The sequence below is a fragment of the Lycorma delicatula genome, chromosome 4 (assembly GCF_047948215.1).
Source record: "Lycorma delicatula isolate Av1 chromosome 4, ASM4794821v1, whole genome shotgun sequence".
Lineage (NCBI taxonomy): Eukaryota > Metazoa > Arthropoda > Insecta > Hemiptera > Fulgoridae > Lycorma > Lycorma delicatula.
In genome coordinates this window covers 190,867,473-190,939,561 of record NC_134458.1, presented here as the reverse complement: position 1 = coordinate 190,939,561, position 72,089 = coordinate 190,867,473, and positions in this window count along the sequence as shown.

Sequence of the window (72,089 nt, the reverse complement as noted above, 5' to 3'; positions counted from 1 at the left end):
TTGTTATTTCTACTACATTTCATTACTTTTGTTTTGTTCTTGTTTATTTTCACGCGATAGTTCTTGCGTAGGACTTCATCTATGCCGTTCATTGTTTCTTCTAAATCCTTTTTACTCTCGGCTAGAATTACTATATCATCAGCAAATCGTAGTATCTTTATCTTTTCACCTTGTACTGTTATTCCGAATCTAAATTGTTCTTTAACATCATTAACTGCTAGATCCATGTAAAGATTAAAAAGTAACGGAGATAGGGAACATCCTCGTTGGACTCCCTTTCTTATTACGGCTTCTTTCTTATGTTCTTCAATTGTTACTGTTGCTGTTTGGTTCCTGTACATGTTAGCAATTGTTCTTCTATCTCTGTATTTGAACCCTAATTTTTTAAAATGCTGAACATTTTATTCCAGTCTACGTTATCGAATGCCTTTTCTAGGTCTATAAACGCCAAGTATGTTGGTTTGTTATTCTTTAATCTTCCTTCTACTATTAATCTGAGGCCTAAAATTGCTTCACTTCCCCACAAATGTTGGGATTTTCAGTGCTCCAAATTAGACTGTTTTGGCTGTTTACGTAGCCATCCAAATGAAACCGTGCTTCATCTGTGAAAAATAACGAATCCATAACATTAATTCCCTTTCGCAGAAATCGACGGAACCGTTGACAATATTGTAACCGTTTTTCTTTGTCGGGCTCAAGAAGTCGATGAACCGTTTGAATACGATAAGGTCGTAATTGTAATTGTTTGTTCTCCCGATGAACAGTTGATTTAGACAAATTAATTTCTCTCTGATCGAATTATTTGGCAAGGGGAGTAATCGGTCTTTGATTTCAGCGACTGTATCTGTATTCAACACCGACGCAGATCTTTTGTGTTCCTTGTTATTAACAGAATCAATCTCTCAAAATTTTGTAACTAACCTTAATACTGATGTTTTATTAGGAACCGGTTTATCTGGGTACTTATGGCGAAACAAATCTTGCACTGCAACCACAGATTTCGTACTGAAGTACCACTCGACAATTCAATACTAGTATTGAAATCCGTTTAAAAGTAACTGCCTTACCTAGAATTTGAACCTTACAACTCTCGACTTCAAAATCATTTGATTGCGATTATTAGTTATAACCACTAGACTAACCCGGTGGGTTGCGGCCTTGATCTTTATATTTTTTTTTTTAATTCCAGGAGAAACGTTAAGTAATATTTCATAAAATGAAATGAATAAAAATTTTTGTAATTAATTGAACCCCAACAATCAAAGAATACAGGTATAAATGTGATCTAGTATTGAAATCCGTATAAACGTAACTGCCTTAACTAGAATTTGAGCCTTACAACTCTCGACTTCAAAATCACTTGATTTGTGATGATGAATTAGAGTTATAACCACTAGACTAAACCGGTAGGTTGATACCTTGATCTTTGTATTTTTTATTTTAATTTCCAAGGCAACCGTTAAGTACTGCTTCAGAGGATGAAATGAATACAAATTTTTGTTGTTAATTGATCCCCAACCATTGAAGGACACCGTATAAACACGATCTAGTATTCAAATCCGTTTACATGTAACTGCCTTAACTAGAATTTGAATTTGCATAGTAGAACACTTCCGATAGTAACAACAATGCAATCATAACGTTCAGTGTATTGCTAGAGATAAGATTGTGTTTTCGCTGGATGAACGTGTTTTCATTGTCGAGTCGTACTTCAGTATGAAATCAGTGGTTGCAGTGCAAGATTTGTTTCGCCATAAGTACCCAGATAAACCGGCTCCTAATAAAACATCAGTATTAAGGTTAGTCGCAAAATTTATTCTGTTAATAACAAGGAACACAAAAGATCTGCGTCGGTGTTGAATACAAATACAGTCGCTGAAATCGAAGACCGATTACTCGCCATGGCAAATAAATCGATCAGACGTTTGTCCGGTGAAATTAATTTGTCTAAATCGACTGTTCATCGGGCGACCAAACGATTACAATTACGACCTTATCGCATTCAAACGGTTCATCTACTTCTTGAGCCCGACAAAGAAAAAGGGCTACAATATTGTCAACGGTTCCGTCGTTTTCTGCGCGAGGGAATTAATGTTATGGATTCGTTATTTTTCACAGATGAAGCACAGTTTTATTTGGATGGCTACGTAAACAGTCAAAACAGTAGAATTTGGATCGCTGAAAATACCCAAGTTTATCACGAAAAACAATTACACCCGCAGAAGTTGGGCGTGATATCGCGGAATAAAATAATCGGTCCTATTTTTTTTGAGTACACCATTAATGCAAAACGATATCAGAATATTTTATATCAGTTCATCGAACTCTTGGAAGAGAAAGACAGACACTGCCGGCTACAACATGACGGTGCGACATCGCACTACGCAGGTTCAACTTCTGATTTCGTTGAGGAATTCTTTAATAATCGTGTTATCAGTCGAAGGGTTGTGACCACCAAGATCTCCAGATTTGATTACGGCGGATTTTTTTCTACGGGGTTACCTCAAAGAAAAAGCCTACAGCAACAAACCACGAACACTTGAACGATTGAAAGCCGATATTGAACAAGCTGTATTAAATATCCAGCCAGAAACTTTGAAAAAAGTTGCAAGAAACGCTGTAAAAAGAATTGAAGCTTGTATTCAAGAAGATGGCGGCCACTTCCAACATTTACTCTATATGGATGGTAATAATAAAAATTACATTTACATTTACACATGCCTTTTTATTATTTCAATACCTACCAATATACGGTTGGGTTGCGTTTTATATGGGACATCTGTATATATGTATGTGTGTGTGTAGAAAAGAGGAAAGAACAGAAAGGAAAAATTGTAAAAAGTAAAGGGTAATTTGAACGGGGAAATGCGGTAAATTGTAATTGAAATTTGGAAGAGTTAGACAAAAAAATAGTGCATTTCATGATTTTTCCGTTAGTATTTTATCTAACTTTCAATTGTGTTCATTTGATTACTCACACCCTCTCTCACTCTCTCTCACTCTCTCTCAATCTCTCTCTCTCTCTCTCTCTCTCTCTCTCTCTCTCTCTCTTTCTGATATATTATAATGTATTTTTTTGTATATAAATTCAAATTTACTTACCAATATAGAATATACTTTCATTTTTTATTTTCTTAAAATTTATACGTTCTCTGTTTGTTGTCGACTTTATTATATCTTGTCTTAGTCGATATAGAGTGTTATTTATCTAAACAATAACATTATATATATATATATATATATATAAAACGATTAAACGATAAAATTTAATACGATTGGTGGATTAAATATTTTTTTTTTTTTTTTTTATAAATTTAATGAATAGCAATTATAAATTGATAATCGAAAATTATCGTTAATTTTTAATGATTTTACTATAAAAAGTTTACGAGTAATTAATATTTTTATTAATTATAAAACATTAAATGGTAAATAAATATGAATTAATTTCTTCTTTTTTTTTAAATATACGTATTTATTTTGTAAATTATATATTTTTTGTCTTCAATCATTTGACTGGTTTCATGCAGTACTCCAAGATTCCCTATCTAGTGCTAGTCGTTTCATTTCAGTATACCCTCTACATCCTACATCCCTAACAATTTGTTTTACATATTCCAAACGTGGCCTGCCTACACAATTTTTTCCTTCTACCTGTCCTTCCAATATTAAAGCGACTATTCCAGGATGCCTTAGTATGTGGCCTATAAATCTGTCTCTTCTTTTAACTATATTTTTCCAAATGCTTCTTTCTTCATTTATTTGCTGCAGCACCTCTTCATTTGTCACTTTATCCACCCATCTGATTTTTAATTAACATTCTCCTAGAAGCACCACATTTCAAAAGCTTCTAATCTTTTCTTCTCAGATACTCCGATCGTCCAAGTTTCACTTCCATATAACGTGACGCTCCAAACATATACTTTCAAAAATCTTTTCCTGACATTTAAATTAATTTTTTATGTAAACAAATTATATTTCTTACTGAAGGCTCGTTTAGCTTGTGCTGTTCGGCATTTTATATCGCTCCTGCTTCGTCCATCTTTAGTCATTTTACTTCCCAAATAACAAAATTCTTCTACCTCCATAATCTTTTCTACTCCTATTTTCACATTCAGTGGTCCATCTTTGTTATTTCTACTACATTTCATAACTTTTGTTTTGTTCTTGTTTATTTTCATGCGTAGGACTTCATCTACGCCGTTCATTGTTTCTTCTAAATCCTTTTTACTCTCGGCTAGAATTACTATATCATCAGCAAATCGTAGCATCTTTATCTTTTCACCTTGTACTGTTACTCCGAATCTAAATTGTTCTTTAACATCGTTAACTGCTAGTTCCATGTAAAGATTAAAAAGTAACGGAGATAGGGAACACCCTTGTCGGACTCCCTTTCTTATTACGGCTTCTTTCTTATGTTCTTCAATTGCTACTGTTGCTGTTTGGTTCCTGTACATGTTAGCAATTGTTCTTCTATCTCTGTATTTGAACCCTATATTTTTTAAAATGCTGAACATTTTATTCCAGTCTACGTTATCGAATGCCATTTCTAGGTCTATGAACGCCAAGTATGTCGGTTTGTTTTTCTTTAATCTTCCTTCTACTATTAATCTTAGGCCTAAAGAAGCTTCCCTTGTCCCTATACTTTTCCTGAAACCAAATTAGTCTTCTCCAGGATGCTTAGTATGTGGCCTATAAGTCTGTCTCTTCTTTTAACTATATTTTTCCAAATGCTTCTTTCTTTCTTCATTTATTTGCCGCAGCACCTCTTCATTTGTCACTTTACCCACCCATCTGATTTTTAATTAACATTCTCCTATAGCACCACATTTCAAAAGCTTCTAATCTAGCTTCTAAGTAGAGGCATAAAGAATTTATTCTTTCAGGACAAACTGTCAACCAAGTGCTTTACAAAGGTGTCCTTGAAAGGCTCAGGAAAAGAATGATTCGCGTAAGACCAGACATTGCATACAAGTAGATGATTCTCTTCGTGAAGTCAAACAGCAATTTCCATCAGGGAATTTTTGACCTCAAAACGTATTCCTACGAATGCTCAACCACCCCACCCATATTCACCCGATTTAGTCCTTGTGACTTTTTCCGTTTCCTGAAATTGAAAAATATATTAAAAGGACATCATTTTGAAACTCTGGAGAACATTGAAAAGACTGTGACCAACCGGTAAAAAGCCCTGCTAGTTGAAGCCTTCCAGCGCTGTTACCAGGACTGGGAACAACGACTCCGCCGGTGTATAGCTGCCCAAGGGAACTACTTTGAAGGGGATAATATTGTTGTTTGAAAAAAATAAAAACTTATAAAAAAGAATTAAAAAAAAAATACTCGTTATATTGATAATATTAAGTAGGAATAGGGAATTCTATAGTTTTGGGACCTCGACAGTCAATACGTCTGTGTTGGAACCACAGGTTGAAGTTGCAGAACTTTGAAGATGACATAAAGATCATGTGCTATAACACTTTGGTCGGTCTAGGAAATTTAGGGTTGGAACAGCCTTGTTCATGTGAGGTGGAATGTTCCAGGCTTTGATGAATGAACGGTGATTTCTTCGGGAACCAAATGGGAATTTCCAGATCGAATTCCCGTTGAAGGAATTCCAGGTCCTGTCAAATGTACTCGATGGGCGACAAATCGAAAGTACTACAAAGTGATGTCAAAGTACTAATAATCAACAACGTGGTTAAGTTGATAATCCATGACCTAAACTGCAGGACCGATTCGTCAGGAATTTTCATAGGATCAAGAAAAATTACCTGGATAGTCGTGCAAAATAAGTATCGTAGTTTTTCTGAGTCCTTGTAGAGAGTAAGGTGGTTTTCGTCGATATTTCACACACAGATAGAGTGAAAGGGTAGAGAGGTGGAGTGAGAGCGACTGAGAGTGGTGAACGCACATGCACGCACAAACACATACACACAGAGAGAGAGAGAGAGACAGAGAGAAAGACAGAGTGTGGCAGAGAGAAAGGAGACAGTAAGAGTGATATATGTATATATACATACAGGGAAGAGAGATAGAGTACAGGGGAGAGAGATGGAGTGAGAGCGACGGAGAGTGGTGAACGCACACGCACGCACAAACACATACACACACACACACACACAGAGAGAGAGAGAGAGAGAGAGAAAGAGAGAGTGGCAGAGAGATAGGAGACAGTAATCGTGATGTTACTAGTGAATGTAAGAGTGAGGCTTCATGACCTATACTGTTGGACCGATTCGTCAGGAATGTTCACAGGATCAAGAAAAATTACTTGGATAGTGGTGAAAATTAAATATCAAAATTCGAATCGGTAGAAAGCGGGGTAGTTTTCGTCGATAGTCTGCTGATGGGAGTTAAATAAGTCCTCCAGTGGGAGAGGTGAAAATGCATTTGCACCTCATTTCACTCTCACAAAATTTATATTATTATTATAATTTTTTTTTTTATTTCAGTTATTCGCTATTTTAATCGACAGAAGAGAAATCGATTAGGAAAAAACAGACAATACGAAATTTCGTTAAGACAAAAAATCTAATGTTTTTTTTAAATATGATTTATTATTTTTAAAATTGATATGCACCACATTACTTCCTTCTAAGCCTATATATATACATTTTTAAAGTACATATAATTTTTTTTTCATTAATATCTACGTATATTTTTCATTTTTTATTTTTTTTATTATTATTGAATTATTATTTATTTTAAAACTTTTTTTACTATCAGAAGTTAATAATTATTAATAAATCAATATATTAAAATAAAAAAAAAAATAGTTTAAATGAAGTTTGGCATCCCTGCTAAATTTTCACTTTTTTTCTTACTCGTTAATTTACGTTGGCATCCCTGCAAAATTCTCTTTTTTTTCTTACTCGTTAGTTTAGGTTGGCATTACTGCCAAATTCTCTTTTTTTTCTTACTCGTTAGTTTAGGTTTCCATCCCTGCCAAATTCTCACTTTTTTTGTTACTCGTTAGTTTAGGTTGGCATCCCTGCTAAAATATCACTTTTTTCTTACTCGTTAGTTTAGGTTTCCATCCCTGCCAAATTCTCACTTTTTTTCTTACTCGTTAATTTAGGTTGGAATCGCTGCCAAATTCTCACTTATTTTCTTACTCGTTAGTTTAGGTTGGCATCATTGTCAAATTCTCACTTTTTTTCTTACTCGTTAGTTTAGGTTGGCATCCCTGCCAAATTCTCACTTCTTTCTTACTCGTTAGTTTAGGTTTTCAATTAACTGCAATTAACAAAAAGTCCAAAATTCTATTTTTTTTTGGATTTTGGACTTTTTTGGATAATTTTGGTCCAGTCGATTGCAATTATATTAGGGGATACAAAACTAGATGTTACAAAAATGAAAAATCAAAAATTTCAACATTCTACGACTAATAGTTTGGAGTTATACGAGATAAATACGTACGCACAGACGTCACGCCAAAACTAGTAAAAATTACTTTTATAAGGATTTGAATACTAGATTCGTGTTCTTTGACAGTTGGGTTTCAATTAACCATACATCTTAGGAATGGTCGGCCTGAAACTGTACAAAACTATACTTCATTTACACTCATACATATCATTCTCTAAAATAATACCTGACAGTAATTCCCGAAGGTTAAACAGGAAAAATGAAGGAATACAAGTAAAATTTATTTCTTTTTAGAATTTTTTGAACTATGTAATGTCGGACAACAGCATTCGGAATCGATGAGTGAAGGACTTCAACAAAGGTCTGAATTATATCGAATGACTTTGTATAGATTGTTGACTGTTCTTAACCTAACAATGCAAGGACGATTTTTTACAGTACCGGTTTCATCAAATCCGTGTAGTATCTTGATTTGAGTCGATTAATTTAAAGGTTCTCTGTTAGTTAATTTTATTTTAAATTATATATATATTTTTTGTAAAGGCCAAACTGTGTCACCAAATTTGTACATCATCGATAAAGCTATTCTTTCGATTTCAATTCATAAGGCAGTGTTATCAAAAAAATTTAACTTCACTCTCTCACACTTTCTGTCTCTCTCTCTCGCTCTCTCTCACACTCTCTCTCTCTCTCTCTCTCTCTCTCTCTCTCTCTCTCTCTCTCTCTCTCTCTCTATTCCATAAGTGAAATCATATATATATATATATATATATATATATATATATATGATTTCACTTAGCCATTGGTTACTATATTAGTAAAAAGTATAAAATAACTCAGATTGGAGGGGTTTCGAAGTCGATCGCCTTTTCAACTTGGTATCTGGTGCGTTAAGACTCGTTGCTACACCAGACTGTTGACCATAACGCCTGACACTAATAGGAGTATTAGTGTCGCAGTCCATTATCTTTAAATCTTCCTTTTTCTCTCTGGGAAATTGCTTTTTCTCTCATCTTCTTGGTCTGGTAAAATTTTAATTCCTCAGGATTGCAAACCTAAATTATTTTAAAAAATTAAATATTATTTTTTTATTTAATTAATATGATTAAGTTTGGTAACACTGACGTATAGCTGTTGTATACGTCTGGTATGTTATGACATTACAGGCGTATATATATATATATATATATATATATATATATATATATATATAGAAACCAGGTCGACTTGGTATCTGGTGCGTAAAGCCTGGTTGCTATACCAGTCTGCCGACCATAATATTTGACGCTACAAGGAGTACTAGTATCTTTGAATATCCTTTTTTTCCTGTAGGAAATTCCCTGTTACCTCATCCTCTTGGATGAGGAAAATGAAATTAAACAGGATTGCCAACCCTGTAAAAAGTGTATTTTTTACACTTTAAAACTTAATTATTTATACTAGACGTCACAAGAGAGCGATAAACAGGAAATGAATAAATATTTAAAGTGTAAAAAAGCAACACCGGTCTGGGCAGTCTTGAACTAGATCATCTGGTGCGTTAAGCCTCGTTGCTACAGCAGTATGCCAATCATAATGCCTGACAAGAAGCACTAGTGTTGCCATCCATTATCTTTTAACCTCATCTTCTTTGACCAGGAAAATAAAAATTCCACAGGGTTGCCAACCTAATTAATTTTTACATTTAACACATTATTTTTTTAAATATTTTTACGATTGGTAGCACTGACGTATAGCTGTTGTGTACGTCTGGTATGTTGTGACGTCACAAGAGAGCGGTAAACCAGAAATGAATAAATATTTAAAGTGTAAAAAAGAAACTCCTGTCTGGCCGGGTTATAAACTAGATCGCCTGCCTGACTAGGTATCTGGTTCGTTAAGCCTCGTTGATACACGATTCTGTCGACCATAATTCCTGACACTACAAGAAGCACTAGTGTTGCCATCCATTATCTTTGAAATTCCCTTTATCCTTATGGGAAATTCCCTTTTCCCTCATCGTCTTCGACCAGGAAAATAAACATTCCACAGGGTTGCCAACTTAATTACTTTTTTACATTTTACATATTATTTTTCTATTTATTTAATTTTTTTACGATTGGTAGCACTGACGTATAGCTGTTGTATACGTCTGATATGTTGTGACGTCACAAGAGAGCGGTAAACAAGAAATGAATAAATATTTAAAGTGTAAAAAAGAAACTCCGGTCTGGCCGGTCTAGAAGTGGATCGTCTGGTTGACTTGGTATCTGGTACGTTAAGCCCCGTTGCTACACCAGTTTGTCAAACATAATGCCTGACACTACAAGAAGCACTAGTATTGCCATTCATTATCTTTGAAATTCCTTTTTTCCCTGTGCGAAATTCCCTTTTCCCTCATCCTCTTGCACCAGCAAAATTGAAATTCCACAGAATTGCCAACATAATTATTTTTTACACTTTAAATATTAATTATTTATTTTATTTATTTAATATTTTTACAATTGGTAGCACTGACGTATACCTGTTGTATACGTCTGGTATGTTGTGACGTCACAGGAGAGCGGTAAAATTAAATAAATGAATAAATATTTAATGGGTAAAAAGGCAATTGCGGTCTGGCCGGTATTGAATTAGATCGCCTGATCGACTCGGTATCTGGTGCGGTACATCATAGTCGTTGTTATTTGAAGATTTAATCATTTTTAATTATGTGCAATTATATTTCTCTCTCACTCTCTCTCTCTCTTTCTCTCTCTCTATCACTCTGTCTCTCTTTCTCTCTCTCTCTGTGTGTGTGTGCGTGTGTGTGTGTGCGTCTTCCCCTTTAGCTCAACACCGGAATTTACCGTTCACTAACGGAAATTTCCGATTCGTTAGTACATGTCTCATGGTGGTCAGGTGTATAGTTGTTATATTATTATATATATCGATACATGGCATTAATATCGATATATATTCGAAATATATATTTATAATATATTTTTCATATCCTTGTACGAAGTAAAGGAAGTATTTTGATCACAAAAAATTTCTATTTTCAAATTTCCATGGAAATATCAATTTTCACTATCCCTGAATTCATTTTGACTTGTTTCGCTGTGACGTCTGTGTGTATGTATCTCATATAACTCATAAACGATTAGCCGTAGGATGTTGAAATTTTGGATTTAGGACTGTTGTAACATCTAGTTGTAAACCTCCCATTTTGATTGCAATCGATTGGACCAGAAGTTTCAAAAAATACCAAAATCCAAACAAAATTAAGATTTTGGTTTTTTTACTTAAGTGCAGTAATAAGCCATAATTGAGAGCTTTTAAACGATATATCATAAGTGTTAAATATTTTCATTGGTTCCACAGTTATAGCCGAATAAAGTTTTAATTAATGAAATATTTGGATTTTACAAGGAGCAGACAGGACGGTTCAAATCCGACTTCATCTCCTTTTTTTAAATTTATATATATTGATTTGTTAATAATTATTAACCTCTGATTGTAAAAAGGGTTTACGTAAATAATAATTCAATAGTAACAATAATAAATATATCAGAAGTTATTAATGAAATAAAATTGACTTAATGTAATAGGCGTTCAAGGAAGTCATGTGGTGCCCTCACATAAGAACTTTTAAATATATATATATATATAAAAGTCCAAGAGGATGTCCCTCATCCTCATGGACCAGGAAAAGGGAATTTCCTACAGTGAAAACGAATTGAAAAATGACCACGATTATGAACCTTGTAGTGTCAGGCATTATGGTTAACAGACTGGTGTAGAAACGAGGCTTTACGCACCAGATACCAAGTCGACCAGGCTTATGTATAATATATATATAAGCCTGTGACGTCACAACATACCAGACGTATAAAACAGCTATATGTCAGTGCTACAAAAATTAAAAATATTAATTAAATAATTAATATTATAAGTGTAAAAAATATTCATTTTACAGAGTTGGCAGTCCTGTTTATATTTCATTTTCCTGGTCGAGGAGGATGAGGGAAAAGGGAATTTCCTACAGGGAAAAAAGGATATTCAAAGATACTAGTACTCCTTGTAGTGTCCAATATTATGGTCGGCAGACTGGTTTAGCAACAAGGCTTAACGCATCAGATTCCAAGTCGACCCAGCTTATATATATATACGCCTGTGATGTCACAACATACCAGACGTACAAAAAAGCTATACGTCACAGCTAACAATCTTAAAAATATTAATTAAATAATTAGGATTTAAAATGTAAAAAATACTCTTTTTACAGGGTTGGCAATCCTGTTTAATTTCAATTTTACTGGTCCAAGAGGATGAGGGAAAAGGGAATTTCCTACAGGGAAAAATGGATATTCAAACATAATTAATGGCTACACTAGTACTCCTTCTAGTGTCAAATATTATAGTCGGCAGACTGGTGTAGCAACGGGGCTTAACGCACCAGATTCCAAGTCGACCCGGCTTATATATATATACGCCTGTCACGTCACCACACACCAGACGTATAAAACAGCTATATTTCAGTGCTACCAAAATTAAAAATATTAATTAAATAATTAATATTAAAAGTGTAAATAATATTCATTTTAGAGGGTTGGATATTCTGTTTAATTTCAATTTTACTGGTTCAAGAGGATGAGGGAAAAGGGAATTTTCTACAGGGAAAAGTGGATATTCAAAGATAATGAATTGCTACACTAGTACTTCTTGTATTGTCAAATATTATGGTCGGCATAGTGGTGTATCAACGAGTCTTTACGCACCAGATACCAAGTTGAACAGGCTTATATACATATATAAGCCTGTGACGTCACAACACAGCTGACGTATAAAACAGCTATACGTCAGTGCTAATGATCATAAACAAATTTATTAAATAATTAATATTAAAAGTGTAAAAAATACTCTTTTTACAGCGTTGGCAACCCTGTTTATATTAAATTTTCCTTGTCGTAGAGGTGAGGTAAAAGGGAATTTCATAAGGGAAAAAAGGGATATTCAAAGATAATGAATGGCTACACTAGTACTTCTTGTAGTGTCAAATATTATGGTCGACAGACTGGTATATCAACGAGTTTTTACGCACCAGATACCAAGTTAAACAGGCTTATATATATATATATATATATATATATATATAGAATAAATGAACACAAATGAAATTTTGATAATACATTAACAAAATGAACATTACGGAATTCACAAAATTTATTGTTATTTTACCCTTTCCCAATCACTCTGACCTCTTCCCCCTTTTATTTTTCTCTTTTTTCTTAATTGATTTTTCCATTTTCATTGTTATTACATTCCCGTTCCTCATTTTCAAGTTCCTATTTCACTTATTTTCCCTTTTCTTCCCCATTTCCCTTACTCATCGAAAAAAATTGAAATGGAATCGTAAAATATTTAGTATACCGTCTGTTTGCTTTTTTGTCCAACAGATAGCACTGTTTTTACCTGTCACATCTTAGGTATATAAAAAGACGCGTCTATTCGAATCCAACGTTGTGGCAAAATTTCAAAGATTTAACATTTTGAAGAAACGAACATTTATATTTTTATTTATATAGATAATATCAAGTTATATATCTATAAAACGAATGTTTTTTATAGATAAATGGGTTCCACTATTGTTGGTTTTTGTTTGGAAATTTATACATCGAAAGATTTGCAGTATAAAGATGTTTTTTTGTTTTATACAGAGTTATCATAAAAGAATGGTACGATTTCAGTAATTCATAGGAAGATTGTAGGGAAATTTCTAAATGTTATATTGGTATCCCTGAAAGCCTCCAACCCAAAGGTTTGTTTATCAGCAATTGTAACCACAACGTCAATTCTTGTATTGTTGTTGCGGTGAGTTTAATGAGTTACTATGTTCTCGGATAAAGACAAAGCAAAGTGTGTTTTATTGATGGCCCAATTAAAATCCGTAATTTTAGTTCAACGTGCGTTTCGAAGTGAATTCGGAAGAGATTCACTACACAAAAATAACGTAACACATCGGTTCAAACGATTCGAAGAAACCGGATCGGTTAAGAAACAGAAATCAACCGGTAGAACAAGTGTACCGGACGAAACGGTTGAACTAATTAGTCGATCGGCAGTTAGAAGTCCTGGGAAGTCCATCCCCCGTCGAAGCCTTTGAATTAGGTATTCCAAAATTAACAGTTCACAAAGTTTTACATAAAAAACTGAAATTACACGCTTATAAAATCCAGATACTGTAGGAATTGAAACCCAATGATGGTGTAAAACGTTACAATTTCGCTGTTGAATTGTTGGACAGAATAAAGTGATAACGAATCATTTTTAAACGATATAATTTTTACAGACGAAGCTACATTCCATGTAAATGGATGCGTTAACAAACACAATTCACGAATATGGGGCTCTAATAACCCACACGCAATTATCGAGAAACAACGCAATTCGACTAAACTTAATGTTTGGTGTAGTGTGATGAAAAATCGTGTAATAGGTCCTTTCTTCTTTGCTGAAAAAACAATTAACTCGTGTATCTTGACGTTTTAACCAATTATTACTTTCGTCAGCCGGACGAATTCGAAAACATTCATCGATTTCATTTCCAACAAGATGGTGCTCCCCCGTAATTCAATGAATCAGTCACGAACGCTTGAACGAAAAATTTGAAGATCGATGGATAGGCCGGTAAGTACCCGTACTTTTGCCTCCAAGGAGTCCAGACCTGACATCTTACAATTTTTTCTTGTAGGGGTGCATCAAAAGAGTTATTTATACACAAAAAATTCTTGAACTAAACCGCTTAAAATATAGGATTAATGAAGCAATGGCAACCTTTAAAGAAGAAATATTTGGAGAGCAGTTGAGTATCGTTTGGACATTTGTCCAGCAACTAAGGGCGCACATATTAAAATTTATTAATTATGTAATAAAATGTTTGAGACACAAATTTGGAAAATAAAAAACATAAATTCTATGTAATTCTGTTTTAATTTAAAACATTTTCAAAACCGCACCATTCTTTTCTGATAACTCTGTACATATTACATTTATTTATATGCAGCCGTGTAGAAAAAGAAATGTATATTTCAATTAGAATGAAAGATAAGTGCATTTTTTGTTTTCAAGATATTAATCTAAAACTTTCTCTTATGTAATATATTAGGACATACAACTCAAGAAAAATTGTTTTGGATGCATATACAGCGACACACATACACCCACAAGAGAGAGAGAGAAAGAGGGAGAAATAGAGAGAGTTAGAGGGAGTAAGTGAAAGACAGAGAAAAAAGACAGAGAGAGACAGCACATGTACACAGAAACAGAGACATACAAGAAAAGTGAGAGGGAAACAGAGAAAGAGAGTGAGAGAGCAAGAAAATAAGAGAGAGACTGCGAGGGAATGAGAGAGAGACTGACAAATAGTGAGAGAGAGGGAGCGAAAGAGATAGACCGAGCGAGCATTACAGATGGCCGAGACAATGAGACAGAGTGAAAGAGTGTTGACAGACAGTGACAGACTGACACGCACACACACACACATGCGCGCGCGCGCGATCAGAGAGAGACACTTACATAAACACACACACAGACACATACACAGACAGAGAGGGAGTGTGCGAGCAATAAAGAGGGGGCGAAGAAGACATAGAGAAAGACAATTGAGAAAGAAAGAGAGACTGACAGACATAAAAAGAGAGAAATAGACACGCGCGCACACACACATACACAAAGAGAGAGAGAGAGTGATTGAGAGAGGAAGTGAGCGTCGAATTGGAAATCCAAAATCAACAGTTTTCAAAGTTTTACATAAAAAACTGAAATTAGACGCTTATAAAAACCAGATACTGCAGGAATTGAAACCCGATAATGGTGTAAAACGTTACAATTTCGATGTTGAAATGTCGGACAGAATAAGTGAAAACGAATCATTTTTAGACGATATAATTTTTACAGACAAAGCTACATTCCATGTAAATGGATGCGTTAACAAACACAATTCACGAATATGGGGCTCTAAAAACCCACACGCAATTATCGAGAAACAACGTGATTCAACTAAAGTTAATGTTTGGTGTGATGTGATGAAAAATCGTGTAATAGGTCCTTTCTTCTTTGCTGAAAAAACCAATTAATGGAGTTGTGTATCTTGACATGTTAACCGATTATCCCTTTCCTTTTTTTTTTTTTTTTTTTGTCTTCAGTCATTTGACTGGTTTGATGCAGCTCTCCAAGATTTCCTATCTAGTGCTAGTCGTTTCATTTCAGTATACCCTCTACATCCTACATCCCCAACAATTTGTTTTACATACTCCAAACGTGGCCTGCCTACACAATTTTTCCCTTCTACCTGTCCTTCCAATATTAATGCGACTATTCCAGGATGCCTTAGTATGTGGCCTATAAGTCTGTCTCTTCTTTTAACTATATTTTTCCAAATGCTTCTTTCTTTATCTATTTGCCGCAATACCTCTTCATTTGTCACTTTATCCACCCATCTGATTTTTAACATTCTCCTATAGCACCACATTTCAAAAGCTTCTAATCTTTTCTTCTCAGATACTCCGATTGTCCAAGTTTCACTTCCATATAAAGCGACACTCCAAACATATACTTTCAAAAATCTTTTCCTGACATTTAAATTAATTTTTGATGTAAACAAATTATATTTCTTACTGAAGGCTCGTTTAGCTTGTGCTATTCGGCATTTTATATCGCTCCTGCTTCGTCCATCTTTAGTAATTTTACTTCCCAAATAACAAAATTCTTCTACCTCCATAATCTTTTCTCCTCCTATTTTCACATTCAGCGGTCCATCTTTGTTATTTCTACTACATTTCATTACTTTTGTTTTGTTCTTGTTTATTTTCATGCGATAGTTCTTGCGTAGGACTTCATCTATGCCGTTCAATGTTTCTGCTAAATCCTTTTTACTCTCGGCTAGAATTACTATTTCATCAGCAAATCGTAGCATCTTTATCTTTTCACCTTGTACTGTTACTCCGAATCTAAATTGTTCTTTAACATCATTAACTGCTAGTTCCATGTAAAGATTAAAAAGTAACGGAGATAGGGAACATCCTTGTCGGACTCCCTTTCTTATTAGGGCTTCTTTCTTATGTTCTTCAATTGTTATTGTTGCTGTTTGGTTCCTGTACATGTTAGCAATTGTTCTTCTATCTCTGTATTTGAAGTATTTGAACTGAATTTTTTTTAAATGTTGAACATTTTATTCCAGTCTACGTTATCGAAAGCCTTTTCTAGGTCTATAAACGCCAAGTATGTTGGTTTGTTTTTCTTTAATCTTCCTTCTACTATTAATCTGAGGCCTAAAATTGCTTCCCTTGTCCCTATACTTTTCCTGAAACCAAATTGGTCTTCTCCTAACACTTCTTCCACTCTCCTCTCAATTCTTCTGTGTAGAATTCTAGTTAAGATTTTTGATGCATGACTAGTTAAACTAATTGTTCTGTATTCTTCACATTTATCTGCCCCTGCTTTCTTTGGTATCATAACTATAACACTTTTTTTGAAGTCTGACGGAAATTCCCCATTTTCATAAATATTACACACCAGTTTGTATAATCTATCAATCGCTTCCTTACCTGCACTGCGCAGTAATTCTACAGGTATTCCGTCTATTCCAGGAGCCTTTCTGCCATTTAAATCTTTTAATGCTTTCTTAAATTCAGATCTCAGTATTGTTTCTCCCATTTCATCCTCCTCAACTTCCTCTTCTTCCTCTATAACACCATTTTCTAATTCATTTCCTCCGTATAACTCTTCAATATATTCCACCCATCTATCGACTTTACCTTTCGTATTATATATTGGTGTACCATCTTTGTTTAACACATTATTAGATTTTAATTTATGTACCCCAAAATTTTCCTTAACTTTCCTGTATGCTCCGTCTATTTTACCAATGTTCATTTCTCTTTCCACTTCTGAACACTTTTCTTTAATCCACTCTTCTTTCACCAGTTTGCACTTCCTGTTTATAGCATTTCTTAATTTCCGATAGTTCCTTTTACTTTCTTCATCACTAGCATTCTTATATTTTCTACGTTCATCCATCAGCTGCAATATATCGTCTGAAACCCAAGGTTTTCTACCGGTTCTCTTTATTCCGCCTAAGTTTGCTTCTGCTGATTTAAGAATTTCCTTTTTAACATTCTCCCATTCTTCTTCTACATTTTCTACCTTATCTTTTTTACTCAGACCTCTTGCGATGTCCTCCTCAAAAATCTTCTTTACCTCCTCTTCCTCAAGCTTCTCTAAATTCCACCGATTCATCTGACACCTTTTCTTCAGGTTTTTAAACCCTAATCTACATTTCATTATCACCAAATTATGGTCGCTATCAATGTCTGCTCCAGGGTAAGTTTTGCAGTCAACGAGTTGATTTCTAAATCTTTGCTTAACCATGATATAATCTATCTGATACCTTGCAGTATCGCCTGGCTTTTTCCAAGTGTATATTCTTCTATTATGATTTTTAAATTGGGTGATGGCAATTTATCCGGATGATATCCCTTTCCTTATCCGGATGAACTCGAAAACATTCATAGACTTCATTTCCGACAAGATGGTGCTCCCCCGTAATTCAATGAATCGGTCACGAACGCTTGAACGAAAAATTTGAAGATCGATGGATAGGCCGGTAAGTACCCGTACTTTGGCCTCCAAGGAGTCCAGACCTGACATCTTACAATTTTTTCTTGTAGGGGTACATCAAAAGGGTTATTTATACACAAAAAATTCTTGAACTAAACCGCTTAAAATATAGGATTAATGAAGCAATGACAACCAATAACGAAAAAATATTTGGAGAGAAGTTGAGTATCGTTTATCGAGCGACTAATGGCGAAGATATTGAAATTTATTAATTATGTAATAAAATGTTTGAGACGACAAATTTGGAAAATAAAAAACATAAATTCTATGTAATTCTGTTTTAATTTAAACCATGTTCAAAACCGCACCATTCTTTTCTGATTATCCTGTATAATCAGGTATATGAAAAAAAAAATTATTTCTATCACAAAATTAATTATGGAAATAAAAAATAAATTTTGAAATCTATCATTTAATTTTATTATTTATTTTTTAACTATATATAATTTACATAATTTTTTAATTTGTGTTTCATACAGTTACAATTTTTTATATTTTAAATGAACAATAAAACAAATCTCATCGATATTATTATTATATATATATATATATATATATATATATATATAAAACGTTTATTTAGTCATAGCATGTAAAAGAATATCTGGTGTTGCAAATTCTGGTTGACTGATTAATGGGTTTGTAACACCTGGTAAAAATGCAGGAACCACATTTGGATGGAACGGTTCTCTAGCTGGAGTTATACTTGTCGGATAAGTAATAGCCGGATAAGGGAAGGATCCTGTAAAAAAAATATATATATACAAAATAAAATAATTTATTAATAAAATAAAGAATAAAATTCGTAATAATAAATAACAATTTTATTTATATATTAATATGTATAAATTTATCTTTGAAATTTTTTATCCTCTTTTTTTATTGGTTGATAAATACGAAAGGTAAAGTCGATAGATAGGTGGAATATATTGAAGACTTATACGGAGGAAATGAATTAGAAAATGGGTTATAGAGGAAGAAGAGGAAGTTGAGGAGGATGAAATGGGAGAAACCTTACTGAGATCTGAATTTAAGAGAGCATTAAAAGATTTGAATGGCAGAAAGGCTCCTGGAATAGACGGAATACCTGTAAAATTTTTGCGCAGTGCAGGTGAGGAAGCGATTGATAGATTATACAAACTGGTGTGTAATATTTATGAAAAAGGGGAATTTCCGTCGGACTTCAAAAAAAGTGTTATAGTCATGATACCAAAGAAAGCAGGGGCAGATAAATGTGAAGAATACAGAACAATTAGTTTAACTAGTCATGCATCAAAAATCTTAACTAGAATTCTATACAGAAGAATTGAGAGGAGAGTGGAGGAAGTGTTAGGAGAAGACCAATTTGGTATCAGGAAAAGTATAGGGACAAGGGAAGCAATTTTAGGCCTCAGATTAATAGTAGAAGGAAGATTAAAGAAAAACAAAACCGACATTCTTGGCATTTATACACATAGAAAAGGTAATCGATAACGTAGGCTGGAATAAAATGTTCAGCATTTAAAAAAAATTAAATTAAACAAACTGGTGTGTAATATTTATGAAAAAGGGGAATTTCCGTCGGACTTCAAAAAAAGTGTTATAGTCATGATACCAAAGAAAGCAGGGGCAGATAAATGTGAAGAATACAGAACAATTAGTTTAACTAGTCATGCATCAAAAATCTTAACTAGAATTCTATACAGAAGAATTGAGAGGAGAGTGGAGGAAGTGTTAGGAGAAGACCAATTTGGTATCAGGAAAAGTATAGGGACAAGGGAAGCAATTTTAGGCCTCAGATTAATAGTAGAAGGAAGATTAAAGAAAAACAAAACCGACATTCTTGGCATTTATACACATAGAAAAGGTAATCGATAACGTAGGCTGGAATAAAATGTTCAGCATTTAAAAAAAATTAGGGTTCAAATACAGAGATACAAGAACAATTGCTAACATGTACAGGAACCAAACAGCAACAGTAACAATTAAAGAACATAAGAAAGAAGCCGTAATAAGAAAGGGAGTCCGACAAGGATGTTCCCTATCTCCGTTACTTTTTAATCTTTACATGGAACTAGCAGTTAATGATGTTAAAGAACAATTTAGATTCGGAGTAACAGTACAAGGTGAAAAGATAAAGATGCTACGATTTGCTGATGATATAGTAATTCTAGCCGAGAGTAAAAAGGATTTAGAAGAAACAATGAACGACATAGATGAAGTCCTACGCAAGAACTATCGCATGAAAATAAACAAGAACAAAACAAAAGTAATGAAATGTAGTAGAAATAACAAAGATGTACCACTGAATGTGAAAATAGGAGGAGAAAAGATTATGGAGGTAGAAGAATTTTGTTATTTGGGAAGTAGAATTACTAAAGATGGACGAAGCAGGAGCGATATAAAATACCAAATAGCACAAGCGAAACGAGCCCTTCAGTAAGAAATATAATTTGTTTACATCAAAAAATAATTTAAATGTCAGGAAAAGATTTTTGAAAGTATATGTTTGGATTGTCGCTTTATATGGAAGTGAAAATTGGACGATCGGAGTATCTGAGAAGAAAAGATTAGAATCTTTTGAAATGCGGTGCTATAGGAGAATGTTAAAAATCAGATGGGTGGATAAAGTGACAAACGAAGAGGTATTGCGGAAATAGATGAAGAAAGAAGCATTTGGAAAAATATAGTTAAAAGAAGAGACAGACTTATAGACCACATACTAAGGCATCCTGGAATAGTCGCTTTGATATTGGAAGGACAGGTAGAAGGGAAATATTGTGTAGGCAGGCCAAGTTTTGGAATATGTAAAACAAATTGTTAGGGATGTAGGATGTAGAGGGTATACTGAAATGAAACGACTAGCACTAGATAGGGAATCTTGGAGAGCTGCATCAAACCAGTCAAATGACTGAAGACAAAAAAAAAATTATTGATTGAATGAGTTAGTGATTTCAACCAATCAACGAGTGGCTCCTCCCACCGTAAAATTTTTACTCTAACTTAAATTATATTGGTTAAAATTATATAGTTAAAGTCACAGTTTAATGCCTTATATATATATATATATATATATATATATATATATATATATACTAGCAGACCCGCTAATGCTTCGCTATTGCTATATATATATAGAGAGAGAGAGAGAGAGAGAGAAAGAGTGAAGAGTGTGTGAGAGAGAGTTTAAATGAATACAATTTGTTAAAAAAACTAAACTTCGCAAATCTTATCTTTCACTTATTGTCCTTCCCCTTTTCCATTTCCAAATTCTCCCTTTTGCCCTTCTCCATCACCTTTCTTTTTTACCGTTTCCCCCTTTTTCACGTTTTTCATTTTCCCATTTTTCCCTTTTGCCCGCTCGCAAATCGGTCCATTAGTTTTTTTTGTCTTTAGCGGACACACATACACAAAGTTCAAACATACGAACATTCCTTTAATACAAGGTGTCCCATAAACGCAACCCAAACTTATATTGGTAGGTATTGAAATAATAAAAAGCATGTGTAAATGTAAATGTAATTTTTATTATTACCATCCATTACCTTACATTTAGAGTAAGTGTTGGAAGTGGCCGCCATCTTCTTGAATAAAAGCTTAAATTTTTTTACAGCGTTTCTTGCAACTTTTTTCAAAGTTTGTGGCTGGATATTTAATACAGCTTGTTCAATATTGATTTTCAATCGTTCAAGTGTTCGTGGTTTGTTGCTGTAGGCTTTTTCTTTGAGGTAACCCCGTAGAAAAACATCCACCGCAGTCAAATCTGGAGATCTTGGTGGCCACAAGCCTCGACCGATAACACGATTACCAAAGAATTCCTCGACGAAATCAGAAGTTGAACCTGTGTAGTGCGATGTCGCACCGTCATGTTGTAGCCGGCAGTGTCTGTCTTCCTCTTCCAAGAGTGCGATGAACTGAAATAAAATATCCTGATATCGTTCTGCATTAATGGTGTACTCGAAAAAAATAGGACCGATTATTTTCTTCCGCGATATCGCGTATCACACGCCCAACTTCTGCGGGTGTAATTGTTTTTCGTGATAAACGTGGGGATTTTCAGCGCTCCAAATTCTACTGGTTTGACTGCTTACGTAGCCATCAAAATGAAACCGTGCTTCATCTGTAAAAAAATAACGAATCCATAACGTTAATTCCCTCACGCAGAAATCGACGGAACCGTTGACAATATTGTAGCCGTTTTTCTTTGTCCGGCTCAAGAAGTAGATGAACCGTTTGAATACGATAAGGTCTTAATTGTAATCGTTTGGTAATCCGATCAACAGTTGATTTAGACAAATAAATTTCAGCAGACAAACGTCTTTTCGATTTATTTGGCGAGGCGAGTAATCGGTCTTTTATTTCAGCTACTGTATCTGTATTCAACACTGACGCAGATCTTTTTTGTTCCTTGTTATTAACAGAACCGTTCTCTCTAAATTTTGCGACTAACCTTAATACTCATGTTTTGTTAGGAACCGGTTAATCTGGGTACTTATGGCGAAACAAATCTCTGATTTCGTACTGAAGTACGACTCAACAATGAAAACAGGTTCATCTAGCGAAAACATCATCTTGTCTCTAGAAATACACTGAACGTTATGATTGCATTGTTGTTACTATCGGTAGTGTTCTACTGCGTCGCCGCGATGTTCAGATGTTGGACGAGTCCAATTCAGTAACGAGTAGGGGAGTAAGCTTGACTTTTGAAATTTCATGGATGAGTGATTGAGGGTTGCGTTTTAATATGAGACACCTTGTATAAATATATATATATATATATTCGTTTTATATACTATAAGCTAAATTATGTAGGACCCTGTAAAATGCTTATTTAATTCGGTACGTTAGTGGGCGTGGTGTGGCGGAGAGTGGCTTTGATTCGTTGACAGAGTAGCAGTATACGCCCAACGACCAATCATGTTGAATCTAGTCCCCACCACACGCATCAACTTGCCGAGTGGAATTAGCATTTTAGTCCCAACAGAATTTAGATTACTGTAAAGAAAACAAAATCGATCGCTTTAGAATAATTTTTATATTTAAGTAAAAAGATTCGAGTACAATGTGTGTAAATTTCTGACTTTAATAATGAAAAATAAGTTTGTAAAAAATAACAAAATAAAAAAACATATCTTGGCTCTAGTAGGTTGTAGAGAAAAGAATTTTATTTTAAAATTTGTAAACAAATTCCAACTATGGAATAGCAATAATGGATTTTTGATTAAAATCGAATTTTAATAAATAATTGAAGTTTGTTGAACCGATAAAAAAGTCGATATTTTAAGTCGATTTTTTACATATATTTAATTATTTTTCAATTGGTCCCCTATTTTTATAGGTTAATATATCTCTTAAAGATAATTTTAAGCCAAAAATGGGGGACGTAGGTGCATTACCGTATGAGTAATTTGAATTTTAAGAAAAAGTATTTTTTTTTTAAATCAATTTTTGGAAAACTACTGAATATTTTGCAAAATTTAAAAAATTTCCTTATTCTCCTGATCAAGGACTACATATTCTGTAAATTTCGTTAAAAAATTATTTTTAATTTTAAATATATGATTAATTGAAAAAAAAAAGTTATTTTTACCAGTTTTTTCGTAATAATTAATTTATTTGTCAATCAATTATTATAAAATAGGGCTTAAACGTTTTATTTTAAAACGTTCTACAACTTTTATTTATAACATTGTTTTGTAAAACGTTTAGTTTTTTTTTAAAACCGAAAAAACTATTTTACTGCAACTTTGGACGCCATTTTGAAAATATTACGGATAACTGAAAAGTATTCTAAGTAATTTTTCCTATCTTTTACTTATACTTTTTGCAGAAAAATTTAATTTAATTGCCCAATTTGGTCGTTTATATATAAAGGTAACACATTAGATACCTGGCATATAATTAGGTGTCATAGAAGAAATGATCTCTGATATGTAACATCCTCCTCTAGACGGGTAATAATTTGGATAACTCGTTGGAATGATTGGTCCATAATCTGTAAAAAAAAAACGTTTTAATAACAGAAAACTATAATAATACTAATTAAAAAAACCTGACAATTGTGAGTATTTTCTGATGCTTAGTTTAGTTTATTTGTGTGTGTTTGTGTAAAATAAAATAAAATATTTTTTCGTTATTTAAGTCAATGATTCTAACTAAACCACGCGCACGAATACCGTATTTAATTAATGAATGTGGCGGTACCAGCCGCGACGGTCGATACTAACTACACTGATGTAATTTTACAAGTTACATAAAACAAATTTCGTTTGAGCAGCCAGTAAACTTGCGTAGCCGCGAGATTTAACGCACTAGTTACCAAGTTGACTGGATGATCGCAATTTGAAATGCAGCCAATGGCGACTCGCGTTAAAGCACTGTTAAACTGCAGCACCCTTATTTGATTTTATCGATAACATTTAATACAACGAGTCCTTTTTCATTAATTCTTTATTTATACTTGTATAATATATAATCCTTAAGGTTAAAGACAACCCCCAGTTTATGAAAAAAATTCAAAAATCTTTCTATGGAACTGTGAAGCGTACAGTTCCAGCGTCATGGTGTTTACCTATTGTGCGCATGAACAAATAGGAAACGAGGCTGCAAGGGTGACAGAGCACTGTTGATACCACAGTGCCAACCCTAGCATGCTAGCGGAATATAAATTCAATGATTCTAACTAAACTGCGCGCGCGAATACCGTTTTTAATTTCCCATTGTACTAACTAAATTGTTGTGATTTACCAAACTTACATAAAACAAATTTCGCTTGAACAGCCAGTAAACTTACGTAACCGCGAGGTTTAACGCACTAGTTACAGAATTAACTGGATGATCGAGGTAAAGATCCGGCCAATGACGGCTCGTGTATAGGCACTGTTGAACTGCAGCACCCCCTATTAGAAGGGGGATACTATTGACGCAGTATATCAACTTAGCCAATATTTTAGAAAATATTTTATGATGAGGTGCGATTTGCGAGATATTGAAAGTGATTTTTAGCTATTACTTTACTCTTTTGACTTTTTAAGTTTATTATTTAATATTATCAATGCATCATATACAGAATGTCCCTAAAAGGAAAGGTCAAACTTTAGCAAATAATTCTACTTAACATACTAAAGAAAAAATTTCCAGTAAACATAGGTTCGTCCTGTCTGTCCTTTATTTTATGTTTTTCAAGAAAAAAAATAATATTTTTCAAGAACGGTTTGAGATAACGTAATAAAATTTAGTATTTTATTTTAAATTAAGATTTTTTAACAGGGGAAAAAATAACAATACTTTTTGTTGATAAATTTCAAAATGGTGGTCGTTTCAATTTTTAAATCATAATATCTTTTGAATTATTAGATTTATTAAATTAAGTTAAACAATAAAAATTATAAAGCATTTTTTTGTGAACAAAACGATACCTCGATCGTAAAAATCCGACAATAAACAATCGAGTTATTGCAAAACGTAAGTCGAAACCGTTATAGCGGCCATCTTGTTTTTTTTAATAATGATGACTCATTTGATAACTAAATCAAATTTTCTAATTAAAACAGCTAAAATTAGTAATTTTAAACAGAAACCATGATAATAAAAAAAACTATATTATATTCAGAACCAAATATCTCCAGAACCACTGAACCGATTTTGAAAAACTTGGTAAGATTACTTCTATATATATATATATAATATATATATATATATATATATATATATATATATATATATATATATATATAAAGCATTGATACCATTAATTTTTAAAATTAAAATATCAAGACGTTAAGGCTATAAAGCAAAGTATCTCAGAGAGAGAGAGAGTATCTCAGAATATAGCTCAGTATCTCGAGATTTCTCCTAAATTTTTAATTATTATCATATATTTCTTAATCACATTTGTTATTTATTGAAAAATAACAATATTTGCAAAATCTTACTCCCATCACAAAAAAATAGGGTTAAAAAAAGGAAATATATACTGGAAAAAAATTGCAAAGGACTTGCCTAAGGGCAATGATCATATTAAGATGATTTATACGCATACATTTCCATGCTAAGTCTAAACAGGGTATGAACAAGTTCACTTGTGACGTCACAATTTATATTTACTGTACTCAACTGTGACCTTTGCTATGTTGTGACGTCACAGGTTAATAGTAAAATTAAATAAATTAATAAATGGCGCGTTAGTTTGTTCAAATTATTAATTAATTTAATTATTTATTAATTAATATTAATTGGTATGTGTTCAAATTTTTATTTTAGCTGTTATTGGGAGAGCATATTACGTAATGCGTCGGGCGGCTGCGCGCAGCCGACTCTATCCCGTACTCTGTTGTCTTTGTTTTAAATAAATTTAAAAATGTGAACTAAAGAAACATAAAAATTATACAAGCTAAAAGTATTCCGTGTTCAATTAATTTAGAGATTATTTAATTTAATTTCTAAGCGTAGATTATTTTTTTCATATTTTATATTCGTATATATATATATATAGTTGTTATTTATTATAAAATAACAATATTTGCAAAATCTTACTACCATCACAAAAAAATAGGGTTAAAATATAGGAAATATAAACTGGAAAAAATTTGCAAAGGACTTGCCTAAGGGCAGTGGCCATATATATATATATATATATATATATATATATTTGTTATTTATTAAAAAATAAAGATATTTGCAAAATCTTACTCCCATTACAAAAATATAGTTTTAAAAAAGGAACTATAAACTGGGAAAAAAATTGGAAAGGACTTGCCTAAGGGCAGTGACCATATATGTATATATATAATTGATATTTATTAAAAAATAACATTATTTTCAAAATCTTACTCATAATTTCTATGAAAAATAATACTTATAATTTCGTATGAGGATCAGAAAATTCCCGTTAACTCTTACAAATCCCTATGGAACTCTTCAAAAGTCCCATAGGACTCCTCAAAAGTCCAATATGATTCATCAAAAGGCCACAGGAGTTCTCAAAAACCCTTCGGATTCCTCAAAAGTCGCATACTACTCCTCTAAAACCCATAGAATTCCTCAAAAGTCACCCACGGGACTTCTCAAAAACCACATAGGCCTGCTTAAAAGCCAATAGGATTCATAAAAGACCACAGGAATCCTCAAAAGCCGCATAGGATTCCTCAAACGTCTCACAGGACTTCTCTAAAGCCCCATAAAACTTCTAAAAAGCCAATACGATTCATTAAAAGACCATAGGACTCCTAAAAATTCCCAAAGGGTTCCTCAAAAGTCCCACAAGACTCCTCAAAAGCCCCATATGACTCCTTAAAAGCCCATAGAATTCAATAAAAGACCAAAGAACTCCTCAACATTCTCAAAGGATTCCTTAAAATCCGCATAGGACTCCTCAAAAGCCCCATAGTATTCATCAAAAGACCAAAGGACTCCTCATAATTCCCATAGGATTCCTCAATAGCCACATAGGACTCCTCAAAAGCCTATAAGATTCCTCAAAAGTCCCACAGGACTCCTCAAAAGTCCCATAGGATTCCTCAAACGTTCATAGGATTCCTCAAAAGTCCCACAGGACTCCTCAAATTATTTTTTTTCTGTATTACATACCTTTATTGTTGAAATCAGGAAAAACAATATTCTCTTATTTTACCTGCGTAAACGGGAATTTCCAGGATTCTTAGATGAAAAGAGGATTTTATTTGGCTAAACTATGGTCCGGTCTTCTCATTAGGAATCCTTGTACGGGATAGGTTGAAAAATATTTTTCCCCAACCACTAGATCGGTCTACATTGACCCCATAAACCGATCTTGTTTACAGCGGAATTTATGATAATCCGAACTGATCCCGTGAAAATCAAAGTATTTTTTTTTTTTTGAATTTTTTATAAAGGATCTTGTATATTAATTTCCGCTATCTACACGATTTCCGGTTAAAATACAGGATGAGTTCATTAGTATGTCAATGTTCATATGACTGGTTTGATGCAGCTCACCAAGATTCCCTATCTAGTGAACTTCGTTTTATTTCTGTATACCCCTTACATTCCTAATTTACAAAAAAAAATCACTTTTATGGTCATCAGACTGGTGTAGTCGCGAGGCTTAACGCATCAGATACCGAGCGATCGAATTCCAAAACCCACGCAGACCCCGGTTACGTTTTTTTTACATTTTAAATATTATTTATTTATTTAATTCTACCTTTAACCTGTAACGTCACAACATAGGAAATAATTTAGGAATAAATATATCGATAAATTAATAGATCGATATTTAACAATAATTTGCGTTTCCCAGTATAATATTTGAACTTTTAAGCTTATAAAATATCGATTAAAAAAAAAATCGATTTCTATTGACCATTAATGTAAGGTTGTATTAATAATGGTGCGGTTTCTTCCATTAATTTCTTTTTGTCTTCAGTCATCTAACTGGTTTAATGCAGCTTTTCAAGAATTTTATATCTAATTCCTGTTTCTTTTACATTTCGGTATACCCCCTACGTTTTAGATCCCTAATAATTTGTTTTAATTATTCCAAACGTTGCGTACCGGCACAATTTTTCCCTTGGACTTGTCCCTCCAATACCAAAACGACTATTCCATTATATGTGACTAATAACTATAACTATATTTTTCCAAATTGTTATTTTTTCATCGATTTGATATCACAATATTTCTTCATTTGTTACTTATCCACCAATCTGATTTTTAACATTTTCCTATAGGACGCATTTCAAAAGTTTCTAATCTTCTTGTCAGGTACTTCGAACGTCCAAGTTTCATTTCCATATAAAACTTCGCTCCAAACATATACTTTTAAAAGTGTTTAAATGAATTTTTGATGTAATTAAATTATATTTCTAATTCGCCTATGGTATTTCGCATTTTATTTCGCTCCTGCTTCGTCCATCTTTACTAATTCTACTTCCCAAATAACAAAATTCTTCTACCTCCATAATTTTCTCATATTTTTTAAATTTTACATCATTTCTACTATATTACATTATTTTCGTTTTGTTCTCGTTTATTTTCTTGGGTAGCAGTTCATCGTTGCTATTCATCGTTCTTCCTAAATCTCTTTTCCTGTCGGTTAGAATTACTATATCATCAGCATCTTCGAATCTTAAATACTTTTAAATATATTTAAATCACGATTTTATATCCAGCAATTTATCCCTAATTACTAAATTATATCTTAATTATAATTATACGTAACATTATCCGATTATATAATCGATTAATCGATATAATTGTGTTACCTGGAGTTATAGGAAGAATTGCAGAATATGAACCGGTGACCAGTGATACCAACAGCTGTAAAAAAAAATTACCAATCGTTAATGAATATTTCATTTTCATGGAATAAAAAAATGTGTATATATGATTTAATAGGCCTACAAGGAAGTCATGTGATGAACAAATGAATTTTTTTTTATTCTTCAATATCTTTGTAATTATTTATTTTATTAAATTTTTTCTGTTACAAAATTTATTAAGAATTTTATTTTAAATAAAATGATACCTCATTTATAAAACTCCGTTTATAAATAATCGAATTATTACAGATTATTAAACATGCTGTAAGCTGATAATTTTCATTAATATAGTAGAGGAAATAAAAACAGGTAAAGAATTAGCAGCTTACATCCTTTCTCGTCATCTGCAGAATAGCTAAAATATCACACTGCTGGAACTGTGAATCGTACAGTTCCATACAATTTTTTTTTTTGTTGAGGTTTTTAGGGGCATCGACTACGTTGGTCATTAGCCCCATCCCACTTCAAAAAAGGGTTCAATATTTCATATTTTCATGTGTCAAAAAAAAATGATCAAAATTTTACTTTTTCTTATAATTTCTGATCCAATAAAATTACTTTCTAGGCTTTCCTTTCGGCCATCATTTTTTACGTTTCTCCATTCTTCTGACGGCCTCAACGTCTGATGACAGCGTATCTGAGGCCTCAGACATGGCATCGTCTTCCTCTATTTCGGATGCGAGTGACGTTCTGCGGCTGACGTCAGTTGATGAAAGTTTCGTCGGTGCTGTTAGCATCTTTGCTAAAGAATCTAAAGTAATGTGCGATGATGTCTCCGTGGCGGATGAGCTGGACTCTATCTCTACTGCAGTACTGGGTCCAGCTGAAATAGATGCTCTCACCGAAACTGATATATGCGCTTTTGGAGGCTCTATTGGTACAGGTTTTATTTCATCTGCGCCTGGTGCTTTTTCTATAATAACTTGCACCTCCATTTCCGCAGATTCAGGTTTTCTTGTCACAATTTCTTTAGATTTGTGACTAAACGACGGAGCTATCTGTTTCTCTTTGTCAGATAAATCAAGATTTTTTATTCTTACTTCAGTTGGTGGCTTAGTAATCGCAGGTTTAGCTGGTGATTTAAACTGTGCTGGTGCGTCTCTCATGTCAACGGCGTCAGTCCGGGGATGAGCCTTCTCATCTTTACTTTGTTTTCTCTGATGAGTCGACTCAATCTTTGAATCAATGATTCTTTCAATCATCGTCACAAGACTTGGAGCCATCGTGTTAAGCAACTGCTCCACATTAATTTTAGATGTGGAAGGGGCAGCCGCTGCTTCTGCATTCGATGGTCGTGGTGTACGCTGATTAACAATCTTCTTTGCTTCAGGATAGCTTACCTTCTGAAGCGTTTTAACTTCCTGAATTGCTGTTTCTAATTTATATGTAGGGCAGTTTCTTGAACGACAATTGTGATGCCCTTTACAGTTAACGCAGGTTGGAGGGTCTTTTCATGGGTCCCCCTCATGTGTTTTCTCTCCACATATACATATTTCCTGCGTTTCACATCTTGCTGTTGTATGTCCGAATCGTTGACACTTAAAACATCTCATCGGCTGCGGGATGAAAGCTCATACATCAAGCCGATGGATGCCAGCTCGTACCTTTTCAGGAAGATTGGGCCTATTAAATGTCAAAACATGCGAGGCCGAAGGAAGAATCTCACCATTTCTTCTCATAGTAAGTCTGCGACATTGAGTTACTCCCTGACTCGACATTTCTTGTACAATTTCTTCTTCTGTACAATTAAGAAGATCGCGACAAACAACAACTCCTCTGGATGAGTTCAGTGTGCTATGCGTTGGACAGAAACCGCAAATTCACCGATCTTCTTCAACGCCAAAACTTTCTAGCTTTGCATGTCGTTGATGGTTTCGACATGCAATCCATTAAAAAGTTTTACGAATTTCCTTGACAGGACCACCAGCACAATTTGTAACTTCTCTTGCGATAAGGAATAACTTTTTGAAAGTTTCCATTCTCCCTTGTAATAATTAAAAATCTTGGCTTTGGTGCGCTATAGCCAAATAGACTTTTCTTTAATTCTTTACTGATTCTATCAGCATCTTTCTTTATCCTATCAGATTCTTTACTTTTTTCCTCTTCGCTTGCGGCGAATCGGAGGTTTCTAAACGAGGGTGTTTACGTGCACCCTCTGCCACGTTTGATTGTTCAATATTCATGAACAGTGGATCCCTTCTGTAGCAAGGCTAGCCGCCGGGGTACACCCCCACTCCAGGGCTACTAACCTTGGAGGTCCGATCCGGTACTCCGGTGGAACCGGCATATGTCCTGGCAGAGAGCGGATGCGCAGTCTCTGCACCGACTCCAGGCTCCTACTCACCGAAGCTTTCAGAGCTCCCATGCACCGACATACATGGGTACCATTGCTACATGCTTGCCATCGCAGGGGGCATGTGGACAACGGAAGGGTCTCCGTTACACCTGCAATAACATTGACCCTGGCCGCCACATCGCCAGCTCTAAGAGTGGTAGAATCCATTTCCAAAAACCGATTCCATTTCCTGCAGGTTGCCGAAAAATCCAGTCCGTTTAGTGACCTAAAGTTGGAACCAGGTCAAACTTAACACAGCAAAACCGAGGAATTTACTCGGAACCCCGTTAGCCAGCTATATGTAATGTACGAAAGTACAGCTGTCCGCCCTGGACGTGGAACATAGATGTTGTGTTCCGGACGATTATCTACCTCAGGGCATACAAATATTTTTGTATCTTTTACATTAACTGAAGGATAGCTACTGATATTAACGCTTATCGTATAAGTATAAAGAATAAATTAAACAAAAAAAAGCTCGTATTATTAAATTTATTTTATAATATAAAGTAGAAATAGGGGATGCTGCAGTTTTACAGTGCCAACACCCAAGCCGCCGCTAAAATTTGGTGTCATTTTGTTCAAAATTAAATGCTTTAGAAGTAAAAATTTAATCAAACAAATAATTAGAATGATATTAGAATATGAGATATGTAGTTAATTGAACACCAACCGCCAAACAATAACGGTATCCATGATCAAGTATTCAAATCCGTATAAAAGTAAATTTTTTAATAAGATTTATACATAAGAAATTTCGAATTCGAAATCAGGTGATTTTACGTTAAGTAGAATATGAGATGAGTAGTTAATTGAACCCCAAATAATAACGGTATCCATGATCTAGTATTCAAATCCGTATAAAAGTAACTTTTTTAATAGGATTTAAATCTTAGAACTTTCGGTTTCGAAATCAGCTGATATTACGATGACGCGTTTAACCACTAGACTAACCCAGTAGGTTAAGTAGAATATGAGATGTGTAATTAATTAAACCCCAACCACCCATAATTTTGTCCAGAAGGAAAATAAAGTAAAATAGGATTTATATAGATATGAATTTTCTCGTTTTTGCTCATTTTCGTGTCAGGACTTTCGGAACACTCTGTATATGATTTTAACGATTGCTGTCTCGATATTTCATAGTAATCGATAGTTTATATTATAAAATATCATGTTTCGATTAATTATATCGTAAATTCTTAATATCTTTTATTCCCGTTATTCGTAACTCATAAATTTCCCTTTTCCAGGTTACCAGGAAACAGGAGACCATAACAAGATCCCTTCTCTGGAAATTGTACTAAAAATCCTTTTATTATATAAATTCCAAAAATAGTATATTGAATACAGTTTTTTTATGGTTTATTCTGGATAAAAATTCCGGTTATTTAAAGTTCGAATAAATGAAGATATATGACAACGAAAATTTAATGGATATCGATTATCTGGTTATTCGATAATCCGTTACTTTTCCATAATTTTACTTATATCTCCGGAAAAAGAAAACCAATTTTAAAAATTAAAACTGCGGATTTACTACAAGTACAATTTCTATCGTTTTCGAATAATTGATATACTCTCAATTATCCAGTTATTCGATTATCCGGTCATTCTATTATTCCGAAATTCGGTTATATCTCCTAAAATGTGAACCCAATATTAAAAATTCAAACATCGTATTTGATAGCAGTATAAGGGCTAACCTTTGTATGCAAAATATATACTCTCGATTATTCGGATATCCGATTATCCGGTCATTCTCTTAAACCGATAATCAGTTAAACGTACGAGACACTATGACAAATTTTAAATATTCAAAAATCATTTTATACCAGTATAAGGCCTAACCTTTGCATACAAAATATATACTCTCGATTATTCGGGTGTCCGATTATCCGGTCATTCTCTTATACCGATAATCAGTTATACCTAAGAGACCGTATGACCAATTTTAAAAATTCCAGAACTTATTTGGTAGCAGTACAAGTGCTATCGTTTTCCTACAAAATATATACTGTGGATTATCCGTTCGTCTTATTATCCGGTCATCCTCTTATTATAATATTCAGTTATATCTTCGAAACGGTAAGATAAATGTAAAAAATTCAAACAGTATATTTACTAGAAGTACAAGCGGTAACGTTTTCATGCAAAAGATATACTCTTGATTATCCGGATTTCCAGTTATACGATGATTATCTTATTCCGAAATTCAGTTGTATATACGAGACGGTATGACTAATTTTCAAAATTCAAACGGCTATTTTTCACTATTTTGAGTGAGTGATAACATTTTCATAAAAATTATACGCGCTGGATCATTCGATTATCCGGTTATTTGGTTATCCGTTATTTTTTCAAAAATAGTTATATCTCCGGAAACGGTACCAATTTTAAAAATTCAAAAAGCATACTTACCAGCATTAGTACAAGGGTAATACTTTTTACTACATGGTGTCCCATATAAAACGCAACCAATCAATCACTCATCCATGAAATTTCAAAAGTCAAGCTTACTCCCTTACTTGTTACTGAAATGGACTCGTCCAAATCTGAATATCGCGGCGACGCAGTAGAACACTACCGATAGTAACAACAATGCAATCATAACGTTTAGTGTATTGCTAGAGACAAGATGGTGTTTTCGCTACATGAACGTGTTTTCATTGTTGAGTCGTACTTCAGTACGAAATCAGCGGTCGCAGTGCAAGATTTGTTTCGCCATAAGTACCGAGATAAACCGGCTTCTAACAAAATATCAGTAATAAGGTTAGTCGCAAAATTTAGAAAGACCGTTTCTATTAATAACAAGGAACACAAAAGATCTGCGTCAGGGTTGAATACAGATACAGTCACCGAAATCAAAGATCGATTACTCGCCTCACCAAATAAATCGATCAGACGTTTGTCTGCTGAAATTAATTTGTCTGAATCAATTGTTCATCGGGCGACCAAACGATTACAATTACGACCTTATCGAATTCAAACGGTTCATCGACTTCTTGAGCCCGACAAAGAAAAACGGCTACAATATTGTCAACGGTTCCGTCGATTTCTGCATGTGGGAATTAATGTTATGGATACTTATTTTTCACAGATGAAGCACGGTTTCATTTGAATGGCTACATAAACAGCCAAAACAGTAGAATTTGGATTGCTGAAAATCCCCACGTTTATCACGAAAAACAATTACACTCGCAACTCGCAGAAGTTGGGCGTGTGGTGCGCGATTTCGCGGAAGAAAATAATTGGTCCTATTTTTTCGAGTACACCATTGATGTAGAGCGATATCAGGATATTTTATTTCAGTTCATCGCACTCTTGGAAGAGGAAGACAGACACTGTTAGCTACAACATGACGGTGCGACATCGCACTACGCAGGTTCAACTTCTGATTTCGTCGAGGAATTCTTTGGTAATCGTGATATCGGTCGAGGCTTGTGGCCACCGAGATCTTCAGACTTGGACTGAAGATCTTTGACTGCGGTGGATTTTTTCTACGGGGTTACCTCAAAGAAAAAGCCTACAGCAACAAACCACGAACACTTGAACGATTGAAAATCAATATTGAACAATCTGTATTAAATATCCAGCCACAAACTTTGAAAAGAGTTGCAATAAACGCTGTAGAAAGAATTGATGCTTTTATTCAAGAAGATGGCGGCCACTTCCAACATTTATTCTAAATGTAAGGTAATGGATGGTAATAATAAAAATTACATTTACATTTACACATGCCTTTTTATTATTTCAATACCTACCAATATAAGGTTGGGTTGCGTTTTATATGGGACACCCTGTAATTAATTATAAAGTATATACGATCATTCGCGTGTCCGGTTATCCGTTCATTCTTTTATTCCGAAATCCATTTATATTTCCGGAACGGTAAAACCAAATTTAAAATTTCTACATCGTATTTATTATCCGTACATGGGCTATTATTTGCAAATATAAAATATACCCTCGATTATCCGCATTTCCTGGTTAAACAAAATATTATTTTATGAAATGTTTTATTTTTAACTTAAAATAAGGTAATAGGTTAATTCAAATTCTATATATACAGGGTTATCATAAAAGAACGGTGCGGTTACAGTAATTCATAGGAAGATTATAGGGAAATTACTAGGGGTTATATTGGTACTCCTGAAAGCCTCCAACCCAAGAGTTTGTTTATCAGCAGTTGTAACTACATCGTAAGTTCTTGTATTGTTGTTGCGGTGAGTTTAGCGAGTTACTATGTTCTCGGATAAAGACAAAGCAAAGTGTGTTTTATTGATGGCCGAATTAAAATCCGTAATTTTAGTTCAACGTGCGTTTCGACGTGAATTCGGAAGAGATCCGCCGCACAAAAATAACATAACACGTCGGTTCAAACGATTCGAAGAAACCGGATCGGTTAAGAAACAGAAATCAACCGGCAGACCGAGTGTACCAGACGAAACGGTTGAACTAATTAGACGATGGGTAATTAGAAGTCCTGGGAAGTCCATCCCCCGTCGAAGCGTCAAATTAGGTATTCCAAAATGAACAGTTCACAAAGTTTTACACAAAAAACTGAAATTACACGCTTATAAATCCAGATACTGCAAGAATTGAAACCCGATGATGGTGTAAAACGTTACAATTTCGTTGTTGAAATGTTGGACAGAATAAGTGAAAACAAATCATTTTAAACGATATAATTTTTACAGACGAAGCTACATTCCACGTGAATGGATTCGTTAACAGACACAATTTACGAATATGGGGATCTGAAAACCACTCGCAATTATTGAGAAACAACGCGATTCGCCTAAAGTTTGGTGTGGTGCAATGGAAAATCGTGTAATAGGGCCTTTCTTCTTTGCTGAAAAAACAAGTAATGGAGTTGTGTATCTTGACATGTTAACCGATTATTGCTTTCCTCAGCCGGAGGAACTCAAAAACATTCATCAACTTCATTTCCAACAAGATGGTGCTCCCCCGCACACTTCAATGCATTGGTCACGGACGCTTTGAACGAAAAATTTGGAGATCGATTGATAGGCCGGCAAGTACCCGTACTTTGGCCTCCAAGGAGTCCAGACCTGACAGCTTACAATTTTTTCTTGTAGGGGTACATCAAATGCGTTGTTTATACACAAAACATTCGCGACCTAAACCGCTTAAAAAACAGGATTAATGAAGCGATGACAATTATTAACAAAGAAATGTTTAGTGAGAAGTTGAGTATCGTTTGGACATTTGTCCAGCGACAAAGGGTGAACATATTAAAATTTATTAATTATGTTTAGAAAATGGTGTTATAGAGGAAGAAGATGAAGTTGAGGAGGATGAAATGGGAGAAACAATACTGAGATCTGAATTTAAGAGAGCATTAAAAGATTTAAATGGCAGAAAGGCTCCTGGAATAGACGGAATACCTGTAGAATTACTGCGCAGTGCAGGTGAGGAAGCGATTGATAGATTATACAAACTGGTGTGTAATATTTATGAAAAAGGGGAATTTCCGTCAGACTTCTAAAAAGGTGTTATAGTAATGATACCAAAGAAAGCAGGGGCAGATAAATGTGAAGAATACAGAACAATTAGTTTAACTAGTCATGCATCAAAAATCTTAAGAATTCTATACAGAAGAATTGAGAGGAGAGTGGAAGTGTTAGGAGAAGACCAATTTGGTTTCAGGAAAAGTATAGGGACAAGGGAAGCGATTTTAGGCCTCAGATTAATAGTAGAAGGAAGATTAAAGAAAAACAAACCAACATACGTGGCGTTTATAGACCTAGAAAAGGCATTCGATAACGTAGACTGGAATAAAATGTTCAGCATTTTAAAAAATTTAGGGTTCAAATACAGAGATAGAAGAACAATTGCTAACATGTACAGGAACCAAACAGCAACAGTAACAATTGAAGAACATAAGAAAGAAGCCGTAATAAGAAAGGGAGTCCGACAAGGATGTTCCCTATCTGCGTTACTTTTTAATCTTTACATGGAACTAGCAGTTAATGATATTAAAGAACAATTTAGATTCTGAGTAACAGTACAAGGTGAAAAGATAAAGATGCTACGATTTTCTGATGATATAGTAATTCTAGCCGAGAGTAAAAAGGATTTAGAAGAAACAATGAACGACATAGATGAAGTCCTATGCAAGAACTTTCGCATGAAAATAAACAAGAATAAAACAAAAGTAATGAAATGTAGTAGAAATAACAAAGATGGACCACTGAATGTGAAAATAGGAGGAGAAAAGATTATGGAGGTAGAAGAATTTTGTTATTTGGGAAGTAAAATTACTAAAGATGGACGAAGCAGGTACGATATAAAATGCCGAATAGCACAAGCTAAACGAGCCTTCAGTAAGAAATATAATTTGTTTACATCAAAAATTAATTTAAATGTCAGGAAAAGATTTTTGAAAGTGTATGTTTGGAGTGTCGCTTTATATGGAAGTGAAACTTGGACAATCGGAGTATCTGAGAAGAAAAGATTAGAAGCTTTTGAAATGTGGTGCTATAGGAGAATGTTAAAAATCAGATGGGTGGATAAAGTGACAAATGAAGAGGTATTGCGGCAAATAGATGAAGAAAGAAGCATTTGGAAAAATATAGTTAAAAGAAGAGACAGACTTATAGGCCACATACTAAGGCATCCTGGAATAGTCGCTTTAATATTGCAAGGACAGGTAGAAGGGAAAAATTGTGTAGGCAGGCCACGTTTGGAGTATGTAAAACAAATTTTTGGGGATGTAGGATGTAGAGGGTATACTGAAATGAAACGACTAGCACTAGATAGGGAATCTTGGAGAGCTGCATCAAACCAGTCAAATGACTGAAGACAAAAAAAAAACAAAATTAATTATTTAAAAAAATGTTTGAGTCGACAAAATTAAAAAATAAAAAAACATAAACTGTTAAGTAATTCTGTTTTAATTTATACCATGTTCAAAATCTCACCATTATTTTCTGATAATCCTGTATATTAATTAATAAATTTATAATTATAAATATAAATTAAACACTTACCAATATTATATTTAAAGTCATTTTTATATTTAAAGTTCTTTAGATGCTGTTAATAATAGAATATTTTCTACTTGTACAAATATACAATTAGATATATTAAGTGAAGTTAAATTAACACATCTGTCTTATTTATATTAATGGTTTCTTTAACTCTTCAATATGATTGGTCGATTAATATTAAATTAATTTTGATTTGTGTTTGAATAATTATTAATGTACTGATTAATTAATGAAATTATTCATTGGATTCAGCCACTGTTTTATTAGCCTAATACCGTATAATAATAAAATTATATTAATCTGTTACATAGGTCATTAATCGCTTATAAATTATTATATGGTTTTTATTATTTATTGGAACATTAAAATTATAATAAAATAGTAATATTTAGAGCTAAGAATATCTTTAATATTATATAAAGAGAAAATCCTTTTTTTATGCTAAGAATAACAAAATAAAACTACTCGATTCTTTGGAACTAAATATTTTTACCCATTTTTCTCGATATAACTAAGAACGATTTTAGATATATTTCATCTCGTATATACAGGATGATTCACAAGGATAGGGCAATACTTTGACAACTCATTCTAGAGGCTAAAAATAAATAAAAAATTCATATAAATACAGATCCGAAAACGCTTCGTTAGTTAGTTATACAGGGTGAAAGATTTCGCCCGAGTTTCAATTCTTCCGGGTAAATTAAGGTTTTCTGAAATTCTAAGAAAGTCAATTAATGGGCCAAATTCAATTGTTTCTTATGGTTTTTGAGCTGGGAAATCGGAAAAAATTGGTCTTAGAACTGTATCTCTTTTAGTTTCTATTATATCCCGTGTAAAACGCCAAAAATAGGGTAAAAAACATATTTTTTTATGTTTGACGTACAATAACGTTGTTAAATTTTGGCTTAAATCATTTGACTGGTTTGATGCAGCTCTCCAAGATTCCCTATCTAGTGCTAGTCGTTTCATTTCAGTATACCATCTACATCCTACATCCCTAACAATTTGTTTTACATATTCCAAACGTGGCCTCCCTACACAATTATTTTTTCCTTCTACCTGTCCTTCCAATATTAAAGCGACTATTCCAGGATGCCTTAGTATGTGGCCTATAAGTCTGTCTCTTCTTTTAACTATATTTTTCCAAATGCTTCTTTCTTCATCTATTTAACGCAATACCTCTTCATTTGTCACTTTATCCATTCATCTGATTATTCTCCTATAGCATCACATTTCAAAAGCTTCTAATCTTTTCTTCTCAGATACTCCGATTGTCCAAGTTTCACTTTCATATAAAGCGACGCTCCAAACATATACTTTCAAAAATCTTTTCTTGACATTTAAATTAAGTTTTGATGTAAACAAATTATATTTCTTACTGAAGGCTCGTTTCGCTTTTGCTATTCGGCATTTTATATCGCTCCTGCTTCGTCCATCTTTAGTAATTCTACTTCCTAAATAACAAAATTCTTCTACCTCCGTAATCTTTTCTCCTCCTATTTTCACATTCAGTGGTCCATCTTTGTTATTTCTGCTACATTTCAATACTTTTGTTTTAATCTTGTTTATTTTCATGCGTAGGAATTCATCTATGCCGTTCATTGTTTCTTCTAAATCCTTTTTATTCATGGCTAGAATTACTATATCATCAGCAAATCGTAGCATCTTTATATTTTCGCCTTGTACTATTACTCCGAATCTAAATTGTTCTTTAACATCATTAACTGCTAGTTCCATGTAAAGATTAAAAAGTAACGGAGATAGGGAACATCTTTGTCGGACTCCCTTTCTTATTACGGTTTCTTTCTTATGTCCTTCAATTATTACTGTTCCTGTACATGTTAGCAATTGTTCTTCTATCTCTGTATTTGAACCCTAATTTTTTTAAAATGCTGAACTTTTTATTCCAGTCTACATTATCGAACGCCTTTTCTAGGTCTATAAACGCCAAGTATGTTGGTTTGTTTTTCTTTAATATTCCTTCTACTATTAATCTGAGGCCTAAAATCGCTTCCCTTGACCCTATACTTTTCTTAAAACCAAATTGGTCTTCTCCTAACAATTCTTCCACTCTCCTCTCAATTCTTCTGTATAGAATTCTAGTTAAGATTTTTTATGCATGACTAGTTAAAATAAGTAATAAATCATACATTTTTTAAACATAAATTGTAGGGAATTTAATTATAAGAAGATTAATGTAAATAATGTCAACAAAAAAGAATAAAATTTTAAACATGTTTACTTTTATTAACAACAAACCGATGAAAATGTTACAAAAAATAGAAAACTGCTGTGTCTCTAGTAGGTACAATAATTTTAGACCTACGGAAAACAAGTTGGCCAATTTTTTTATATACTCATTCGGGGAGAGTGTCCTTTTACTCTAAGGGAGTGTCCCCCGCCCACCGGTTGTACACCCGGCACGGCAGGTTAGCTCCCCCGGTCTCGGATCTTTAATTTTATTTTATTCGCCTGCCTCTAATCCCCCGCCTCGGAGACGGGGTATGGCTACGCCACCTCCCATCCCCTCAGCAGGGAACCGGGTCTCGGTCATTATGCCTTTGCCTCTAATCAGCGGTACCGCCCCCACTAAGCGCCGAGGTACTCACAGGAGCGGCACCGCCAACCGGGACTCGGTCTTTTATTTGTCCCACACTCCCCAGGAGTTCCCCCCCCTTCTCAGGAACCCGCACACCACGGCGTCCGGGCCCTCCACGGAGGGACTGTCCTCCCTACCCTAATTTCACAAACCCCTTCTTCTGTCCTCTTCTCCCTTGGTGCGTAAGATTTCCCCGGCAAACCTACGGAACCAATCCCAGTTATCGTCACTATAGACCATCCAATTTAAGAGGTTTTCAGGTGTAAGTCCGTTGTCCGAAATTTCTCTTCTATTTGGAGCCCATCTTGGGCATACAAACACAGTGTGTTCCGCATCATCAGTCTCTGGGCAGTACACACATTGTGGGGTAGGTCTTTTTCCAATTCTAAACAGATAATGGCCGAACGAGCCATGCCCCGTCAACAGTTGTGTCGTATAAAAATCTACATTACCTATTCTATTACTAGTCCACATATTTATGTTGGGGATTAGTCACCTGGTCCAATCCCCAACTCTAGAGTGTGTCCATGTATCCTGCCACTCTTGATCAATTAGCCGTTCAACCTCATCTTTGGACATACCCCTATATCTAAATGTTCTTCGTTTAATTTGTAAATCAACGGGTAGAACCTTCGTTAATATACACAACACGTCGTATGACACTGTTCTGTATCCCGCGGCTACACGCAGTAAATCAAGCCTGTGTACTCTTTTTAATTTTGTTTTGTTTCTCTGAATATTCATTGTATCTCTCCATATCGGGGCCGCATATAAAATTGCTGACGTGGTAGCCGCAGTTATCAGTCTCCTTATTACCATTTTCGGTGTATCATGGTTCTGGAAAAGAGTCCTCAATGACTTAATCAAAGGAGTGACCTTCTTACAAATCATCTCTACGTGTTTGCTAAATCTTAGGTTTTTATCCAAAAGAACCCCTAAATACTTTGCTTCTTTGACCTCCTTAATTCTCTCTCCTCTAATGTTTATATTGAGGTTTCTAATAGATCTTCTACCTGAAAACACCATACAACAGGATTTGTTAGGGGATATCTGTAGCATGCTTCCTACCAGCCATTCATCAATTATTCGTAACGCCTGATTTGCTTTATCCTCTAGGTTATTAACTTCTCTGTCTTCTACTAGGATAGCAATGTCATCAGCATATCCAACAACAAAAACCCCCTCGGGATAATCCAATCTAAAAATTTTTTCATAAAAAATATTCCACAGTATAGGCCCAAGGACTGATCCTTGTGGAACTCCTCCAAATATCTCAAATGTGGATTTTCTTTCTAACGTTTTAACCTCGATGAATCTATGGTAAAGGTATTGATTAATCTGGTTGACCAGATAATCACTTATATTCATGGCTTGTAATGCTGCGATAATGGCTTTCCAAGGAACAGATCCAAAAGCATTTTTTATATCCAACATTATAATAAGTGGGATTTTCCTAGTTCTCCACGTGCCGTTTCTATTATTTAATGCCCAGGTCTTAACTTTGTCGATCGCGTTTATCGTAGACCGGCCTTTTCTAAATCCATATTGCTCCTCATGTAAACAACCTTTTTCCTCGAAAAAGGTAGTCGAAAGATTACTAGAAACCCGACTCAGAGAAGAAATCGAGGAAAAAAAAAGTTGGCAATACTGATTTTCTTCATCATAATTTGTTTAAATACTACTCATTTTTGTCAGTTAATTGTGGTAATGTGTTAAATAATCTTTCGCTGATCAATCGTGTTTGCAGTATTACGGCGAATTCTTATCGTACATATTTCAGAAAACTGTTAATTAGTGTAATTTTGTATTCATTTTACAGCGCATAAAAAAATCAAGTCTGTTAAAAAAAGTGAAATTCTGTTTAGTTTTGTTTTGAAAACTGCTGCGTGTCTTCATTAATGTTGAATATGCCAACATGATTTTCATCTATGGATTTTGCAATGGAAGTGCTGCGGCAGCGGTTACGGAATATGGATATAGGTATTCCGGTCGTACCTACGACCTAGGATCGTACCTTGGGAAATAGTCGATGTAGCCAGCTACGGCCTACAAAATAGAAGCTTCCCTGAATGCTGGAAGGAAGCAAGAACAGTCCTCCTCCCAAAGGCAGGACAAATTCAAGAGAACACAGCATATAGACCGATTACGCTCATAAATAATATGGGAAAAGTAGTTGAAAGGTTGTTAGAAAATAGACTTAGAAAGGAAATAGAGGAAAAACAATGTCTACATCCGGAACAATACGGATTTAGAAAGGGACGGTCCACGGTGACCGCAGTCGAGAAGGTAAAAAACTGGGCATTAAATTGCAGAAGCGGTACATGGAGGACTAGAAAAATCCCCATGATCATAATGCTTGATGTTAGAAACGCATTTGGTACGGTCCCCTGGATAGCCATCATTGAGGCGCTTCAAGCCATGCAAATAAGTAAATACTTAGTAAATCAGATAGATCAATATCTGCAAAATAGTTTCATAGAGGTCAAAACCCTAGAAAGGAAAGCCATATTTCAGGTATTCGGAGGGGTGCCGCAGGGATCTGTCCTTGGCCCAACCTTATGGAATGTTTTCTATGATAAAATCTTCAGGCTGAACTACCCCGAAGGGGTATCGATAGTAGGATACGCGGATGATATCGCAATATTAGTAGAAGACAGAGATATTAATGAACTGGAGAACAAGGCAAACCAAGCGCTTAGAACAATAGATGAATGGATGGAGGATAACAAATTAGAAATAGCTCCTAATAAATCCTGTTGCCTGGTCCTCTCGGGTAGAAGACCATTAAGAAGTGTGAATCTAAATATCAGAGGACAGAGAATCGATGAAGTAAAAGAAACAAAATACTTGGGCGTACTTCTGGACAAAAGTTTAAGGTTCAGCAAGCATATTGATATGATTTGTGGGAGAGTTACTCCTGCTGTAAAGGGATTAAGAGGATTATTTCAAAACCACGGCACACCTAAAATGGTTATTCGAAGATTGATAACCGCGGCTATCACTTCGACGGTACTGTATGCGGCTCCCATATGGGGGGCGGCGATGAACATACAGCGAAATAAAAAGAAGTTGAGAAGTGTCCATAGACTGGCATTGCTGCGTGTAGCTGCTAGTTACTGTACGGTATCGTATTACGCGCTGTGCGTACTGACCGGGGTCCTACCCATAGACCTTCAGATAAAAGCCAGAACCCTCAGACACAGCGGTATGTCGAAAGAAGAGATGGAAGGGATTATAGAACAAGAATGGCAAGAAGAGCGGGCAGGGTCCAGAGTGGGAGAGTGGACCAGACGCCTAATCCGTAATATTAAAACCTGGAATAACAATAGACTCGGAGATGTCAATTTTTACATGACACAATTACTGTCGGGGCACGGCTCTTTCGGTCAGTATCTGTATAGGATCGGGAAGAGAGCCACCCCGCAGTGCATCTATTGTCCAGAGAACGACGATGCCGAACATACGTTGTTCATATGTCCAAGATGGGCCGTTAACAGAGGTCAAATAGTAATTAATGGTCTTACACCAGAAAATCTCATAAACCGGTCGGGGTACAACAATGAGAACCGGGAATGGTTCCGCAGGTTCGCCGGGGAGGTCCTGCGGGCCAAAGAGGATGAAGACAGAAGAATGGGAGTATAAACAGTACGGTAGGGCGGACAGTCACTCCATGGAGGGCCTGTACGCCTTGGTGTGCGGGTACCTGAGAAGGGGGTGAACTCCAGGGGAGTTTGAGTTTGGGTTAAAATAAAAGACCAAGTCCCGGTCGGCGGGGTCGTCCCTGCGGGAGCCTAGGCTCTTTGTGGGGTCAGCGCTGTCGATTAGAGGCCAAAGGCGTAAAGACCGAGTCCCGGTTCCCTGCTGAGGCGCTGGGGGACGGCATAGCCGGACCTTGGCTCTAAAGCGGGGGATTGGAGGCAGGCAATGTAAAACAAAAGATCCGAGACCGGGGAGGCCAACCTGCCGTGCCGGACGTATAGCCGGCGGGTGGGGGACGCCTCCTTTGAGAGTAAAAGGACACTCTCCCCGACTGAGTATTCTTAATTGGATATCCGGTCGGGGAGAGTAGGGGAAAAAAAAAAGGTATCCCGGTCGTAAACCCACCAGGTTGGTTTAGTGGTTAACGCGTCTTCCCAAATCAGCTGATTTGGAAGTCGAGAGTTACAGCGTTCAAGTCCTAGTAGAGCCAGTTATTTTTACATGGATTTGAATGCTAGATCATGGTTACCGGTGTTCTTTGGTGGTTGGGTTTCAATTAACCACACATCTCAGGAATGGTCGAACTAAGAATGTATAAGACTAACACTTCATTTACACTCATACATATCATCCTCATTTATCCTCTAAAGAATTATCTAAACGGTAGTTACCGGAGGCTAAACAGGAAAAAAAAAAGTATCCCGGTCGTGTTGTACAAAATCGTAAACTATTTATTAGAATTTTTAATAATCTTCATGAGAACGGTACACTTCCCAGCCCGCTCATATTTCATCTGAATGACAAGCAAATCACGCTAATGAAGGTGAAAACATACAGCAGATGGTTCAACGTAGTCCGGCAATGAACACACGATTAATTTCAACACGGCTCAATATTTCACAAATTAGAGTATGGAGGACATTAAATAATAATGGATTGCATCCTTTTCATATTCAGAAAGTTCAATATCTCCAGCCTGGTAACTACGCCAGCCGGCTGCAGTTTTGTCAACGGGTTAATAGGAATCGACATTTAATTCCGTTTATACTATTTTCGGATGAAGCTACTTTCACTCGTAACGGAATAAATAACACACGGAATGCGTATCGGTGGTCTGAAGAAAACCCACATATTACAGTGGAAAAAAATTTCCAGCAACGATTTTCAGTGAATGTTTGGTGAGGTATCATAGATGACCAATTAATTGGTCCTTTCATACTACAACATCGTGTCACAGGGAAAAATTATCTGGAATTTTTACGTAATGAATTTATTGAATTTATTTTGCAGTCAACTCGTTGACTGCAATACTTACCCTGGAGCAGACATTGATAGCGACCATAATTTGGTGATAATTAAATGTAGATTGGGATTTAAAATCCTGAGGAAAAGGTGGCAGATGAATCCGTGGAATTTAGAGAAGCTTTCAGGAAGAGGAGGTAAAGAAGATTTTTAAGGATGACATCCCAAGAGGTATGAGTAAAAAAGATAAGGTAGAAAATGTAGAAGAAGAATGGGAGAATGTTAAAAAGGAAATTCTTAAATCAGCAAAAGCAAACTTAGGCGGAATAAAGAGAACTGGTAGAAAACCTTGGGTTTCAGACGATATATTGCAGCTGATGGATGAACGTAGAAAATATAAGAATGCTAATGATGAAGAAAGTAAAAGGAACTATCGGCAATTAAGAAATGCTATAAATAGGAAGTGCAAACTGGCGAAAGAAGAGTGGATTAAAGAAAAGTGTTCAGAAGTGGAAAGAGAAATGAACATTGGTAAAATAGACGGAGCATACAGGAAAGTTAACTTAACTAGAATTCCGTACAGAAGAATTGAGAGGAGAGTGGAGGAAGTGTTACGAGAAGACCGATTTGGTTTCAGAAAAAGTATAGGGACAAGGGAAGCAATTTTAGGCCTCAGATTAATAGTAGAAGGAAGATTAAAGAAAAACAAACCGACATACTTGGCGTTTATTGACCTAAAAAAGGCATTCGATAACGTAGACTGGAATAAAATGTTCAGCATTTTAAAAAAATTAGGGTTCAAATACAGAGATAGAAGAACAATTGCTAACATGTAGAACCAAACAGCAACAGTAATAATCGAAGAACATAAGAAAGAAGCCGTAATAAGAAAGGGAGTCCGACAAGGGTGTTCCCTGTCTCCGTTACTTTTTAATCTTTACATGGAACTAGCAGTTAATGATGTTAAAGAACAATTTAGATTCGGAGTAACAGTGCAAGATGAAATGATAAAGATGCTACGATTTGCTGATGATATAGTAATTCTAGCCGAGAGTAAAAAGGATTTAGAAGAAACAATGAACGGCATAGATGAAGTCCTACGCAAGAACTATCGCGTGAAAATAAACAAGAACAAAACAAAAGTAATGAAATGTAGTAGAAATAACAAAGATGCACCACTGAATGTGAAAATAGGAGGAGAAAAGATTATGGAGGTAGAAGCATTTTGTTATTTGAGAAGTACAATTACTAAAGATAGACGAAGCAGGAGCGATATAAAATGCCGTATAGCACAAGCGAAACGAGCCTTCAGTAAGAAATATAATTTCTTAACATCAAAAATTAATTTAAATGTCAGGAAAAGATTTTTGAAAGTGTATGTTTGGAGTGTCGCTTTATATGGAAGTGAAACTTGGACAATCGGAGTATCTGAGAAGAAAAGTTTAGAAGCTTTTGAAATGCGGTGCTATAGGAGAATGTTAAAAATCAGATGGGTGGATAAAGTGACAAATGAAGAGGTATTGCGGCAAATAGATGAAGAAAGAAGCGTTTGGAAAAATATAGTTAAAAGAAGAGACAGATTTATAGGCCACATACTAAGACATCCTGGAATAGTCGCTTTGATATTGGAAGGACAGGGAAAAGGGAAAATTTGTGCAGACAGGTAATGTTTGGAATATGTAAAACAAATTGTTATGGATGTAGAATGTAGAGGGTATACTGAAATGAAACGACTAGCACTAGATAGGGAATCTTAGAGAGCTGCATCAAACCAGTCAAATGACTGAAGACAAAAAAAAAATATATATATTTATACGTAAATATGGATAATGGGAAATTGGAAAATGTGAGAAAAGAGCAAAGGGGATAGGGTAAAAAGGGTAAAAGAAATAAACGGAAAGGTGAAATTTGGTGAAATTCCTTAATGTTCATTTTGTTAATGTTTTATTAAGTTTCAATTATGTTCATTTAATCTATATATATATATATATATATACACTCAAATCTAGTACTAGCGAAGCATTGCTGGTTGTGGTTGTATATATATATATATATATAGAAGTTGAAATTTTGGTGAGTGGTTTTACACACGCTCGCAAAGGTTTCTGAATTAGTTCGGACCGGATAGATGGCGCTGAGATCAAAATATTTGAAAATATATTATTTATGATCCGATTTGGCACATATTCAGAATATACAGAGTGTTTCGAAAATGGTGTGCTGGTTATAGTTTATCGGAATAAAATTTTTAAAATTAAAGAAATAATAACGATTAAAAAAATGGCAATTTATCCTTCGTTCTCCCACTGTACGCCATTTTGTTATTTTTATATAATAATGTATATATGAAGTTTGGATAGATTAATCGCATTAATATTTGGTAAGCATCTTGGGGATAAAGTTTTTCTAATTTTAAAACATTCTAAAACAAGATATAGGATTGGTCAGATAGGTGATTTAGTCGGTACTGCGCAGGTACATAAATGACCCACTGGGTTGTTCTACTGGTGAACGTGTCTTCGTAAAAAAATTGATTTCAAAGTCGATAGTTCCAACGTTTAAATTCTAGTAAAAATAGTTACTTTTATATTTGATTTGAAAACTATATCCTGGATACCGGTGTTCTTTGGTGGTTGGGGTTCAATTAACCACTTATCTCAAAAATGGTCAACCTGAATTTATTAATGATTACATTTCATTTACATCTAATTCATATTATTCTTTGATGTAAAAAAAGGAGATAAAGTCTGATTTAAACCGAAGTGTCTTCCCCTTGTATGATCCAAATATTTCACTAATTAAAATCTTATTTGGCTATAATTCTGGAACCAATGAAAATAAGTACCACTTATGATATATAGTTGAAAATCTCTCAATTAGGGTGTGTGGTCGATTCTGATGTACAACTTACACACACACACACACACACACACACACACACACACACACACACACACACACACACACACACACACACACACACACACACACACAACACACACACACACACACACATAGAGGGAGAGAGAGAGAGAGAGACACAGAAAGAGGCAGAGTGACAGAGAGAGAGAGAGAGAGAGAGCTACACACACACACACACATAGAGAGAGAGAGAGAGAGAGAGAGAGAGAGTGAGGGAGAGGGAGAGAGAGACACAGAAAGAGGCAGGGTGACAGAGAGAGAGAGTGAGAGAGAGCTACACACACACTCACACTCACACACACACACACACATACAGAGAGAGAGCGAGAGAGAGTGACAGAGATGGAGTGAGAGAGAGAGAGTGAGAGAGAGAGCTACACATACACTCACATACACAAACACACACACATACACACACAGACACACACATACAGAGAGAGAGAGAGAGAGAGAGAGAGAGAGTGACAGAGATAGAGAGAGAGAGAGAGCTAGACACACACACAGAGCGAGAGAGAGAGAGAGGGAGAGAGAGAGAGAGTGATAGAGAGCGTGAGAGAGACACAGAAAGAGGCAGGGTGACAGAGAGAGAGAGAGAGTGAGAGAGAGCTACACACACACTCACACACATACACACACAGACACACATATACAGAGAGAGAGAGAGAGATTGAGAGTGACAGAGATAGAGAGAGAGAGAGAGAGAGAGATTGAGAGTGACAGAGATAGAGAGAGAGAGAGTGAGAGAGCTAGACACACACACACAGACAGATACACAGATACACACAGAGAGAGCAGAGAGAGAGAGAGTGAGAGAGAGACAGTGACAGAAAGACATAGAGTGACAGAGAGAAAGAGAGAGAGCGTGAGAGAGAGACAGTGACAAAAAGACATAGAGTGACAGAGAGAATGAGAGAGAGAGAGAGAGAGAGAGCAATCAAAAATCCTATTTTTTATGGATTTTGGGCATTTTCTGGTACAATCAATTGCAATAAAATGGGGAGGTGCACAACTAGATATTACAATAGTTCTAAATCGAAAATTTCAACATCCTACAGCTAGTCGTTTTTGAGTTATGCGAGATACATACATACAGACGTTTCGCCAAAATTAGGCAAAATTTATTAAGGGTTGATCAAAATGGATATTTCCGTTGAAATTTGGAAAACGAAATTATTCTTGATCACATTACTTCCTTTACTTCGTACAATGAAATAAAATTAATTTATAATTTATTAAAATCATTTCATTTAATTCAGCAATGAATATATATATATATATATATATATATATATATATGTAAGCCTGTGACGTCACAACATACCAGACGTATAGAACAGCTATATGTCAGTGCTACCAATCTTAAAAATATTAATTAAATAATTAATATTTAAAGTATAAAAAATAAATTCGTTGTCAATCCTGTTTAATTTCAATATTACAGGGCAAAGAGGATGAGGGAAAAGGGAATTTCCCACAGGGAATAAAGGATATTCAAAGATAATAGGTGGCGATACTAGTACTCCTTGTAGTGTCAAATATTATGGTCGGTAGACTGGTGTAGAAACGAGGCTTTACGCACCAGATACCAAGTCGACCCGACTTTTATATATATATATATATATATATATATGTCACTCTCTCTCTCACTTTCTCTCTCTCTCCCTCTCTCTCTCTCTCTGTGTGTGTGTGTGTGTAGGTGTTATTTTTTGACTGAAATAATAACTCGTACCTGTGGCTGTGTGATATATTTCGACTGAAACAATGACTGTCTCTTTTTCACTCTCTCTCTCTCTCTCTTTGTGTGTGTGTGTCTGTTATATTTCGACTGCAATAGTGACTCTCTCTCTCTCTCTCTCTCTCTCTCTCTCTCTCTCTCTCTCTCTCTCTCTCTCTCTCTCTCTCTCTCTCTCTCTCTCTCTCTCTCTCTCTCTCTCTCTCTCTCTCTCTCTCTGTGTGTGTGTGTGTGTGTGTGTGTGTGTGTGTGTGTGTGTGTGTGTGTGTGTGTGTGTGTGTGTGTGTGTGTGTGTGTGTGTGTGTGTGTGTGTGTGTGTGTGTGACTTAACGCGCCAGATACCAAGTCGACCAGGCTTTTATATATATATATATATTTTAATATCCGAGACTACTGTTAGATATTGCTTCAGAGGATGAGATGAATTAATTGTAGCGTGTGAATATGCCATGTATAACCGGGATACGAACCCTGGACCTCCAGGAAAATGTTTCTTCAATTACATTCGGGAATTTCTGATTGTTGTACAAAAATCGGAAACGAAAAGAGATTACCAAAAAACTAATATTACAAATTAAATATCACTATAACTTTGTTATTATGTGGCGGTACAAGTGGCGACGTTCGGAACTAAATAAAAAACAATAATTTCACAACTTTCATAGAATAAATTTCACATTCATTTTTAGCGCTCTCAAAAATTTTTTCGACCCCCTGGAAATGATATTTTCAAATAACCCCTCGGCGCCATTCTGAAATTGGGGAGGGGGTGCGATGGGTTGCCACCGTAATATCTCGGCAACCGCTGGACCGATTTTCACGATTCAAACGGCGTATGTATCAGCAGGTCAAGCGCTAACTTTTTAATGCATCGAGTATATTCGTGATTAACCGGATCTTGATTATCCGGAAATTAAATCGTTTAGTACTAAGTTTTGATTGCATTCATACACAGTAAAATACAAATACCGATCTGATTTTTTACTATATATACTGAAATCTGTGCGCTAGCGATGCTGTAAAGTATAACCTTATCTAGAGTAAAAATCAGAAATAAAATAATTTATAATTAAATAAATAATAACATTTAAAAATAAAAATAAAAATATTATATATATATTTTTTATTTATTTATTACATTTATACAAATATTTTTTTCTCTTTACTTCTCCCACTTAATTCGCCTTCTCTCTTTTACGAATGATTGTGACTACGAATATTTGATAATCCTAATCCACCAAAAACTGGCATAGATTCTCTAACCCCAAAACCTGCAACAGCGGCGGTACCCAATTCTCCTACACCGGCTAATCCTGCCGCAGCAGTTTTCTGAAATTGACTGCTGAGGCCCAAACTTCCTGATCCGCCAAGAAATGCGTTAAATGCACCAAAACCTGTGGAAAAATCAAATAAAAATTGTTATTTTATCATTAATCAAATAAAAATTACATTATCGATATACACAGGGTGTCCCGTATAAAACGCAACCCAACCTTATATTGGTAGGTATTGAAATAATAAAAATGCATGTGTAAATGTAAATGTAATTTTTATTATTACCTTACATTACGTTACATTTAGAGTAAATATTGGAAGTGGCCGCCATCTTCTTGAATAAGAGCTTCAATTCTTTTTACAGCGTTTCTTGCAACTTTATTCAAAGTTTGTGGCTGGATATTTAATACAGCTTCTTCAATATTGACTTTCAATCGTTCAAGTGTTCGTGGTTTGTTGTTGTAGGCTTTTTCTTTGAGGTAACTCCGTACAAAAAAATCAATTCTGGAGATCTTGGTTGCCACAACCCTTGACCGATAACACGATTACCAAAGAATTCCTCGACGAAATCAGAAGTTGAACCTGCGTAGTGCGATGTCGCACCGTCATGTTGTAGCCAGCAGTGTCTGTCTTCCTCTTCCAAGAGTGCAATGAACTGAAATAAAATATCCTGATATCGTTCTCCATTAACTCGAAAAAAAATAGGACCGATTATTTTCTTCCGCGATATTGCGCACCACAAGACCAACTTCTGCGGGTGTAATTGTTTATCGTGATAAACGTGGAGATTTTCAGCGCACCAAATTCTACGGTTATGACTGTTTACTTAGCCATCCAAATGAAACCGTGCTTCATCTGTGAAAAATAACGAATCCATAATATTAATTCCGTCACGCAGAAATCGACGGAACCGTTGACAATATTGTAGCCGTTTTTCTTTGTCGGGCTCAAGAAGTCGATGAACCGTTTGAATACGATAAGGTCGTAATTGTAATCGTTTGGTCGCCCGATGAACAGTCGATTTAGACAAATTAATTTCAGCAGACAAACGTCTGATCGATTTATTTGGCGAGGCGAGTAATCGGTCTTTTATTTCAGTGACTGTATCTGTATTCAACACTGACGCAGATCTTTTGTGTTCCTTGTTATTAATAGAAACGGTCTTTCTAAATTTTGCGACTAACCTTATTACTGATATTTTGTTAGAAGCCGGTTTATCTCGGTACTTATGGGGAAACAAATCTTGCACTGCAACCGCTGATTTCGTACTGATGTACGACTCGACAATGAAAACACATTCATCTAGCGAAAACACCATCTTGTCTCTAGCAATACACTGAACGTTATGATTGCATTGTTGTTAATGCGTCGCCGCGATGTTTAGAAGTTAGACGAGTCCATTTCAGTAACGAGTAGGGGAGTAAGCTTGAATTTTGAAATTTAATGGATGAGTGATTAATGGGTTGCGTTTTATATGGGACACTCTGTATATATATATATATATATATATATATATATATATATATAGATATATACATTATCGATTTTTATATATCGATTTATATACTATCGATTTACGTAAACGATATCTTCAAATTTTTCTTTTTTGATATTAAAAAACGATTATCTCGTTCGTTTCTCACTACTACTATTAATACTTATTTAAAATTAAAAAAAAATATTTATATCGTTTAAATTAAAGTTTATATTTAAAGTAATTCGATTAATCGGAAAGGATTTTCAATGAAATAATGAAAAACTAAATAATATTTAATGAATCTCTGAAAATAATTTTTTTTTTTTAATGGACGAATTCTGTTGTGTTTTTAATTTTGTAGTTCAACTTCCGGTGAGTAAAATTTTATATCTATACCTAGCTTTACTTTAATTTTTTTGTTTTTCCTTTACATAATTCTAAAAGGAACAATAATTTAATCGGTCCATTTTATGCACCTGAATTAATCAGAATATTTAGTTTTCTTCCTACCTCATTGATCTACAGGTGTACATAAAAAAATTGTATAATTACACACATACACACGTACACACAAAGAGAGACAGAATGAGAGAGTGAGAGATAAGTGAGATGGAAGAGGGAAACAGAGAGAAGTTAAAAGAAAGAGAGAGAGAGAGAGTAAAAGAGAGAAAGAGAGAGACAAACTTTCACACACACAAACACACACACACATACACACATTCAGAGAGAGCGAGAAATAAATAAGTGGTGAGGTAGAGAGAGGAATTACAGTTGAGAGAGAAAGAGAGAGAGAGAGAAACAGAAATAATGAAAGTGACTCACCAACACACACACTGATAGAACGAGAGAAAAAGAAAATGTGTAGTAGGGAAGCGGAGACAGAGAGAATTAGAGTTGAGATAACAAATATTAATGTGATTCCACTATCCGAATTTAAGATAAAATGGTGAACAGTTTTTTGTCTTCAGTCATTTGACTGGTTTGATGCAGCTCTCCAAGATTCCCTATCTAGTGCTAGTCGTTTCATTTCAGTATACCCTCTAACAACTTGTTTTACATATTCCAAACGTGGCCTGCCTACACAATTTTTTCCTTCTACCTGTCCTTCCAATATTAAAGCGACTATTCCAGGATGCCTTAGTATGTAACCTATAAGTCTGTCTCTTCTTTTAACTATATTTTTCCAAAAGATCCTTCCTTCATCTATTTATCGCAATACCTCTTCATTTGTCACTTTATCCAACAAACTGATTTTTAACATTCTCCTATAGCACCGCATTTCAAAAGCTTATAATCTTTTCTTATCAGATACTCCGATCGTCCAAGTTTCAATTCCATATAAAGCGACACTCCAAACATATACTTTCAAAAATCTTTTCCTGACATTTAAATTAATTTTTGATGTAAACAAATTATATTTCTTACTGAAGGCTCGTTTCACTTGTGCTATTCGGCATTTTATAACGCTCCTGCTTCGTCCATCTTTAGTAATTCTACTTCCCAAATAACAAAATTCTTCTACCTCCATAATCTTTTCTCCTCCTATTTTCACATTCAATGGTCCATCTTTGTTATTTCTACTACATTCATTACTTTTGTTTTATTCTTGTTTATTTTCATGCGATAGTTCTTGCGTAGGACTTCATCTATGCCGTTCATTGTTTCTTCTAAATCCCTTTTACTCTCGGCTAGAATTACTATATCATCAGCAAATCGTAGCATCTTTAACTTTTCACCTTGTGCTGTTACTCCGAATCTAAAATGTTCTTTAACATCATTAACTGCTAGTTCCATGTAAAGATTAAAAAATAACGGAGATAGGGAACATCCTTGTCGGACTCCCTTTCTTATTACGGCCGCTTTCTTCAATTTTACCTAACGATATTTTTTTTTTAGTTTTACAAGTGGAATCCCAAAAAAATTATACAAAGCTCAAAATTTTCGAAACATGCTGTATATAAAAAATTTTTGTCCGTTATGTGTTCCTATACTATTCATTCGATTACGATGAAACTTTAGTGAGATGTTGTGCGCATGACCGGGAAGGTTTCTGAATTAGTTTGGACCCGCTAGGTTGCGCTGGGGTCGAGACATTTGGAAAAAATTTATTTATGGTCCGACATATTTTTTTTCCCCCCTACATCCCCGGGCTGGATATCTATTCAAGTATACACGGCCCAGGGATGTGTCCTTGTGATTCTAAGGGGGCTTCCCCACCCACCACTGCCTCAATTGGCGATGCCAGCCCCAGCAAGCACCGAAGCGCCGAAGCAGCAAGAACCGACACCGCCGGCCGGGACTCGGTCTTTTCTTTATCCCATTCAAGGAACCCCAGGTGTTCTCACCCCATCACCGGAACCCGCATACCCATAAGTATACGGGCCCTAAGCATATGGGGTGGGACTGTCCTACCTGCCCTATCGTCACTCACATTGTCTGTGATGCCTGTCCTCTTCCTGTTTAGATTTGAGGACGTTGCTCACAAAATTTGAAATCCAATCCCAGTTGTTATTGGGTGGCATTAGCTAGCTAACCAGGTTGTCAGGTGTCAGGTTATTATACCTTATTTCATGTCTGAGACCCTCCCATCTATAGCAGTTGAATACGGTGTGTTCCGCGTGGTCTACTTCCTGTTAGTACGGACACCTTGACGTCTTCCTTTTCCCGAATCTATCAAGGTATTTCCCGAACGACCCATGTCCTGTCATCAACTGAGTGGTGTGGAAATTTAGTCCGCCTTTCTCCCTACCCAACCACTCTTTCAGATTGGGAATAAGTCTCCTTGTCCACTCTCCTGTTTGAGCGGATGATCATGCGGTTTGCCAGTTGCTAACGACTGTGTCTTCTACCTCGGCTCTTGGCACACCTACCGCCCTCATGCTTCGGCCTTTTATCTGCAATTCAATGGGAGGCGTTTTAGCTAAGACACATAACGCATCGTAAGAAATTGTTGTATATCCTGAGACAACTTGTATTAGTGCTACTCTATGTACGCTTCTAAGTTTGCATTTATTGCGTTGTACATTCATTTCAGTGCCCCAAACTGGTGCCGCGTATAAAATAGATGACATCATTGCCGTTGTGATCAACCTTCTGACCACCAGATTCGGTGCACAGTGGTTATTAAATAGATCTCTTAGAGGCTTAATTGCAGGGGCAACCTTTTAACAAATCATATCTATGTGTTAACCGTACTTTAGACTCTTATCTATGAATACGCCCAAGTATTTGACGTTACTGACTTCACGAATAATTTCCCCCTTTATTTCTATATTTATTCCTCTGACCCTTCTCCTACCAAAGAGCAAAATGCATTTTGACTTAGCTGGGGCTACTTGGAGTTAGTTGTTATCTAACCATTCGTCTAATAGTTGTAAGGCCTGATTTGCCTTAGAATATATATTAGTTAAGTGAAAAGAAATATTTTTGCAAAAATTATAACCGATAGGTGTCGCTAGTGTCGCTAGTTCTCTCTCTCTCTATATATATATGTATATATATAGAGAGAGAGAGAGAGAGAGAAATCTTGAGAGTCACTATTTCAGTCGAAACATAACACACACACACACACAGAGAGAGAGAGAGAGAGAGAGAGAGAGAGAGAGAGAGAGAGAGAGAGAGATAGATTGAAAGAGAGAGAGAGAGCGAGAGAGTCACTATTTCCGTCGAAACATAACATACACACACACACACACACACACACACACACACACACACACACACACACACACACACACACACACACACACACACACACATAGAGAGAGAAAGAGAGAGTGAGAGAGAAAGAAAGACAGACAGACAGACAGACAGAGATAGAGAGAGTGTGAGAGAGAGAAAGCGAGAGAGTCACTATTTCAGTCGAAACATAACACATACAAAGAGACAGTCACTGTTTCAGTCGAAATGTAACACACATAGCCACGCGCACACACACACACACACAGATAAAGAGAAAGAGAGAGCGAGAGAGAAAGAGAGACAGACAGACAGACAGAGAGAGAGAGAGAGAGTGTGAGAGAGACAGATAGACAGACAGGGATAGATTTTAGCGGTAGAGGATAAAAAAACTTCTACCTTTAAGTTAAGAAAAATATCAAATTTACTCAATATGACAATGGTTGCACATTTACCATTCGACAAGCCCCATATTCTTAAAATTTGTTCATTCCTTGCCGTAAGGGTTGGTCATATCAAAAATTGTTACAGATAAAAGTTATAGATAATATTTAAAGGACTAATGAAAACTTTAAACCGATTCGATTCTGTGCCTTTTAAGGGAATTATGATTTTTTTTTCGAAACCCCATTTTTACAACCCCCTGGGCCAGTGGTTTTTATATAAAAAAATTTTACTTATATAACTTTTAGGTCGTTATCCAAAAAATAATAGGAATTTTAAACGAATCCGATATTTTAATTAATTAACGATATTTTACTTTTTCAAAAAAGCCCCCTTATTTCTACCCCGATGGTCAAATTTTGCCCATTATCAAACTTAACCGAAATTTTAGATCGTTATATTTTATATATCAATTTGAAAGTGATTGACCCAAAATTATCGTCTATAAAAAAGTAAAATATATAAACATTTGACCTGACGATGGTTTTTTGGATTCTAATGGATGTGAAACGCGTCAAGATTTTCCGGAAGTTAAATCATGGAACCGATTATACTAGGTAGCTTTCTTAAGAAAAGTGTCTAGAAAGAACTAACAAAAAATATAAAATATCTGAAGATTTCGCAGGCAAAAGTATCTTAACTTTCACACATTTTCTTAACTGTTAAAAAAATTTAGTTCGACAAATGTACAACTAGTTCACGATTTTAGAAACACCCTGTATATATATATATATATATATATATATATATAAAAATAAAGCTTAATTACACTTACCTGTACCAAGGGTAGCAACAAATGTAAGTGTTAGAAATAACTGTAACAAATAAAAAATTTAAAATTAGAATCCTGTTTTTTTAAATATTTAATATATTTAAAATATTAAACTAAGTATATATAATTAAAATGTATATCAACTATGTATATCGACTATGGAAATCGAAGATTTCCATCAACGGTCATGCTATAGAAGAAGTGAATAACATCAAGTACTTGGAGTTATCCTCCAGAAAAACGGTAGATACACCGAGCACATAGTCAATGTATGCAACAAGGCAGAAAGGATGATAAAAAGTCTAAACATCATTATGTCATCGCAGAATGCCCCTCGGGCCTCAAAGCGCCGTTTACTGGCGACCAGCGTCGTGTCTTCGCTTATGTATGCCGTTCCGGCCTGGTGGCGCTCTATCGCCATGAGGCGCAACAAAGAGAGACTGGCGAGGACGCACAGGTATGTGCTCCTAGGTGTTGTGTCCGCATACAGGACAGTGTCCTATGCCGCCCTGTACGTGTTATCGGGTACACCTCCTATTGACCTAATCGCAAAAAAGAGGGTGGAGAGGGCACAAGGCAAGCCAGAACAAGAGGTCAGGGATGCCGTTTATAATATCTGGCAGGAAAGATGGTCGCAGGAAGCTGTGGGTCGATGGACGAGAACCCTCATCCCCAACATCAAGCCGCGGTTGTCGAGAAGATTTGGTGAGGTTGATCATCACCTATCGCAGTTTTTTACAGGACATGGTTCCTTCAATAACTACCTGCACAAAATAGGCAAGAGAGAAGAGCCGATTTGCAACTACTGCAACGAGATAGATGATGCTGAGCACACCTTTTTTGAGTGCAATAGGTGGGACACACTTAGACATAGTAAGGCACTCACAGGTATAACTCCAGAGACAACAATAGACTACATGCTAAGAAGCGAGTCAAACTGGAATAATTTTGCTAGTTTTGTTAGACAAGTTGTTCTACAGAAATACTCCGATGAGAGAAGACAAGGTGTTGGCTAGAATAGGACTGGGTGGACAGCCTTGCTGGTGAGGTCCAGCATGCTGCGGTGTGTTGGCACTGATGAGCCACCAAGGACTCCACGGGTAACAGTCAGGCAACAGCACACTGAATACTGAAGGGACTCGGTACCGCGTCGCGGCGAACTGGGTCTGGCGTGGTGTAATAATGTGGTGTATTAGTATTGCCCTTTTGGGTCACCAAGGGGGCAATATTGATAAAGAACTCTCAAAAAGAGCTAACCGGTAGGCCGACCTGCCTTAGCTGGTAGGTGGGGAGACCTATTTGAGTTTAAAGACACTCCCCTGGGCGGCGTAATACCAACAAGTCGGTCCGGCCCAGGGGAGCTGAGAGAGAAAAAAAAAAAAAAAAAAAAAATATCGACTAGGGAAAGTCTGTCTGTTTTATCCATCATTAACATTCTTGATGACGTAGCAAAGTTGCTCTTCAACTGAGACTGTTTACTATCTCGCTGTCTCTCTCTCGCGCTCTCTCTCTCTCTCTGTGTGTGTGTGTGTGTATGTGACTGTGTGTTTGTGTGTGGATGTTATTTTCCGGCTGAAATAGGGACTCACTCTCTCACTCTCTCTCTGTCTCTCACTGTGTGTGAGTGTGTATGCGCGTGCGTGTGTTGCTGTGTGTGTTATATTTACTCTGAAACAACGACTGTCTTGTGTGTGTGTGTGTGTGTGTGCGTGAGTGTGTTTGCTGTATTTCTACTGAAATAGTTATTCTTTCTCTCTCACTCTCTCTCTTTCTACGTATGTGTATATATATATGCGTATGTGTGTGTGTGTGTGTGTGTGTGTGTGTGTGTGTGTGTGTGTGTGAAGTATTTTTAAATGAAATAGTGACTCTCTCTCTTTTACTTTCTCACTCTCTCACTCTCTATCTCTCTCTCCCTCTATTTCAGCGTATGTACGTGTGTGTGATGTTTTTTCATCTGAAATACTTACTCTCTCCCACTCCCTCTCTCTCTCTGTGTGTGTTATGATTAGAATGAAATAGTAACTCTCTCTCACTCATTCTCTGTCTCACTCTCTCACTCTCTCTCTCTCTCTCTCTCTCTCTCTCTCTCTCTCTCTCTCTCTCTCTCTCTCTCTCTCTCTCTCTCTCTCTCTCTCTGTGTGTGTGTGTGTGTGTGTGTGTGTGTGTGTGTGTGTGTGTGTGTGTGAAGTATTTCGACTGAAATAGTGACTCTGTCTCTTATACTTTCTCTCCCTCACTTACTCTCTCTCTCTCTGTGTGTATATATATATATATATATATATATATATATATATGTATATATATATATATATATGTGTGTGTGTGTGTGTGTGTTAAGATTAGAATGAAATAGTAACTCTCTCTCACTCTTTCTCTGTCTCACTCTCTCACTCTCTCTTTCTCTCTCTCTCTCTCGCTCTCTCTCTCTCTGTGTGTGTGTGTGTGTGTGTGTGAAGTATTTCGACTGAAATAGTGACTCTGTCTCTTATACTTTCTCTCCCTCACTTACTCTCTCTCTCTCTCTCTCTCTCTGTATATATATATATATGTGTGTGTGTGTGTGTGTGTGTGTGTGTGTGTGTGTGTGTGTGTGTGTGTGTGTGTGATGTATTTCTACTGAAATAGTTACTCTTCTCTCTCTCTCCCCCCCCCCAAATCACTCTCTCTCTCTCTATCTCTCTCTCTCTCCCACTCACACACACACTCTCTCTCTCATCCCCCTCGCTGTGTGTCTCTCTCTGTGTGTGTGTGTGTGTGTATAATGATTCGACTGAAATATTAACTCCCTTCCTCTCTCTGCGTATGTGTGTGATGTATTTCGACTGAAATAGTTACTCTCTCTCTTTCTCTCTCTCTCTCACTCCCATTCTTTCTCTCTCTTCTGTGTCATATAGGTATATATATATATATATTAAAATAAAATTAATGACTAAAGCTTACCAATAAATTAATAAATTTATTCATGATTATTTATTAATAAATAGATTCTGTGCTTAATAAACAATATAGTTTAGAAGTCTGTGTGTGTTTTTACAAGATATCATCGGGATGGATATATTACATAATAATTTTTTTTTTATATTACAAATTTATTTATACTCATTTTTACAATTTCATGCTATGATAATTATTTGCGTTATAAATTTTTTAATTACCATTTGATTTTGTTTTTATTTATTTTTTATCTTTGAAATACCAGATCGTATAATCTGTGATAAAAATTTTAATTATTCATTACGTTTATGATATATCGATTATTATTTGCAATTAAAATGTATCCACATAGAATATAACTAGTGAATTAAAATTAAAATTATTTTTTTTTTTTTGTCATCAGTCAATTGACTGGTTTGATGCAGCTCTCCAAGATTCCCTATCTAGTGCTAGTAATTTCATTTCAGTATACCCTCTACATCCTACATACCTAACAATTTCTTTTACATATTCCAAACGTGGTCTGCCTACACAATTTTTTCCTTCTACCTGTCCTTCCAATATTAAAGCGACTATTCCAGGATGCCTTAATATATGGCCTATAAGTCTGTCTCTTCTTTTAACTATATTTTTCCAAATGCTTCTTTCTTCATCTATTTCCCACAATACCTCTTCATTTGTCACTTTATCCACCCGTCTGATTTTTAACATTCTCCTATAGCACCACATTTCAAAAGCTTCTAATCTTTTCTTCTCAGATACTCCGATCGTCCAAGCTTCACTTCCATATAAAGCGACACTCCAAACATACACTTTCAAAAATCTTTTCCTGACATTTAAATTAATTTTTGATGTTAAGAAATTATATTTCTTACTGAAGGCTCGTTTCGCTTGTGCTATACGGCATTTTATATCGCTCCTGCTTCGTCTATCTTTAGTAATTGTACTTCTCAAATAACAAAATGCTTCTACCTCCATAATCTTTTCTCCTCCTATTTTCACATTCAGTGGTGCATCTTTGTTATTTCTACTACATTTCATTACTTTTGTTTTGTTCTTGTTTATTTTCACGCGATAGTTCTTGCGTAGGACTTCATCTATGCCGTTCATTGTTTCTTGTAAATCCTTTTTACTCTCGGCTAGAATTACTATATCATTAGCAAATCGTAGCATCTTTATTTTTTCACCTTGTACTGTTACTCCGAATCTAAATTGTTCTTTAACATCATTAACTGCTAGTTCCATGTAAAGATTAAAAAGTAACGGTGATAGGGAATATCCTTGTCGGACTCCCTTTCTTATTACGGCTTCTTTGTTATGTTCTTCAATTATTACTGTTGCTGTTTGGTTCCTGTACATGTTAGCAATTGTTCTTCTATCTCTGTATTTGAACCCTGATTTTTTTAAAATGCTGAACATTTTATTCCAGTCTACGTTATCGAATGCCTTTTCTAGGTCTATAAACGCCAAGTATGTTGTTTTTTTTTTTCTTTAATCTTCTTTCTACTATCAATCTGAGGCCTAAAATTGCTTCCCTTGTCCCTATACTTTTCCTGAAACCAAATTGATCTTCTTCTAACACTTCTTCCACTCTCCTCTCAATTCTTCTGTATAGAATTCTAGTTAAGATTTTTGATGCATGACTAGTTAAACTAATTGTTCTGTATTCTTCACATTTATCTGCCCTTGCTTTCTTTGGTATCATTACTATAACACTTTTTTTGAAGTCTGACGGAACTTCCCCTTTTTCATAAATATTACACACCAGTTTCTATAATCTATCAATTGCTTCCTCACCTGCACTGCGCAGTAATTCTACAGGTATTCCGTCTATTCCAGGAGCCTTTCTGCCAATAATTATAATTTTTACCAAAATTATTGGTAAATTATTTATTTACCAATAATTTGTTGGTAAAATTTATTGGTAAAATAAATTTTATAATAAATATTCCCTTCTGGAATACCGGAAGGCGGAGGTAGATTTCACTGGAACTAAGTAGGGAAAAAATTCATTAAGTTCTAATAAGTTCATTAAACATTTCATAGAAGTTTGAAACAAGCCTGGAGAAATCATAACCACTTAATGAAAACGATGAAAAATATTAAAAGCCCCCACGCATCGAAGAGGAGACTCTCAATTTCGGTGCCCACGGCCATAGTGTTATACACAATTCCCGGAACGTAAAGAAAAACGTAGAGAATTTGTCAGATCTGCAAAGAAGAATGATTTTACGTATAACATCCAAATATCAGAAAATTTCGAAAGAGACAAAAAATGTGATAGGGGAAGGAATTCACTTACTTGCAAGATATTGAAAAAGGGTTTACAATGGTATGGACATTGACTAAGCAGGAAGAAGGGCAAAATCGAGAGAAGAGGTTACAGATGCGGATCCTCATTCCTAGATTAGAGAAATGGCTGGACAGGAAACACGGCAAGATGTCCTATTATATGACACAATTCTTGATACACCATGAAGAATTTGGAAAATATATTCATCAGATTACACGAGGGCTGTTCCCCAACTGTATATATTTTGGCGAGGTTGACACCACAAAAGGAGGATAAGGCAATACTTTGACAAATCATTCTAGAGGTTAAAAATAAGAAAAAAGTTCATATAAACATAAATCCGAAAACGCTTCGTTAGCGAGTTATACAGAGTGAAAGATTTCACCCGAGTTTCACTTCCTCCAAGTAAATTAAGGTTTTCTGAAATTCTGGGAAGGTCAATTAAGAGGCAAATTCAATTGTTTCTTATGGTTTTTAAGGTGGGAAGTCGAAAAAATAGGTCCCAGAACTGTATCTCTCTTAGTTTCTAAGATATCCCATGTAAAACGCCAAAAATAGGGTCAAAAATCACATTTTTTACGTTTGATATACAATAACGTTGTTAAATTTGTAATAAATCATACATTTTTATTAAACATAAATTGTAGAGAAAGGGCATAAACATCATTTGGGTGATTCGGGAGGAGAGGGAAATACTTTGACAACTCATTCTAAAGGCTAAAAATGAGAAAAAAGTTTATATAAACATAGGTCCGAAAACGCTTCGTTAGCAAGTTATACAGTATGAAAAATTTTGCCCGAGTTTCAGTTCCTCCGAGTTAATTAAGGATTTCTGAAATTCTGGAAAAAGGCAAATTCAATTTTTTCTTATAGTTTTTGAGCTGGGAAATCTAAAAAATACGTCCTAGAACTGTATCTCTCTTAGTTTCTATGATATCCCATGTAAAATGCCAAAAGTAGGGTCTAAACACATTTTTTTACGTTTGACGTACAATAACTTTGTTAAATTGGCAATAAATCATACATTTTTTAAACATAATTGTAGAGAAACTAAGAAAGATAATTTGAGATTTAACAGACACATCGATATGATATGTAGTAGGGTCACTCCAATGGTCAAAGCTCTGAGAGGACTCTTCCAGAACCATGGAACACCAAAAATAGAAACTAGGAAATTAATAACTGCTGCAACAACATCAATGATATTATACGCGGCCCCGGTTTGGGGACATACAATTAGTATTAAACGGAATAAAGGAAAATTGAGAAGCGCGCATAGACTTGCACTGTTGAGGGTGGCTGCTAGTTACAGAACGGTATCCTATGACGCGCTTTGCGTAATAACAGAGGTTCTACCAATAGACCTGCAGATTAAAAACAGGATGCTTAGATATGAGGGACTACCACAAGACGAGATAGCGGCTCGATTGGAGCAAGAATGGCAGTTGGAATGGTCACGCTCAAGAGTCGGGGATTGGACTAGAAGACTAATCCCTGATATAGGTAGGTTGTATGGAAGTAGACGCGGAAATGTTGACTTCTATATGACACAGTTATTATCGGGGCATGGATCTTTCGGGCAGTACCTAGCCAGAATTGGAAAAAGGGACACACCACAATGTGTTTATTGTGAGGAAACAGATAATGCGGAGCACATTATATTTGTATGTCCTAGATGGGCTGAAAACAGGAGGGTAATTATAACAAATCGATTAACACCGGATAATCTAATTAATTGGATGGTACAAAATCAAAAGAACTGGGACTGGTTCAGAAGGTTTGCTGGAGAGATCCTGAGAACTAAGGAAGAAGAGGGTGGTAGACTGTGATTAAGTTAAGTAGGGAAGGGTGGACAGTCTCTCCGTCGAGGGCCCGTATGCCCTGGTATGCGGGTTCCTGCGAAGGGGAAGAACTCCAGGGGAGATGGGAATAAAACAAAAGACCGAGTCCCGGCCGTCGGTGTTTCTCCCTGCGGGCGTCTAGGCGCTCTGTGGGGTGGGTACCGTCGGTTAGAGGCATACGCGTAAAGACCGAGACCCGGTTCCCTGCGGAGGGGCTGGGGGACGGCATAGCCGGACCTTGGCCCTAACGCGGGGAATTAGAGGCAGGCAAAAAATAAAACAAAAGATCCAAGACCGGGGGGGCCAAACTGCCGTGCGGGATGTAAAGCCGGTGGGTGGGGGACGCCCCCTTTGAGTAGAAGGACACTCTCCCCGACTGAGTATACTTAAATGGATATCCGGTCGGGGAGAGTAGGGGAAAAAATACAGTTCTGGGACCTATTTTTCCGATTTCCTAGCTCAAACAACATAAGAAACAATTGAATTTGTCCCTTAATTGACCTTTCCAGAATTTCAAAAAGCCTTAATTTACCCGAGGAACTGAAACTCGGGTGAAATCTTTCACTCTGTATAACTCGCTAACGAAGAGTTTTCGGATCTATGTTTATGTGAATTTTTTTGTTATTTTTATCTTCTAAAATGAGTTGTCAAAGTATTGCCATATCCTCCTGAATAATTCTGTATATATACGAAGAGCGACAATAAAATCATGGGCCTGATTTTTCTTTGCAAGATGTGGCAACCCTGCAGCTTGCGTAGGCACACCATCTTTGACCTTGGTATATAAGCTACTTCTAGTCCAAGCGGCACATTGATGCAACGGCTCAGTCGTGTGTTGTGCTGTAATAAGTGAACACGTGTTTGTGTCTCTCGTCACAGAAATGAAACCGCAAAATATTGCGCAACGGTATGCCATTTCTTTTTGCGTTAAATCGGGTGAAAACGCGACAATTTACGGTAAGCTTCAGAAGGCTTTTGTAGATGAGGTTATATCAAGAGCTCAAGTTTTTCGGTGGCATAATATTTTTAGTGAAGGCAGAACGATTGTTGAAGATGAAGACTGCAGTGGACGACCCTCAACCTCACGGACAGATGTCAACTTGACCAGGGTGCGTGAAATTGTACGATCTGATCGAAGATTATCCGTGAAAATGATCGTAGAAGAACTCAACATCGATCGAGAAACGGTTCGTCTAATATTAACTGAAAATCTTGGTACGAGAAAGAATTGTGCAAAAATGGTCCCCAAAAATCTCACACAACTTTGAAGTTAGATCGTTATATCTTTAGATCGTTATATTTTATATATCAATTTGAAAGCGATTGGCGCAAAATTACCTCAGTTATCGTGTCCACAAGTGAAATATATATATATATATATATATATATATATATATACAGAGTGATTCAGGAGGATAGGGCAATACTTTGACAACTCATTCTAGAGGCTAAAAATAAGAAAAAAGTTCATATAAACATAGGTCCAGAAAACGCTTCGTTAGCGAGTTATACAAGATGAAAAATTTCGCCCGAGTTTCAGTTCCTCCGGGTAAATGAAGGATTTTTGAAATTATGGGAAGGTTAATTAAGGGAAAAATTTTTTCTTATGGTTTTTGAGTTGGGAAATCGTAAACACTAGATCCCAGAACAGTATCTTTCTTAGTTTCTAAATATTTAAAAAAAAATATGTTTTTTGACCCTATTTTTAGTGTTTTACATTGGATATCTTAGAAACTAAGAGATATACAGTTCTGGGATCTAGTCTTTTGATTTCCCAGTTCAATAACTATAAGAAACAATTGAATTTTTACCTTAATTGACCTTCCCAGAATTTCAGAAAGCCTTAATTAACCCGGAGGAACTGAAAATCGGGCGAAATATTTCACCCTGTATAACTCGCTAACGAAGTGTTTCCGAACCTATGTTTATATGAACTTTTTTCTTATTTTTAGCCTCTAGAATGAGTTGTCAAAGTATTGCATTAGCTTGCTGAATCACTCTGTATACGGTGTGTTCAAAATGACCCTAAGATTGGTGTTTTACATGGGATATCTAAGAAACAAAGAGAGGTACAGTTCTGGGAACTATTTTTTTCGATTTCCCAGCTCAAAAAGCAAGAAGCAATTGAATTTGCCCCTTATTTGACCTTCCCAGAATTTTAGAAAGCCTTAATTTACCCTGGGGAACTGAAACACGGGCGCAATTTTTCACCCTGAATAACTCGCTAAGGAAGCGTTTTCGGACATATACAGAGTGTCCCATATAAAACGCAACCCAACCTTATATTGGTAGGTATTGAAACATCATAAAGGCATGTGTAAATGTAAATGTAATTTTTATTATTACCATCCATTACGTTACATTTAGAGTAAATGTTGGAAGTGGCCGCCATCTTCTTGAATACAAGCTTCAATTCTTTTTACAGTGTTTCTTGCAACTTTTTTCAAAGTTTGTGGCTGGATATTTAATACAGCTTGTTCAATATTGATTTTCAATCGTTCAAGTGTTCGTGGTTTGTTGCTGTAGGCTTTTTCTTTGAGGTAACCCCGTAGAAAAATCCGGCGCAGTCAAATCTGGAGATTATGGTGGCCACAAGCCTCGGCCGATAACACGATTACCAAAGAATTTCTTGACGAAATCAGAAGTTGAACCTGCGTAGTGCGATGTCGCACCGTCATGTTGTAGCTAACAGTGTCTGTCTTTCTCTTCCAAGAGTGCGATGAACTGAAATAAAATATCCTGATATCGCTCTACATCAATGGTGTACTCGAAAAAATAGGACCGATTATTTTCTTCCTCGATATCGCGCACCACACGCCCAACTTCTGCGGGTGTAATTGTTTTTCGTGATAAAGATGGGGATTTTCAGCGCTCCAAATTCGACTGTTTTGGCTGTTTACATAGCCATCCAAATGAAACCGTGTTTCATCTGTGAAAAATAACGAATCCATAACATTAATTCCCTCGCGCAGAAATCGACGGAACCGTTGACAATATTGTAAACGTTTTTCTTTGTCGGGCTCAAGAAGTCGATGAACCGTTTGAATGCGATAAGGTCGTAATTGTAATCGTTTGGTCGCCCGATGAACAGTCGATTTAGACAAATTAATTTCACCAGACAAACGTCTGATCGATTTATTTGGCGAGGCGAGTAATCGGTCTTTGATTTCAACGACTGTATCTGTATTCAACACCGACGCAGATCTTTTGTGTTCCTTGTTATTAACAGAACCGGTCTCTCTAAATTTTGCGACTAACCTTAATACTGATGTTTTGTTAGGAGCCGGTTTATCTGGGTACCGCCGTAAGTACCCAGATAAACAAATCTTGCACTGCAACCGCTGATTTCGTACTGATGTACGACTCGACAATGAAAACACATTCATCTAGCGAAAACACCATCTTGTCTCTAGTAATACACTGAACGTTATGATTGCATTGGTGTTACTATCGGTAGTGTTCTACTGCATCGCCGCGATGTTTAGATGTTGGACGATTCCATTTCAGTAACGAGTAGGGGAGTAAGCTTGACTTTTGAAATTTCATGGATGAGTGATTGAGGGTTGCGTTTTATATGGAACACCCTGTATTTATGTGAACTTTTATTTTTATTTTTAGCCTCTAGTATGAGTTGTCAGTGTATTGCCTTACCCGCCTGAATCATCCTGTATACGGTGTGTTCAAAAATTGATGTTAGAAAAATATTTAACTTACAATAATTATTGAAATTGGTCTCTATTTTGCATGATTTTAAATACATTTGAAATATTATTGAGGAATTATAGCTTTGCAATTCGGGAACGTTAACATGATGATTTTTAAAGAATAATCTTTAAGGTATCCTTACAAGAAAACCGGGTGAAGTTGTGTCAGGGGCTCGACCGTCTGTTTAACGTGAAACAATACACACAAAAAATGAAATTAAACAAAAAAAAATGATGGTTTAAAGTTTAATAAGTTATTTTTTAATAGAATTTTTTTTCTTTTGTCTTCAGTCATTTGACTGGTTTGATGCAGCTCTCTAAGATTCCCTTTCTAGTGCTAGTCGTTTCATTTCAGTACACCCTCTACATCCTACATCCCTAAAAATTTGTTTTACATATTCCAAACGTGGCCTGCCTACACAATTTTTTTCCTTCTACCTGTCCTTCCAATATTAAAGCGACTATTCCAGGATGCCTTAGTATGTGGCCTATAAGTCTGTCTCTTAATTGAAATAAATGTATATATATGTCAAAAAATAATAAAATACGTTGTAGAGTGTATATAAATTATATTTCTCTCTCTAAAAAACCATTTCCGTTTACCACCACATAAATTATAAGTAATCATAAAGTGCGCGCGAAGCTGTGACGCGACGGGGAACTAGTAAAATATAATTTTATGTCATATTTTTAGCAAGTTATGAGAAAGTGTTCATTATATTTCAGTCTCGTTTTACAGGAATTAATTGTATTATATAACAGTAGAAATATCTTATGTGAAAGTATGGATTACCCCCACAGAGTTATTCCATCAGCCTATTGGAATATATACTTTACATTATACACCCGTCGTGAAATGCTTTTAGAAGTATTCACTTGTTATATTCTCTCTTCACTATCGATATTTTTAATTTGGTCGATTATGCTTTTAATTAATTAATATTTAAATGTATATATATATATATATAGAGAGAGAGAGAGAGAGAGAGTGAGAGAGAGTGAGAGAGAGTGAAAAAAAATATATATGCATATAGATATATATATATATATATATATATATAGAGAGAGAGAGAGAGAGAGAGAGAGAGAGATACAAATATATATTTGTCCAGTTTTCTATATATATATATATAAAATAACGTAAAAAAAGGACAAAGACAGAGAGAGAGCGAGTGAGAGGGAGAGAGATTGTTTTCTATATATATATATATATATATATATATATATATATATATATAGAAAATAACAAAAAGAGAGAAAAAGTTAGCGGGAAAGAGAGAGAACGAGAGAGAAAATATGTATATTTATATGTATATAGATATATGTATATATTTTTTTTTTTTCTCCCCTTCTCACCCGACCGGATATCCAATTAAGTATACTCAGTCGGGGAGAGTGTCCTTTTACTCTCAAAGGAGGTGTCCCCCACCCGCCGGCTATAAGTCCGGCACGGCAGGTCGGCCTCCCCGGTCTCGGATCTTTTGTTTTACATTGCCTGCCTCTAATCCCCCGCTTTAGAGCCAAGGTCCGGCTTTGCCGTCCACCAGCGCCTCAGCAGGGAACCGGGACTCGGTCTTTACGCCTTTGTCCCCTAATCGACAGCGCCGACCCCCACAAAGAGCCTAGGCTCCCGCAGGGACGACCCCGCCGACCGGGAATTGGTCTTTTATTTTAACCCAAACTCAAACTCCCCTGGAGTTCACCCCCTTCTCAGGTACCTGCACACCAAGGCGTACAGGTCCTCCATGGAGTGACTGTCCGCCCTACCCTACTGTTTATACTCCCGTTCTTCTGTCTTCATCCTCTTTGGCCCGCAGGAGCTCCCCGACGAACTTGCGGAACCATTCCCAGTTCTCATTGTTGTACCCCGACCGGTTTATGAGATTTTCTGGTGTAAGACCATTAATTACTATTTGACCTCTGTTAACGGCTCATCTTGGACATATGAACAACGTATGTTCGGCATCGTCGATCTCTGGACAATAGATGCACTGCGGGGTGGCTCTCTTCCCGATCCTATACAGATACTGACCGAAAGAGCCGTGCCCCGACAGTAATTGTGTCATGTAAAAATTGACATCTCCGAGTCTATTGTTATTCCAGGTTTTAATATTAGGGATTAGGCGTCTGGTCCATTCTCCCACTCTGGACCCTGCCCGCTCTTCTTGCCATTCTTGTTCTATAATCCCTTCCATCTCTTCTTTCGACATACCGCTGTGTCTGAGGGTTCTGGCTTTTATCTGAAGGTCTACGGGTAGGACCCCGGTCAGTACGCACAGCGCGTAATACGATACCGTACAGTAACTAGCAGCTACACGCAGCAATGCCAGTCTATGGACATTTCTCAACTTCTTTTTATTTCGCTGTATGTTCATCGCCGCCCCCCATATGGGAGCCGCATACAGTACCGCCGAAGTGATAGCCGCGGTTATCAATCTTCGAATAACCGTTTTAGGTGTGCCGTGGTTTTGAAATAATCCTCTTAATCCCTTTACAGCAGGAGTAACTCTCCCATAAATCATATCAATATGCTTGCTGAACCTTAAACTTTTGTCCAGAAGTACCCCCAAGTATTTTGTTTCTTTTACTTCATACATTCTCTGTCCTCTGATATTTAGATTCACACTTTTTAATGGTCTTCTACCCGAGAGGACCATATATATATATATATATATATATATATATATACGTATATATATATATATATATATAGAGAGAGAGAGAGAGAGTGAGAGAGAAAGAGGGAGATACATATATATATATATATTTGTCCAGTTTTCTATATACATATATAAAATAACATAAAAAAAAGTCAAAGAGAGAGAGAGAAAGGTA